The sequence below is a fragment of the Dermacentor silvarum genome, chromosome 3 (genome assembly GCF_013339745.2).
Source record: "Dermacentor silvarum isolate Dsil-2018 chromosome 3, BIME_Dsil_1.4, whole genome shotgun sequence".
Taxonomy (NCBI): domain Eukaryota; kingdom Metazoa; phylum Arthropoda; class Arachnida; order Ixodida; family Ixodidae; genus Dermacentor; species Dermacentor silvarum.
In genome coordinates, this window is record NC_051156.1 from 204,852,024 (window position 1) to 204,924,112 (window position 72,089).

Sequence of the window (72,089 nt, forward strand, 5' to 3'; positions counted from 1 at the left end):
AGAAGTGCTACACAATATAATAACAGAATTTACTGGCACAAAAAGCAGTTCTCCTTAATCTTATGGGTTGTTGAGAATTTGTGATGTAATGACACCAGTGTTAAAGTGAACGTCAATATATAACATGAACCTGAATATAGTAAGGGGGGGGGGGGGGGGTATACGCTTGGAGTACTTAGTATATAATGCCACTCTGCCTGCTCTTTCACCCTCACTCTTCTTAGACAATGTGTTGCTAGAGGGGTTCCACAAAAGAATGTTCCACATCTGCTTCCATGGCCTTGAGTGGTGCTAACAGTCCCAGGGTTTTATATTGTATGCATAAATACCGAAGAATAGTGGACGTGGAAACAGCCACTGCCATGGCAGAATTGGTAGAGCAACGCATATGTAATGCTGAGGTAGGCTCAGCTCCCACCAGCGTCAAGTTGCTTTTTCGTCCACTTTATTTCCCTTTAGGGTACGATTTCTGCACCAGTTCAGTCTACCGAAAAAATAAAAAAACTGAAAAAGATTTCATTTTGTCCACAGAGTTTCTTTCACACTGAAAAGATGTCCCCATTCAAGCCGTTTCTCATTCTCATCTTAGCAAAGTTGTTGGCAACCCGAGTGAATAAGAAATGTTTCCTTTGTTTTCAGATGTCCACGCAGACAAGATTTTTGTTGATGTGAATGTACCAACTGAGGCAGGAACTGCATTAGGAGCAAGCAGGCCGAGTTCATCAGGAAGTAACCCTGTTGGAGCGGCGGCTCCCACAACAACAGTTCCAGCCACATGTGTCAAAGGGCTTTTGGAACTTGCCCGTCGTATAATTACTAGGGCCAAGAACTTGGTAAAGTCACTTTTCAGGAATCGAAGAATAATAATTTAGAGATTTTTTCTTTTGATCTACCATAAAAAATTCTGTATGCCTCCCATTGGCCGTGTCAAATTGTGCCACAATTACGTTTAACTGTTGTCATTAATGCCGCACACAATTTGGCCTCACAGCATGGATTGTCTCATGGTGCGAAAACTGTGTAACTGACCTTTGGTCTTCAAATCACAATTAAATTGCTCAAGAGTCTCTCCTTGTTCTTGATGCCTAGTTCTGAATATGTAACGCTCATAAATCTCGTTCTCTCGTGGCACGCAATAAGATTCTGGTAACACTGACCAGAATATTAAATTTTAATAATGTAGGCGTAGCTCTCCCTTAATTCGCACTCATCGAATAGCAACACCATGGCATATCGTTCACTTTTGTCAGATCAAGTGTGTAAACACTGTTTTGTCAAGTACCATCCTTCGTTAAATATTGTATTAACGATAGGCCATGTATGCTAACTTTCACTAAAAGAGGCATTTGCTTATGGCATGGTGACATTGGACAGCAGAAATGATAGAACTTCCCTATACAGTTTGCCGTCAAACAAGGTGACTCGCCCAGCTTCTCATTAAGCGATGCTACTAAGATGCAGGAGACTTGGGAAACAAGCAAGATGACTGAGGCGCTGCCTGTCATCACTATCACAGGAACGAGTGAGACATTTTACTTTTTCCAAGTTTTGTGATGCCACAGAATGTGGACAAAATACCGTACCAGAACTGCTATGGAAAATAAATGAATTTACTGGCTTTTTTAAAAAAGCATTTCTCCCTAACCTTGTGGGTTGTTGCAAATTTGTGATGTAATGACACCAGCGATTAAAGTGATAACCTGAATATAGTAAGAGGGGTATATTATGACTGAAAAAAGGAGAGAAAATTATCTTCATATAGTGTGTCCCACAAACACTCGGAGTACTTAAATAATTCTTTATTAAAGCAACTCTACCTGCTCTTTCACCCTCACTTCTCTCAGACAACGTGTTGCTAAAGAGGTTCCACAAAAGAATGTTCCACATTTGCTGTCATGGCCTTGAGTGGTGCTAACAGTCCCAGGGTTATATATTGTATACATAAATACCCAAGAATGTGGTTGTGAAAATAGCCACTGCCATGGCACAATTGGTAGCGCAACGCATATGTAATGCTGAGATGGGCTCAGTTCCCACCAGCGTCACATTGCTTTCTCGTCCACTTTCATTTCTCTTTAGGTTATGATTTCTACACTTCAGTTCAGCCTACCGAAAAAAAAAAAAACATTTTATTTTGTCAACAGTTTCTTTCACACTGAAAAAATGTCCCCATTCAAGCATTTTCCCATTCTTTTCCTATAAATGTTCTTGAAAACCCGAGTGAATAAGAAATGTTTCTTGGGTTTTCAGATGTCACCGCAAACACGATTATTGTGAATGTGAATGTGCCGACTGAGGTGGGAACTGCATCTGGAGCAAGCGATCCAAGTTCATCAGTAAGTATGTAGCACTGGTGGAGCAGCAGCTCCCAGAACAGTTTCAGCCACATGTGTCGAAAGGCTTTTAGAACTTGCTCGTTGTTTAATTACTAGAGTCATCAACTTGATAAAGTCACTTTTTGGAATCAAATAATAATTTTGAAAGATTTTTTTCTTTGGATCTACCATAAAAATTCTGCATGCCTACCATTGGCCGTCTCAAATTGCGCAGCAATTACAATAAAGTGTTGTCATTAATGCCGTACACAATTTAGCCTCACAGTATGGACTGTCTCATGGTGCCAAAACTGTATAACATAACTTTGGTCTTCAGATCACAAATAAATTGCTCAAATGTCTCTCCTTATGCTTGATGCCTGGTTCTGAATATGTATCGCTCATACTATATCTCGTTCTCTCATGGCACGTAATAAGCTTCAAACTTCTTTATGACCACGCTGTAGCTGTTCCAAGACTTTCCTCTTCCTCCAAATCTGGTAGCATTGACCAGAATATTAAATGTTAATAAGGAATGACTCTCCCTTAATTCGCACTCATCGAATAGCAACACCATGGCACGTCATTCACTTTTGTCAGACCAAGTGTGTAAACACTGTTTTTGCCAGGTACCATCTTTCCTTGAATATTGTATTAATAGGCCATGTACGCTAACTTTCACTAAAAGAGGCATTTGCTTATGGCATGGTGACATTGGACAGCACAAATGACAAAACAAATCTTTCTTTTACAGTGTGACATCAAACAAGAAGGTGAGATGCCGAGCTTCTCAGTAAGCGATGCTCCTAAGATGCAGGAGACTTTGGAAACAAGCAAGATGAGCGAGTTTTCGCCTGTGACAATCACTATTACAGGAACGAGTAAGACATTTCACTACTTCCAAGTTTTGTGATGCCGGAGAACGTGGACAAAGTACCATGCCAGAAGTGCTACAGTGCTGCACAACATGACGAATGAACTTACTGGCTCAAAAAGCATTTCTCCTTAATCTTATGGGTTGCAACTTTGTGATGTTATGACGCCAGTGTTAAAGTGAAAACCTGAATATAGTAAGAGGGGTATTTTATGACCGCAAAAAGGAGAAAAAATGTTATCTGCACATAGTGTGTCCCACGAATGCTTAGAGTACTTAGATAATTGTTCTTTATTAAAGCCACTCTGCCTGCTTTTTCACCCTCACTCTTCTCAGACAATGTGTTGCTAGAGAAGTTCCACAAAAGAATGTTCCTTATTTGCTGCCATGACCTTGAGTGATGCTGGCTAACAGTCCCAGGGTTATATATTGTATACATAAATACCGAAGAATGTGGACGTAGAAACAGCCACTGTCGTGGCACAATTGGTAGAGCAACATATATGTAATGCTGAGCTGGGCTCGACTCTCACCAGTGTCAAGTTGTTTTTCGTCTGCTTTCATTTTCCTTTAGCTTATGATTTCTGCACTTCAGTTCAGTCTAGTGAAAAAAATAAATAAAAAGGTTTTATTTTATCAAGAGAGTTTTTCACACTGAAAAGATGGACCCATTCAAGCCATTTCTCTTTTTATACAAGTTGTTGGCAACCCGAGTGAATAAGAAATTTTTTCTTTGTTTTCAGACCTTAGCGCCGGCTTGATATTCGTGAACGTGAACGTGCAACTTTAAACCACAACTGCATCAGCTGTAAGCGGGCCAAGCTCATCCGGGAGCAACACTGTTGGAGAAACTGCCACAACAACCGTGTCAGCGACCTGTGCCAAACGCCTTCTCTAAATGGCCCGTCGCTTGATATCTTGAGTTGTTAACCTAATGAGGTTTGTTTTCAGTCGTAAAGAATGATCGCTTGAAAATTTGTTCTTTTCATTTACAGTATTGTCTGCCTCCCATTGGCTTTCTCAAATTGCGTCACAATTATGTTTAAATGTTGTCATTAATGTCGTACACAATTTGGCCTCACAGCATAGATTGTCTCAAGGTGGAAAAACTGTATAACTGAACTTTGGTCTTCAAATCACAAATAAATTGATGAGTGCTTAATGCCTAGTTCTGATTATGTATCGCTCATATAGTATCTGGTTCTTTCCCCGTGGCATGCAATAAACTTCAAACTTCTTTATGATCATGTTGTAGCTGTTTCAAGACTCTTCTCCTCCAAATTGAAACATGTTGAATGCCACGAAGGCTTCCTCACCAGCAGTGTGCAGGAGCAGTGTTGCCTTCTAGCATTGTGGCTTCTCAGAGAATCCCACTGCTCTAACCTAGATTTCCAGCCTCTGCTTGAATCAGAGGCAGTCGTCTTCCAGGTTCCCAAACAGCAGCAAGGTAGGCGACTGACAAAGACTGTCCATGTTTCATGGTCCTTGTTGCTTGCCACACAGTTGTTGTGTGGCTGAGCTGTTTGGCGAATGCTGTGCTTTTTCGAGTCACACCAACCGACTGAGCGATGTATATTGGGCCAATTAGAGCTAGATGCAGTCTGAAGCCATGTGCTGAAGTGTCAGCTTTATTGAAGTGCCGGCTTTTATACACTGGCGTTCCTTTGAGTCTCGCCGATCAACTGTGCATGTATTTGGCCAATAAGAGCTACACGCAGACTGATAGCGAGCAGTGAACTGCCAGCTTTATTAGGGTGCCGGCTTTTAAACACTGGTTTTTCTTCGAGTCACGCCGACCGACTGTGCCATGCATTGGGCCAACAATAACTACACGCAGACTGACAGCAAGTGGTGAATTGCCAGCTTGATTAGAGTGCCGGCTTTCGTACACTGGTGCTGCCAGTGTTGCGAAGTCAAATGCCAGTATGGCCGCCTGACTTTGGACAGATTTGGTACAGACAAGACAGCATTCAATTCCCAGTATCTATATAAGGTGTTCGTAATTGCTTCATGTCCAAGTGGGGTTGCAAAGGTAAAAAAACATTGCTTAGTAAAGCATTTTTTGGCCAACTTGGTTCATAACAAAGAAGGAAAAAGCAGTAGCGTGAGAAAATAAGGACGAGATGAACACACAGTTAAGTGCCACTTCTGTGTACTCTGCTGATTCTCGTTTTTTATTTTTTTTTGGCACTACCGCTTTTTTTTCTTCGCATTAAAAAAACAAAAACATGTTCTGCATAGTAGTAGTGCATACACCAGCATACATTTTGTGTCATTATATAAAGAAAAAAAAATCATGCCCTCACAGGAGACCTGCTTGCATTTTCGTATTTTTCAATAATGCGTGCACAAAATGTAAAATAACCCATAAAATTGAGAGAATATTACAATTAATCTGATCTCATGTGGCATTGTCCTAAACTAAAAAATATCACAAGTGATTATTTTAATGGAAGCAGAAGTTTTTAAATCAGTTTCTTACTACCAATCTCAGCACTTGCACATGAAAATCATTTCATCGTAATAGCAGCACTGGTTATTATGCCCAGTAGATCAAACTCAATGCAGGTTGAGCACTACTACTTGTCAAAATGATTATGTGTAACTTTCGTATGCCACGTGGTGATTGAATGTGCCTTCATCGCGTCCACCTGAATGTCGCTCACACGAGACACAATTAATTTGTTTAGAATTCATTTGTCTAGTCTGCCATTGTGTCTCACCTGTGATGTTGACGAGGGATTAGATTAGATAATTTAATTTGTACTTGTCGAATTTACAAACTCTAGGGTAGTTTTCAGGAATGCTTTAAACATGTTACACAACACGTGATGTCAGCTGCGGGACATTTGTGGACTGCTGGCACTGTTCAGAATCTCGATTGTGCTCCAGTGAAAGGGTATACCCACTGCACTATGTCAGCGCAGCTGACAGTGAAGTGCTTGTTGCTGCAGTGACATCGGTTAGAATGCCAGTAGTGGCTGTCGTGGACAAAGTTTTCTTTTTCTATTTTTTTTTTTTTTTGTGCTATGGCGATGGTGGCACTGGGGATGATGAGGCAGCCTGACAACAAGAGACTAACACCTGTCACAATGGTCCTCACTAGTGTAATCGCATGAACAGATAAACAAAACAAACCCCGTTCCAAGCACTTAACTGCTGTCGCAGTAAAATAGCAGTTTTGCCTGAAAGCAAAGCATTGAAAGTGACAGCAAGGTTTGACGTTGTGCTGAAGGAGTCTTAGACCACTTCCATGATCAGAAGTGCTGCCAGTAGCATTGCATCTCGATGGTTCACAAGATGAGATTGAAAGAAAACCGTCAGCGCTTGTCAGTGCCCAAAAACGGGTAACATTAATTTTAAGTCCCATCTCGCTTCAGTCTGCACGCAGTCCCGCATGACATTCAAGTACTCCAGTCTGCCTTTCAAATGGCCGTGAGGATAAAACCGTTTGTGAACTTTGCAGATCCACATGTCTGCTCATCTCTTTTTAGCCCATTCAAAACGGCAGCAGTGTGGCAGAAATGTCACTAGCTCGAAGCGAAGTGGAGTGCAATGCCTAGGCTGCACCTGCATTAAAAATTATTCAGAAGGCAGCTAGCTGATGTACTCTCCTCTTGAGTGTGTGCGATCACCTACGGAAATAGACGGAGTGCAGGAAGTGTGTTGTGCTTACGTGAGCATTGGAACCAATATATGTATATTTGATGCCGCAAATTTTGTGTGTTTTGTGTCCTTTGCACATGCATTGCAAGAGAACAGGCCATGAAATACACAGTGTATTCTAAGCATCATACACGTTCATTGCGCACTGAAATGAAAAGAGTGTGATCGCCACACCTAGCATATGTGTTTTGTATGCGTTTTGTGTAGCGGTTCATCACAGTGATGAGCTTGCATGTATGTTTGTGTTGTTGATAAACACCAGTCCTCTAAAGTTTCAGAAGTGATAATAGAATCAGTAGCAATACAAGTTTTATTGCTCTCATTATCGACATTACTCATCATGTGCTGTTGCTTGTGAGCTGTGAAGTGATAATACAATCAGCAGCGATAAGTTTTATTGCTCTCGTTATCAGTCAGCATTATTCATCATGTGCTATTGCATGTGAGCTGTTTTGCCAGCTGCAATGCTCTGTTGTGAGCCATCCGAGCGCTTGTGTACTTTCTTGCTGCTACAAACTTTGTTCACAAGATACAAATTGTGGTGCAGACTTACAATATGTCGTAGCGGTGCTAGACGTAAAAGTATTCATTAAATTTAGCGCAACAAGTGCATGCTTTGAAATAAATTGTGCATACTAAGTACTGTTGATCACCTTTTCTTATGTAGGCCAATAGAGAAGCAAGCTCTACCAAACTGCCCCTTTTCTGTTTTATACACGTGTTGCTTTTTTTTTTTTTCAGAGGTTATTTCTGCACTTTTGAAGATACTTCTATCAGTGTGTGGAATCTTAGGAGTTACATGTGTTAGGACATACAGCGTTGTTATGAAATGTGAACACATCTGAGAGCACTGGTGTCATGAATGCAAATTTCAGGCAGCCTTCAATTGTGACGGTTGATAAGTAGCGTTGTCACTTACTCAGCGAGACTCTCATCGACATTTGAGGCACGGTAGGTTCTTCAAGGTCATCGTCGCCATTTTGTTGCGTCGCGCCCGAGCCGGCCGATGGGGAGGCTTAGCCATAAAATAAAGAACCAATGTTTCACTCCCTTCGTCATGCCGGACGGGGAACGAACCTCGTGCCCAGCAGTTAGCCATTAACCCACCGCAATCAAGATACATCTGATAATAATAATGTAGGCGGCGTACGCACTGTTGGTAGCGGAGCCATCTGCGGCTGTCGAAGTTTGAGACTAAAGCCACAGAACACCCATACTAAAGCAGACTACACCAATAGAGAAACATACTTATGCATGCTAAACCGCTGAACTACCACATGTCCGCAATGGTCCGGAAGTGACTTGCGTGATCCAGGTCGTCCAGGTTGAGTTATGCTGGTTTTAAAATTCCCGCCGTTTAAAAAAAAAAGAAAGTTCTGAAAATAAAATACTGTCCTTACAAACACGCTTTGCATAATTGTAAAAGTGCAAAAGCGAAATAAAATTTTTAAATTTTTCTTGATTTATGAACGTCGCCGAGCGCTTTGAAACAAAAGGCGACACCTGTAGGCTACACTTTTGACCCTTATTGTAAATATAGGCTGGCTACATTGTGCAACATGGCGGCGCGCAGCTTAGGTAAGCGTGGATATTTCGTGCGTTACTAATTGCGCATTTTAATCTGATACACTGACTTTAGATGTCCGTTTTGTTGACAAATACAACTTCAATGACATCTCTGATTTCTTTTGACTTGCCGTAGTCGCGTACAATGCCACATAGGCTAAGCTCGGCTGTGCGCACACGCTCGCGTGAATCTAACAAGCTGTCAGCCGCCGTGAATTCCAGTTCATCTTAACCGTAATACGATAATCCTTAACAGTCCTTTGATGTCAAGTGTTCTTTAAGGCTGGGAAAAGTTACACGTGAAACTAGAGCCACTTCCTTAAGTGAAACCTCTGTGTACCACGCACGGCATGTTGTTCTGTCAAATTTAGTGGGCAAAGAACGAAGGATCAGTCACGTCTCTCGATGTGTCCGAGAAATTACCGCCTGCCCACGTGCATCTTTTATAGTTCTCAGTTCTGCTTACTACTATAACACTTGCTATTTTATACCTGTCTTCATTTGTTGGCTAGAATTCAAGTCAATAAATCATTACTCTCCTAATCTCATTTTTAGACGATGAGTCTGAGCACAGTGCCGACGAACAGCGGCCGGCTCTCGCCAGCGATTCCGATGAGTCCACAGCAGAAGGCAACGAGGCCTGGGCTGACGTGCTGGGCAAGCTCCTGCATACCAAGGCGCCCAGGACAAAGACTCCCATCCTTTTCAAAGCGAAGAAGGATGGACAGCCCACACGCCAAAAGCCGGCCACCGTCCTTGAAATTGTGGGAGAGGAAGGCGAAGTGAAAGAAGCAGGAGACACAGAAACTGCCTGACGAGCCCGAGTTTCTGTCCAAACGGGAACTTCGGGAAAGGAAAGAAAAGGTTCGACCCCCATTCTGGTTACAATTTGTTGCGCGATTGTTTATTTGCGCACGTACATAAATGTGAGCTAGTTTTCCAGTTGATCGTGAGTCTGTGTTGAAACCATTACTGGCAGTTAAAGACTGGCTCACTTTTAAAAAATGCAATAAAAAGTATGCAGATCCCTCTCACAGTAGGACTCGATGTTATGCGAAGCATTTTGGAGTTTTCTGGCTGTCCAGCATCAGATGACAGCAGCAAGGCAGAAGCAACAGTGGTGGCATGACTGATTTATTCTACTCCAGTGAAGAAATGCTGCAACTTGTTCTGTTATAAACAGGGCTAATCTCAAAGGCGGTACAATGGGAGGAAAACTTGCATGATCATGCTTTTATATAAGCAATTTGTTGCTATTGGGATTAACGTACACTAAGGACAGTGGTGGCATTAACAATTATACCTACATCCGATTGCGTTCGTGGGCAGCCTAATTATCATGCGCCTACATGCTCTTGCTTTTTTAAGCATATTGATGTTATGTAACCTGAGACACTTGCACCAATCATTTCAAAGCACCAGTTGGCATTGGCAAAAGAGAAGTATGCATGTGTTTGTGGCCTAATGGATAGACCATCGGACTCTTGTACTCACGAGACCATAGTTCGATCCCACCATTGGACTCACAGTCTCCTTTATAGAAAAGATGCAAAATGAGGCAGGACAGTAAAGTATGTACCCAATGCAAAGCATCTGGTATAAGGCAAGGAATCCTTTGCATTAAAAGGAAAGTACATACAGAGTTCATATGTGCTGGAATTAAACTTGAGATGTCATGATTCAGAAGCGTGCACTCCATCTTCAAGCACAAAAGCATTATTCATGCATTTGGAGTCACTGGTGTATTATGGTTTTCATTTCAGCATTACCGGCTTGCTTATACTGTTTATTTTTCATAAGAAACATTGTCCTAGCCTAGGTAAAAGGCCTGTATTCGCCGCGAGATCGAGCTACTGGTGGCAGTACCATTTATCTCATCCTATCCACCAGTTAGTGTGGGTAGGCAGTCAGCGGCAAGCATTCAAATGTACACAGCGGCGCTTCGTTGTGAACGATTGGGCCTGATGCTATGGTAATGAAATGCACCGACTGCATTGAACTGATTATGTATTGCTCTATAACGCTACATTTTTCTACGAAATGTGCCAAAAGTTTGTTCTTACTTGAAAAAAGTACAAACTGTCATTCAAAGGGGGACTGACACTCAGCCAAACAATGTGTTTTGTGCATGTATCACCGACGTTCCGCCTGCGCTGCTAATGTTGTTGTGCAACTTTATTATCATTACCGCATTCTTTGCAAATCTTGAATTTGTTGTAAAAAAGTCAGTGTCCCTGTAAAATGTAGTTAGGCAGCAAGGTAATGCACATTTTACTTCACCAACTTTAGGCATATGTCTGCGTTTCTTTTTTTTTTAATTCAATGTGAGACACACAGTCAGTGAGTTCAATTAAACAAGCTAGGCCACCGTGTGTAACAGCACATTATCAGGATCGCCAGGTTGCTTCAGACAGACGAGAATATTTTTATTGCGGTAAACACTAAGAATGCATAATTTAAGAACAAAGCTTCCCTTACATGGTTTTGTGCAAAGTTCTAATTATCTGAGATGCTAAATTTATTAGGTTGTTTTATTTCAGCTAATAATGGCCGCTTTTTTCGTCCCGCTAACAACTCGACACAGAAGAGTGAAATGAAATTATAGTAACTGCCTTTCAATTTTATGTTAAGGACGTCATGCATCTAGAGACTGCTCTCACATATTATAATCAATAATACCCTATTTCAGCTTTCTTTTTGTAGCAGTGAGTGAAAACACAAAAGCCAGTGGTTCACTTGCAAGGCAAAATAAGCTCGCACTGTAGCAGATGACGCATGGTGCAATTCACACTATCCTGGTTCAGCCATTGCCCGCCAGGTAGCAACTCTGCTCGATCTCATGGCCAATAGCAGCTTGAGGTTAGAGACTGTGTCAAGTGTGTGTGGTCGCTGGGGGCAGTACCAACTGTGAGTGGCAAGTAAACTGCTGGAGTTCAGGTTACCCACTGAAAAATAAGTGGCTTTTAAACACAGGCATGCTGAGCTGAGTTTTCACAGCAGGTGATGTCGACCGAGCAAAGGCTTGCTGCTGCCAATGTGTTAGTTTCACAAGAAAACAGCCTAAAAAACAGAGAAACAGGTCGCTTACATTCAGTGCAACTTAGAACTAAGGGCGGAGGGCTATTGTTCACACATTTTGACAGCAAATGTGTGAACAATATGTACACAGTAGTGAAAGCTTCCATAGAACCATACTGTGGCCAGCAATTGTTACAGAGAGAAAGAATTTCGATTACTATGTCGGAGTAAAAGTTCGATGTTTCGGAACCTTCGCAGAGTCCCTAATTACACAAGGCAGGCAAGACAAAGTTGATTATATATTCCAAGACTTGCGACATTGAGAGTGAGTAGGCCGATGACATGCTCTCTTCTATCGTGTTAAGGTTATCGGAATTAATTAAAAACAATTCCAGAAAAAGCGTGTTGCCAGGGCCTTTTCCTATGTGCTCGCAGCACTGCAGCAGCAGAGCCACACAATGTGAGAAATGCTGATGACGGGAGATTATTTGTGAACACCATGCACATGGGCTATTGCAAGCAAATTTCGAGACCATGGTAGCAATGAAAATTTAAAATTTTCTTCTGGCACAGCCATAAAGCCTGGAACAGAGCATGCTTGCATACATTGTTTCATTCAGACTTGAGATCTGGGAGTAAAACAACAAAATTTTTACAGCACTTATGGTCTCCCAAGATATTGCTTTGATTGTTCGTTCTATAGGTGTAATGCACTGTGGTGCAGACATTACTATTTTAGCAGAAATACATATTGTTTTGATAGGAAGGTCCTGCACTTGACGAATATGACATTTAATTTGGTTGCATGACCTGACCCAAGTGAAATGCAAGGCTATTGCTAAATCCCCTTAGTACAAGGGAGCGGTGCTTTCTTCGTATAAGTAAGATTGTATGTCTACTACATTTCACGCTAGAGTTGAACAGAATACGAACACAATGTAGAGTGTGCTGCTTCTGCACATATTAAAAATTTTAGTTTGCAATAAAAATGGCTTTGTTACCTGCTTCTAGTCTATGCACTTGCTGATACTAATCGATCAGTTTTTACATATCACATTTGAATAGCATCAAATGTAATTTTAGGGATTGTAGTAGCGATGGTGTCCTGGCATGTTGCTTTAATTCTTAAAAAGCTTTCTTAGATGACCAGCAGAGCTGTAATATAACACTGTTCTTGTATCATTCACATTCGTGTGTTCCTCCTTTTATGACTTATGATTGCGATTTTTAATATGGGAGTCATTTGTGTCCAATTTTTTGCCTTTTCAGAAGCGGCAGTGGGAGGAAATGAGCAGGATAAAACCGGTGCACGATGAAGTTGAAAAACGGTTAAGAAGCATTGCCACGAGGTGGGAAAAATTTTGTACCAATGTTCCTAATCTATAATTAGATCTTGTTGACAAAAACAGTACATAGTAATCTTCAGAACAAACGGCTGGCGTTCCACTCACCTTTTACACTGAGCACTTCCATGCTGTTCATCGACTGCAATATTAAGTTGGGATGAGCTGTATTTCAGTGAATGAAAGACTAACCGCAGCGAAATGTTTGGCTGTATAAGGATCTAGTTTCAGGTAAGGTAGATGTAGAGCCACCTACTTTCTATGCATAACTTATGTTTCAAATATGAGTGGATGCACCACAAAAAATCTAGGAAATATAGACGTTCATGGTAGCACAACTTAGAAAACATGCTGCCATTAGCACTCACCGGAAATTGTGCTGTATTTAGCAGGTAAAGTTGAGTGTGTGATGGAAGCCTGACCAGATGGAGTTCCAGCCTTGTGGCAGAGCCGACACGTTAAAAAACAATTTTAAATCCTTTTTTGGCTGGTGTCCTGACCAATCCTTTAAAAATTTAGCAGGTAGCTCACTATCCAACATTGCTTGGGTTTCTGCAAACCATTACCAAACGAACCAAGATGTTTCTGTAAGGCGAGTCTTTTGCAGAAAATGTGTACATCCCTCATGTTTATTTTTTCGAGAACAAAGGCATCATAACTTTGCCTTATTAGTGCTATACAACATTGGCAAATTTCACTCCATGTCATGATGATGATGCCAGATGTCGCATTTCCAAAAACAACATTATGACCAAAATTAAGAGGTCGTATCAGTTTTCCCCCACATTTGTACGTTCCAAGTGTCATCCATTTACGTGCTGCAAAGGTGTGGTAGAGTTCTTGCAATATTGAAAATATGTGTTGGTTCACTTTGGAAATCAGTCCGATAGTCATCTCCTGAATTATCGGGCCATCAGTACGTATTACATTTCCTATCTTTAAAACTGTCTCACCACTGGTAATGGTAAAATTTGGCATGACAGTGACAAAGTAATTCTGTTTAAAAAAATGGTGAGTGTTTAGGACTAGAGATCAAGAAAACGCGGCAGCAGCATGGTCACATTTGCTCAGACTTTGTGGCAGCTTGAGATAGCTTTGCTTTTTCATACAGCAATCATTCTAAAATCTGGAATAAATGTATTTTCATTTACAGAGGTGTTGTACAGCTCTTCAATGCCGTCAAGACTCACCAAAAGGAAGTCGACGAGAAGCTCCGTGCTGCTGGCCAGTCAGAGACCAAGAGAGATAAAGTGTTGAAGTCTTTCAGCAAGGGTGCCTTCCTGGATATGCTTAAGGAAAAGAAGGTACTGCAACAACTTTTTTTTTTTTCAACCTTCATTGTATTGTTCTGTGCAGCCATTTATCGGTAAACAAAGGCCTCATATTGCATCCTCGACTTTGACGTAACATGTGTGATGCCTGTAAATTTGTGAAGAGGCTTCAAAACCTCCAGTGATTAAACAGCGACGTCATTGGTGTTGACATTTCTGGTGTGAGGAGAGTTCACGGAAATATGGCCTTCGTGGAAATATGGCTTTCGCCATAAGCCATCTATTTCTACATAACAAATGAGCAGCAAATTCAACACGGTCGCATTGACCACTCTAGCCTGTTGTCATGCCTGCTTTCAGTGCCAAAGTCACCTACTGCTATGATCAGTTAGTTGTGGTCATCATGTCATAGTGCTTGTTCCCTACGTAGAGTTGCCTGCGACAACTGCTAGAAAGAGTTCTGCTGCGATCTTTCAGCTACCATGGGAGGAATGGTGGTTAGTACACGGGATTTATTTATCACGCTTTATCTTTCTAATCCAAGTGCTCATACTTTTCTAAACCAAAATTGTTGCATGTATAACGCAATATTTTGTTGAAAATGATCAATTTGCAAGATCCCAGAGCCGTTTGAAGCCAGAAGGACAAAGTCTAGGCAAATCCGTGCCTTGTCCTTCATTCCCATGCTGTCTAAACCGCCATGTTTGCAGCTTCCGTGGACACCTAGTGCCAGAGTTCAGTCTAGTAATTTTTGTACTAAACTCAGTGGTTGCATGACTTGATAGTTTCAACTAGCCTGTGCATTGCCAGTGTTACCTTCTTTAGAGACTTTCCACTAAATCTAGTAGCTTTCTTGGCATGGAAAAGGCACCTTTAGAAGGTATCGCGCGAATATTCTTTTAGAAGAATACTACTACTATCGGATTCATGTGAATACCTATATGTGGATTCTCGTGGATTTTGAATGTTTTAACGAAGTCTTCCAGTTTAGCAGAATTTCAACAAGGTGTTGCAGCACTTGCCTTTGGTAATATACAGAGTGTGCCACATAAATTGTGCCAAGGTTTAAAAATATACCAGTCCCATGCAGCCAGACAGAAAAAAGGTATAGAATGTGTTCCTTTATTTGCAGAAAGTCGAGCTTTTCTTTTTATGCCACCTAACTGCATAATTAGACCTTCTAATTAATCAACTGCTCAAATATTCACAGCAAGATTGCCTATGAGAAAGTCACAGACAGTCCTGAAAAATATCAGATCCAGCTGTCTGCTGCTTAATATAGTGCTACATAAATGTTCTTTCCAGGCTTGAAAGAAAGTCCACAAAATACGAAAAAGTGCAACTAGCCGCTTGCACGCTGTGACAGTGGTGCTTTCATATGAGCAGGGCATGAACGAGGCTTGTTTATAGCGAGGCGTGCTCCCAAGCCGGAATTTCTTTATCTACGAGTGGAGACTTTTGACGAAGATTTGAGCTTAGCTGTATGCAGTTATTTACGCTGGCTTTGCGTGGATATTTTTTTTTTCTGTCCGGGGTGTTGTAATTGGAGGTGCAGGTTATATGCAGAATGCAGTATTTAGTAATGTAGTATTAGCAGAATGCTGTCAAGACAATGTTGTGCACATGTAAGCACTATAAAACACATTGCTGGGCTAGTTTTAAGCAGCATACAGTGCAGTCCAACTGTCTGACTTCTAAAATAAAAAAAAAAGTATGCGCATTGTCAACACGAATGCCTTCTATGTTTGCTTATTTACAGGAAAAATCCTCTGACAAACAGCAGTCTTGGGGAGTGCTTCGAGACGACTTCATGCTTGGTGCTGAGATGAAGGACTGGGATAAGGAGGAAGAAGTAGCCTCTTAGCTGTTGCTTTTGTGACCAGCAGCAAATGTGAACATACACATTACACTCTGTATAAAGTCAATCTCACATTCATGGAGTCTGGGCCACAGGCTTTCTCTGTTAAGAATCAACACATTGCAAGGCATGTGACGTGGGAAAGATAAATTAGACAATGAGTTTTGTTACAACACAAAAAATTGCCTTAAATTGGCAGACAGACACTACACGTATGAAAAGCTCAGTCAAACACAAGGGGATCTAAAATAAAGCTATAGTCGGATACAACTTTAGAAGGCAGTGGCATTTGCCCCCTCAAAGGCGGATGCATACCAGCCTCCACCAATGGCAGGCGCGCTATAGACTGACATCATGAACCGGACGGCCGGTGTCCCCGCCGATGGAGAACATGGCAGCACGTGCTTAAATCTAGGCCGAGCCGCGTCAGCGGGACTATTTCTTTAGTCGCGGAGGCAATCGGCTGCTGCACTTCGGTCATCTGGGCGGGGCCTCTCCTGTCTTCTTAAGTTGTACCCGACTATAGTCAATCTGACTAGTTCGCTGAGGCCAAGGCCAGAGACTTGTGGTGCTGGTGGTGCCCGTTGCAGTAGAACCGTCTCTGTTGAGGTAATGGCCAATGTGGGAGGAGGGAACGGCAGACCAGGCAAGAAAGGTAGACGGCACCAACCTTGGCAGACAGCAGCTGACTTCACCGAAAGCCAGCAGCAGTCTCGAATGGACGGCAGCAGCAAACTCGTACTGCTTCAACGTTGCACTTCTGGCAACGTTGGACCTGAGGCGCTCTCAGTCCTGTAGATGGGCGCTCAGTCTTCAGAACCTTGCGCGTAGATGCGGGTTCGGCTGTTCCTGTGGGCCTGGTCGCATCCACCCAGTCCAGCGACATTTGAACGATCTCACCCGACTACTGTTCACTTGTGCTGCCACGAGTGATATTTTTCTTGCACTGCACAAGACTTTCACTTCTCTTTCGTTGTCCTCTTGTTGGTGTCCTAAAATTCCCAAGTTCTGCCGAGACTATTTTTGTCTTTTTGTTCTAGCTTGGCTGGCTAGCAGAAACATTCATGTCTGTCTTGTACATTTTGCAGTTGTATATATTGTTTATCTGCATAGAAAATTATATTTATTCAGAAGCTTGTTAGCGCAATAGTTTGGGCCAGCTGTAATCCTTTTGAATAACTTAGTGTAACATCACCTACAGGACAGTGTGTCCCTAATGTCCTGCTGCGTTATATAGTAACTTATTGTATTTACAGAGAAGGACAAAATGTGGGAAAGAATAAGAAAGTTTGTAGGCATCGTGATTGTCTCGCCTTCATTAAGAAGTTGTTGAAGAGGTGTTCATTACTTCAAACCTGACACTTGTATCGGGTAATATGATGCTTGATTACACATCATCCAACACACGCATCAGATACAGCTTCTGGTTGCGTCCACCCAGTCCAGCGGTTGGATTGTATGGTCGATTTCACACTTATCTTATCCTGTGCAGTTGCAAAAAATAAGTCTGCATGTGAGGTCATAGAGTTTATAGCAGTGGATGTATGTGAACTTAGAGAACAGAGTGGCTTTATAAAAGTGAAATTATATTTGTGACTTTTCATTTCTTGCATTAAATGAAAGTCCTATACCTCTAAACTGCTGAAAAGAATAGTGACCATGCCTCAGAACGCCGTTAATAATTTCGTAAACAGTGTAGACCGCTTATAACGTAAGTCTCCGGAGTCGCGAATACCTGCACTATATGCGGTACCGCACTATAACCAAAACAACGATTTTCAAGCCCTGCACGTATGCAAAACATGTAGACCAAGCATGTAGACACGCTTTGTACTATTGCGCGCACATCACGATTACATTTTCGCCAGTGAGCTGGCGAAAACATAACCGCGATGTAGCCGGTGCTTTTCAAAATCGACAGCTTTGCACCGAGTCAAAACGAAACAACTGTTTGCCGCAACCGCTGCGGAAAAAACCGGGACCGCTATCGACGCAATTACGAACGGCAACTTTGCGGTGCTGAAGGCACGCGCCTGACACACGCACCGAGTCTGGACGAATTAACTACCATTCGCTGCAACTGCAGTCGAAACTGCAGTCGCTATCTATGCGATTATCGATGGCGACTACGCAGTTTTTTTAGGCACGCGGCCGAACCGCGTACCGAGTAAAAACGAAACTACTGTTCCCCGCAACCGCTGCGGAGAAAACCACGGCCGCTGTCGACGCGATCGTGGATGACGACTACGCAGTTACGAAAGCCCGCGGCCAACGCGATGTTATGCGCGGCGTTAAACGCAAGAATACAGGCTTTAAAGACACAAATAGGCTCAAAGCGTTCCGGCGTTGCTGTCATTCACGTACGATTTCATTCATGTATGTCATGCACGTACGTACTGATGACTGTGGCGATGCGGACTCCGCCGCTTTGTTTCAGTTGGACGCTAGCGCCGTTCTTGCTCTTTTGCGTCGCACATTTGCGGCGCTCCTCACTCACCGAGCTCCGAAAGTAGTCCAAATTAACCGATGTGCGGCCAAATAAGTCCGAAATAACGAGAGTATGATTGCATTGAATAATGCATACGCCGGCCGGCAGCATGCACCTTGTTGAGAAGCGTGCTCGCTGCCGCCCTTGTCGGCGAGATTTTCCCGCGGAAGCCGCATTATAACCGGTATTTCGTCTCACGCGGCTGCACTGTAAGCGGTATGCATATACATGGAGTTCTATGGGAAAATTAACGGGAGTCTAAAAAGACCGTACTATATCCGGTCCTGCACTATAAGCGGTTACGTTATAAGTGGTCTGTACTGTAGTAGCTTTTCTACAGCCAGTTCTGGTATCATTTAAAGGAGGATATTGTGTTGTGACGTTACGGCAGAGTACATGGAAGCAGGACATTTTGACACTCACTTAATCATCCACTATGCTCCTATATCGGTCCGTATAACGAGTAGCAGCATGTGAGGCGACCAAGCGAGCCGTACTGAGTGTCAAAACGTTGCAATGTCCTGCTTCCACGTGACCACATACTGTATCATGACATCACGACACAGTATCCTCCTGGGAAAAGGAACCGAAACTGGCTGTAGCAAAGCTATTATATTACATTACCGTATAGGCTCGTGTAAGGGCCGCACTTTTTTTTCACAATTTTGACGAGGAAGCGGCCCTTGCACGGGACCTCAACCTTTTAGTCAAAATGGTGCCGTCCCAGCCAGCGACTTGTGCACACCCCGTATCTCGCCATCTAGTAGCGGCATGCGGAAGTGCGCAGCGCACGAAAATTTGCCGACGCTCACGCGCGACATCAGGGCACCGACCGCAATTGCTTCTCTGTTGGAAATGAGGAGTAGCAGGCTAGAGACACGCTCTCCAGGCCGACCTCTCCTCCCTTCTCTTCATTAAATCTACTCTCTCTCTCTCTGTTGGAAATGTTTTTCTCCCAATTTTAGGCTGCCAAGTTGGAGGTGCAGTCCTTATATGAGTCTATACGGTATTTATTGTGCTCTGAGGATTACTGCTATTTTTTCTAGGGATTATAGCTCTAGAACCTTCAGTTACTGCAAGAAAATGAATTGTAAAAAATATCATGTCAATACCCCTTTAAGTTTGAATCAATTACAACTACTTTTCTTTTTCTTTCAGTGTGCCTTTACCTCTTCATTTCGTGATAACTGTAGTTTGTGTGATGCATTTAAATGCTAGATCGGGTTTGTGTAAAGCTATGTCCTTGCCAATAAAATTTCTAATTCTGCAAGCTGTAAGCATGGCATGCCATAGCATTTAAGGCAAGTTTCGAATTAGCTGGATTGTTCTTGCCAGAGGCTTATATTTTTCATTTTATTTATTTCGTTCTTTTTTTTTTTCATTTATATTTTTCACGGAAGTGCATGCATTTTTTCTTCCCATTAAGCACCATTTTTATTTCAAGGTGATCATTAAACTTGTTGAGTTGATCTGCATTCACTAGATGTATGAAATTAATGGGTATTGTCATTGACTCTGAACCCCCCTTTTTTTTCTTCTTTTTTCAAACGGTTGTGGCATTGCCCATGCTAGCCAACCTTTTAAATGTGACTTTCTCGGATTGCGGAGAACCACACCGCCGCCAGATGATTAAGTTGTCGGATTTGTTTTATAATAAAAGCATAATCACTTAACAAGCGCTTATCATAAGGACTTAACAGTAATAAACCACTGCACAGAGCAAGCCACTTAACAGTTCTTGCAAGTTTTATTTGTTCAGTCCATGATGCACTTTGTCAAGCTTCAAACGTTTGGGCAGCCATTCGACTAAAAGCACTCGTGTTCTAAAGTGTGCGAGAGAATAAAGTGCAGCATGTGTTCTAGTATGCTTGGTGTTCTGCAAATGATTTAGACAAGGCTTGGAAAATTGCAAAAGTTGCCACGTGTGTCTAAACGACAATTTTTTGGCCCGACACTGTTGAAGGCATGTCAAAATTTGTCCACATGTTCAGTACATAAAACTCGTGTAGATATTTTGGTTGCCACTTGGTAACAGTGGGATACTAGATGTGCTTGTCACAGGTGCTCTGCGATCTGCTAGCCTCCTGGTCGGCTCAGATAGGAAAGTGACCTCCCTGGAAAGGTGTTGCATGGTCCCGTGTTCAATCCTCGGACCAGCATGAAGTTGTTTATACTGCAAAGCTGGCCGAGAAACCCGTACGAGCTTCCTTTGTAGCTTCATGCTAGTGTTGAGTAGATGACAATTTTCTATTTTATGATACATCCCCCACCTTTCAGGTTCCGACAGCACTGATTTGCTAGATATTGCGCCTTGAGAGACTATAGGATTTCAGGGTAACATGAACATAGTCTTATGACCAGCCTATTCCATGTGCTGAACATGAAAATGCAAAGAAAACAGTGTCCTACAAATGGACTTTTGCGAGTAGCATAAATAGCATACTGATTTCTAATCTCTCTACAACCCAGAAAAAAAAATCTGACACCATGGCTGAATGCAAGTATTTTTTCGCGATAGATGAGTCTCGCAGTTAGTCCTTTCTAACTAAAAAAAATTATGGCATAACTCGTCTCACGATGACTGTTGACAGTAATGTGAATAGCATTCAAGCAATATAATGACAGACCGTATTCCTGAAGTCACATTTATTAAACATGTTTTGTGGCAATTGTTATAGTTTTTGTTGCCTCAGGTATATGCCACATACTCCGATATCGTCCCACTTTCCTATGGCACTCGTCAAGGTCGCCCATGAGCATGACAGCATGATGACTGTATGACGCTGATGCAGTGGCGATGGAATGACGACAAAAGAATGATATCGATGGAATGACAAAAGAGGTATAACGACGACGGCATGACAACATTGAGATGATGACAACTGTATGGTGACGATGCCGTGACAGTGACGGTATGGCGAGAACTGGAGGAAGCTGGAATGACGACGATGGCACGCCGGTGGCGGCTTGATAACAACGGTAGGACAACGGATGCACGATAGCGTCTGTGTGACGATGATGGAATGACACTGGCGGCATAATCACAATTGCATGACGACGGCATGATCACGATAGAATGACAGACGAGGATTGACATTGATGGATCGACGAAGGTGGTATGACGACGCAGGAATGACTACTGAAATAATGACAATAGTGAAAAGGCAGAGAGACGATGATGACATGATGAAAACGGTATGACGACGACTATGTGACGAGAATTGGATATCGAAGTTACAATGACGACGTAACGACCAACAGCATCACGATGATGGTATGACAATGAATGCATGACAACTGTATGGCGAGGACGCAATGGTGTGACAACCACATGATGACAATGGGATGACAAAGAGTGTATGATGACAATGGCGTAACGATCGTTGTATTATGAAACCTGCATGACGACAGCAGCATGAGTGTTGGATGGTTAAGCTGGTGTGACGACAATGGCACACAGCAGGACGATGACAATCTTTCAACGAATGTATGATAGCGACTGTCTTGTGATGACGGCTTGACAAAAGCGGCATAAAGACGAATGAATAACGACAGTGTGATTATAATAGGATGATGATGAAAGATTGGTGTCAAGAAATGGCGATGATGGCTTGACCACAATTGATGACATTGCTGAAGTGATAACAATTATAAAATGACCACGTGATGACGACGGCATGAAGAGAGTCAGATGACATAGCTGAAATGTAGATTATGCAACTACCACGATAGCATCAGGACCACGAGCCCATACTTAGCGGCCCAAGCTATTAGACAACTTAGGCCTTTTGGTTAGAGTAGAAGGCGTGATGACAATGTCATGTTGGGAGTAAGATAGCGAAGTTGGAATGACAGCAAAGGAACGAACACGGCAGATAGCTAGATAATGTTCTAGACTGAAGAGCGGAAGGCACCTTCCAATAGGTGGTGTCCAAATTCACGCCTCAGGGTGGCGCCCTCTGAATTTAAAATGTAGGTCTTAAAGGCTATGCTTTTGCTGGTTGAAGGCGCGGGCGCGATTTCGGGTGCCAGAAACACCTCACAGACGTCGGGTTTTAGACACCACCTATTGTGAAATAAGCTGCTGAGAGCAGATGGATGTGGGACCATGACTGCCTAGCAGTGCCCTAAATAAATGCATAGAGTATACTCCCTTTACTGCACACATATTGAAAGCTGCGGAATACTGGTAATACTCTCGGTGGGAGAGAGCGAAAAAAATTCACCGACCATTACGATACCCCGTAATTCGAAATTTGAGCGCAGCTCTATACGTGTTTTCATTTCGCGATATATCGGCTGGCGCGGACAATAGACTTGTGCGGAACGTTGCAAACGGAGCGAAGTGGTGCGATTGCCTCGCTAATCGGGAGATCGCGAGAGCCAGCGCGTGGCTGACGCGTGAGCGCGATTCACAGCAGCCGCCGCAGACAGACCTCCGCTCATGCAGCGCTTCGTTTTGACGCGCTCGCCGCATACCATATCGATAGCTTCATCGGTGAACAGACGACGCGCGCTACTCTTGCGCCTTCTCATAGTAAGATCGCCGCAGAACGTCTTGTGCGGCACTTCGCTTTCCTCCTCATACTTTCGCCATACTCTCCTCCGCTTTCTTGCCATGCTTCCGCTGCACCCATCCTCCTCGCGCTCTATTCGCTATCGCTGTCTTTCATCTCCCGCTCCGCGTTCGCTCTTTCATCTTTCGCTGTGCTCGTTCGCTCGGTTACGCCGAGGTAGTACGAGGGACGTCGACGCTCAACGCAGGAATGGTTGTTAAGAGCTGCGCTCTAAAAATTCTTACGAAGATATTAGTCGAGGGTATGATCGAGCTAGTGGTGCTAAGTCTGAGTCATATAGGTGTAGCGGGTCGTATCCTACGAGCGCCCATTATAGAGCCCTGTTCCATGCAATCTGACGTCGCATATATGATGGAGTTTAGAGTAATTACTAACTTGACCGTTGTTACGTGCGGGCAAGAAGACCAAAAGAAGTCGCGAAGGTCAAATGCCTGTTCAGCGCCCCCTCACCTTTCCATAAAGAGTGGCGTCGGAGAGGGCATCATGTTGCGGACTTCGGCTAATCTGTACTTCGGCTACTGGAGATCGTTTGTGTCACTTCAACAGAATAACACGCGCACACAAGCAGGGGACACGCGCTGATTCATAATAATAATGATAAAAATATAAAAAAAACAAAGAAAATAAGAATAATGCTGGCGCAGGCAAAACGGCGGCGAGTGAATAAAGTGGCTTGGGAAGAGTACATTTAAACAAACCGCGCAAGCTTAACTGGACTGTAAGTGCTTTTTTTTTTTTTTTTTTTTCCTAAAACGTTAAACCGTAAATGGAGGCGTTTAATCATGCGTTTTTTTCACTCACGTTTTCCACTGCTGCTTTTTATTTTTCTTAAAGTATTCTTTTTACTATTGGTCGGTAATGCGAAATTTTTGTAGTGTTTAGTGTCACGATTGTCAGGACCCTCACGACGCACAAATGTAAGTTGTCGCTGCTCTTTCGGTACAATATGCTAAACCTGTATGGCCTGTATGTTTCGGAATCGAGGATAACCGGGAAAAGAAAAGTGCTGCGTGGTTTTGTTTTTGCTTCGGTGCCGCAAGTCAAGATTGCCACAGGCGAAGCGGAGATAATTGAACTGTTTCCCATGCGGTTCGCACTGTGTGACACAAGTTAATACGAGGCACAAAGCGCAACAACTGCCCGTTGGTCATGTCGTCCCAGGATGAGAACTCCGATTCTGTGCTCGAATACATGCCATCGTTTCCACCGGGACCCTTGGACAGTTACAGGAAGCTGGCCTCCTTTGACTGGCGAAAGTTGAAAGTGGCCCTAGAAGGCGAAGACATTATACGTTTCAAGGTATGAGGAAGTGATTGGCGATTGGTGGGTGGCTGTCAGTGCACGCGTGTCTTTGTGCAATGTTTGATGCAGTTGTCAAGGTGCTGCAAATTTATCTTCGTTAGCTGTAAAGCGTACTGCCAGTCTAGGTATAATGTGCATATTCAACGCCATTAGAAGTATTGGCGATCATTTTCCTCTTGTTGCTCAACTGCGTAGCATTATTGCTTCAGCGACCGGCAATGAAATTGCCTGCCTTTAATGCCGATGTCACACGGCCACTTTCGATCGCGATCGAGCCTGATCTGGATTGAATTTGACCGCGATTGGCTCCATTTCGCAGATCGAGCATAGAAGCCAATCGCGACCGAGAAATTTGATCCGCAATTGGCTCGATCGCGATCGAAAGTGCGCCGTATGACACTCTTATAAGTCGCGTCGGGAATAAAAGTAGAACATGTTTAACCTGGGGTGTCAGATTTGTATTGTAAACAATAATGACAACAATGAGAACTGCAGCAACGATCGCGGCGTAAGAAATCCTAAGGACCTTCAGCCCAAGGGTTGGCTCGAGCGACATGATGTGATACCAGAGATAAAAAATAGGGACGTGAGACGAAAGCAACACAACACGCCGTGTTTTTATCCCATAGCGCAGGCGTACAGCCATGTCAATTGACATGACTGGATACCAGCGCTATGGTTTAAGGCAAATCAAGCCCAACGCAATATGATGGAGTGAGAGCTGTTCTCAGTTCGCAACTATCCACTGCTATGGTTACATTGTCGACGTTTAGAACCATTGATGCTTTGCTGACGAGAATCGCTTGCGCATATGAAAGACAGTGTAATTAAAGAGATGATTATAAGCCCGTCGTATTATTTGTGTGCGAGCTTATTATTTCTGAACTTTTCTGTGCATGCATGCTGCATGTTTAACAAAACACATTAAAGATGCTTATGTGCTTAAAGGTTCCGCACACCCTTGCTATTTTTTTCTAATATCCAGCGCAGATAGACAGCATGGCGTGTCAGCTGCCTTGTAGTGGCTAGGGGCACTCCTGACGCGAACAGCGAACTGGAAATCGCCTTGCTCACCCGTCTATACTGCCACCGATCCTGCTGCTGGCATGCCGTGCAGTTGACGCATATGCGATAATATTAAAAATTGCAAATGTGTACATACGTAGTGTCATTGCATGCAGTACACATGTGTCCATGTGCATGCATAATGTGTCATGTTAGCCTTCTTGCAAATTTTTTCTCACATTATCAACCGAATGATCAAAACTGTCATCTTTCCAGTGGCCCTGCCCAATCATAAGAATTCATCTACCATAACTATACTCGAATGCAAGCTCTGCAAGTTCCTTGAACTTTTGTAAATATTAATTTGCTTGCTACTATGTGAAGCTAATTATTACCATCAAAACTGTTGTCAATTTCAATTACCCTTTGCTGTCGTTGAGACCTTGACAATGGGACCTTGTTTCGCACAGTAGCATTTACGTTGTGCACATTTATGGCAAGCAACAGAATTATTTTTCGTGATAAGCAACTAATTAAATCAGCTCAGCTACATATAATGACCCAATACAACCATTCACTGCGTTATGACACAGCTTATTTCACCATAGGGCACTCGTACTTTATGTGGGGCCCTGAAGAAAAGTTTCCTTGTCGGAGCATTGGCACCAGGTTGAAGCTTTCCTTGTTTGCTCACTGTTCATCAATTCAAGCCTCCGCCTTCCTGCGACCGCCTTTGCCGTATTTCAACATATTTAATGAGTTTCATTCTATATTTTTATGTCTAGTGCATTTAAAGGCATTTTTAGACTCACTTTTTTCAAGAGCTCTAAAGAAAGTGTGGGAGTGGAATAAAGAGAAAAGTTTAAGTTAGATTTTTTAAACAGTAAGGATATTAACGTTGATATAGTGACAAAGAAAGAGTGGAAGGAATATTTAATTAGAAACGCCATGTAGCACCGCTGAATGCACTTAATGATTACACCGAAGTTCCTTTTTTTGTGTGTATGCGCTTTGTGTGGATGTGTTTTTTATTTAATATGTCATATATTTTTCATATGTGCTAGTATTTTTCTTTCACTGTTTGCTGATTCTCATTTTTTACACTGTTTGCTGATTTTTTATATTTATATGTACATATATATTATTTCACTGTGCTGATGTTTATTTTTCTTTACTTTTTTTTTGTACATGAACATGTATTTTTCCTCTTACTATTTGCTGCCAAACTGCTCTAAAATATCAGGGCCAGGAATACTGTCAAGCTGCTATTTCAGCAGCTTTTAATTACAGTCCTTGTGTCTTTTTCACTGTTTCATTTTATTTGTTTGTTGTGTAACCACTGTCATTGTATGTGCATGCACTGGACTATGCCCAGCATTTCTACAGTTGGGGAAGTCGAGTCTGTCACCTTCAGGTGTTGTAGAAAGGCTTTTGGGCCTTTCTGGGCTGATGAGCTGTGAGGCGAAGCTACCAGGGCATTTGCTTCGGTAAAAGGCCGATCGTCTAGTCTGATCAAAGTGTGCTTGGAGAGTCTTAACATCGTTTATCAAAGCGGTAACAGTGGCAGAGGAGGTGATCGCTTGGTGCAGATTTGAAAAGATCTGTAAAGGTTTATTAGAGAAAGGCCCTCAATAAAGAAAGGTATGAAGTGCAGTCGACCCAGTTTAATTGAAACATCTAGGGACCATAGCTTTAGAGCTCAGCTTTGCAACTAAGCTTTTGAAACTCTCATCTTCTCACCCAGGCCAAGGTATTCAAGACTCTGGAGAATGACCCTCTATTTTCACGCCAACCTTTTGATGACATCACCTTGGAAGAGCACCGTCACTTGTGCTTCCGGCGGATGAAGCGCATCTTCGAGTACCAATTCTACTCACAGGAAGAGTTCTTCCAGAATCCGTTTCTCTCATCTGCATGCAACAACTGCATCGGGGCCTACGACTGGTCACTCTCCATAAAGAAAGTCCTCTGTTTTGATGTAAGCAGCATTTTCGTTTTATGTTTTATGTCATTCCAGTGTTGTTCCGACACAGTTTGCGTTTTTGCATTTAGTGCTTATAGTTCCTGAATAGGCTTACAGTTTGTTTTGTTTTCAATGCCACGGGAAAGCTTAACCAGTACCACTGATGTACCGGTATGTTCTCCACTCTCTCCAGTTGGATGTGTGCAGTATCACGAAGTTGGCAAGCTCCGAGGTAGTTCCACCATGTGTCGTATATAATTCTAGAAGCATACTTTCTCATCTCTGTAGCTTTGCTCAGTCTGGTTCTTTGTCAGTGCGCTTCGGAACGCACCCCTTCATGGCCGTGGTTGTGCCACGCGGAGCGTGCTTCTGTCGATCTAAGGGCGGCTCCTGAACTTTGTGCACTGACACCACAGCGATTCTCCGTACAGATATACGCGCCATAGCACAAGGACCATTCTTGCATGTTTCGGTCATCTGTCGTACGTTTATATCAGTTTATTTCGTGTTTTTTTACCCTGCCACGGTGGCACTATCGCAGAAGCGTGTACATCAGTACTAAACTAGGTAGGAGATAAAAAACGAAGATAGAAATGTGAGGACCATTCTAAGAGTGCATTTGCCATTATCCATGTAATTTTTCTCCCTTCTAAGTAACCGAATATAAACCATTATGTTCGTTTTACATCTGACAAAAAAACCTGGCACTGGAAGGGTTAATATTTGTATCTGATCACTTATATTTTTTGCTTCAGGACTTAAGCTACCTTTTTTTTTTTCCCAGCATTGTTGTTAGTGTGATTAAAAGTGCTATATGCATGTTTACCCTACATTCTGAGAGAACTAAATGTTACACTGAGTTTAAACTTGTGGGAAAAGAAATCGCGATGGGGGGGGGGGGGGGGATTTTTAAAGTGTGTGCATTGATTGCAAGATTTCAACAAAAAAATATTAATATGATCACACAGAAGCAACAGCTTTGCTGGAAATTGAGTTGTGATTTTGCCGGGTCAAACAAGTCTTGTGTTGTTTTTTTTTCTTTTGCTTAGATGTTCATTGGAGCTGTGAGGGGACTGGGCACAAAGAGGCACATGAGGATGTTTGACGAAATACTCAAGTTTGAGGTAAGACTGCTGGACTTCTGTTACCTGATGGGTTTAGTTAGTTTTTGTGACATCTTATATATGTCTTTTACTTACTAGGCAGCTGGATGTTTTGCACTGACTGAACTCAGCCATGGAACAAATACAAGAGCCATGCGAACCGAGGCATTATATGACCCAAACACACAGGCAAGTGACCGCATCTTACCTGTCCTTTCTTTTTAGCGGCAATAGCCAGTACGGTCAATCCTTCTTAGAATGAAGCCATATTCGATTGAAAATTCTTTCATTGTATTTACCCCATATTTGTTATAAGGGCATATATTCATGACACATGGATATTATAAGGGCATATATTCATGACACATGGATATAGGCGAGAAACATTTTTGATTTTCTTTGGTATAGCAGTGTTCGTTAGCGCTGCATTTGACTGTATTAAAATACTCCACTGGTGACATTATTTATTGTATTATGTTGCAGTTTTCATGGTCAATTCGTGTAGTTGAGGCCTTTCATTCCTAGCTCCTTGTGTCTGTTGGTGAGGTCGCAGCATATCTTTGAGGCCAAATATTCCAGAGGGTTCATAAGTGCAGTGTCCTGTCTGTTGATGACCTTGTAAAGGAGGGGCACAGAAAAGCCAAATGTGTCGGCAAGGGAACTGAGGACGCATCATCCTTTTGTTAGGTATCTGTTGAGTTGCATGCCACATAGAGAAACCAAGAGAGATGCATAGAAAGACCAAATGTCTTGGAGGAATCGGAGCATTGTCTAAAAGGGGTCTCACAAGGCATCCTAAAATGACAATAAATGCAAATTCTGTCTGCACACTGCACTGAAACATCCATTTCTGACTTACCATTTATCTGACAGGAAGGTTAGACTTCAAGGGGAAAAGCGCGTTTCACAACCTTGTTTTCTTTTTTCCTTGCTTGTCCTCACAGCTAAATTCGGATGCAGGTTCTTTTCTTTAGTGTTTCATACGGTTCTCTGAGGCGGACACTTTTTGACGGTGTCTTCTTTCATTCAGCACGGGATTTGCCTCCGCTCACGCACTCACTGTCGTCTTCTTCTTTTTCCTTTCCAATCATGGCATTTTCTTGCACACTACACACACTACACAAATGCACTACTAGTGCCATTGACAGTAAGCTACTACACTGATGATATGATTGTGTTGCATTGTCGAGTTTGTGGCAATATAATGCAGTTGGATTCCTTTTCATGCTTTTATAAGTGTGCAAAAAATTGCCACTCTGGGCTTTATACGTCGAGTTTTTACATTTTTCTGGATGCAGTGTAACTTAATAACAGATGCTCAGCTATTCTCGCACACTGGTTGCTACAGTATGTGACATTTAATGAGAGTTGCTTAGGAAGTTCAAAACTTGCAGTGTGATGTGCCTTGCGCTCACATTCTCTACCTTCACTGAAAGTGGCCCATCAGAAGTATATTCGCCAACCTAGTTTTTACAAAAACACTGCAGTCTCACACCGTATAAGGTCTCGACTTTCGAATGAGCTGCTTGGCTGCGCGTTCTTTGAAATGAAATAAGTATGTCTTTAAGGCAGCAGTTCTTTTCTTATGTGGTGGAAGGTTGCTTCAAATACCTGGAGAATTGGAATTGCGAAAAAAAAAAAAATTCCGACTTCCAATTTTTCATGTTCGGCCTCTTCATGCAGGAGTTCATCCTGAACACTCCTGACATCGAAGCCATCAAGGTCTGGTCGGGAAACATGGGCCAGACGGCTACAGACGCCATAGTGTTTGCTCAGTTGCTGACGGCCGATCGGAAGAACCGGGGCCTGCATGCTTTCATTGTTCCCATCCGGAACCGCAAGACTCTGCTTCCATTTCCAGGTGTCCTTGTGGGTGACATGGGACCCAAGCTGGGCCTCAATGGCATCGACAATGGGTGGGTAGCATTCTGCATTGAAAGCTGTCCTCATGACTGAGCGATTCACATCTCTTTTGCAAAGAAAATATGTTACACGACAACAAAATTCTATCTTTGTTGGGAGATACAGTGACGTCAATATGCTCCCCTTCCCTTTGGCCTAGGCACTTCTTGTTTGTGAGGCAGTTGCCCAATATACCTGGTGTCCCAGCTAACACACAGCAAGTGTTAATAAAGCGTGTTTTAAGCCTTGTGTGCGGATGAAACCACCTGTATATTTTTAGCAACCTCCTGAAGAAGCTGACAGTATATTTTTGTCCTTGTTAACCCCTTCTGTGCTGTAGATGAGCTGGATTTATCCATGCATTTCTGTTAAAAACAGCCAAGGATGAGCTCTGCTTGTCGATGGCATTTTTCATTTTTTAGCAACGCTGTGGACGAGCTAGTTTAGTCTCAAGGCTGTGTTGTTCTGGTAGATGGTAGCACATAGTCGAAGCAGGAGCGAGTTCATTCTGACTGAGGAAGTAAAACAAGTTGGCAACTGAGGTCTTTAAAAATAATATGACCACTTTTGGTCGAAATTCGGGATAATAGTGGGGCATGGAAGGATTCAATAATTAACCAATATCTTGCTGATTTACTTTATGGCCACAAGGATTCTGGTAGCAAAAATCTCAAGTACTAAGCAAGATCAACCTGGAACAGCACAGTTTAGACACATTTCTGCCGACTTAGTTTGGCTGTCCTGCAGCTGACAAGCCAATGTGCCAGTATGATTCCGTGTGATCTCACTGATTGCACTTTTACATACTAACGACAGTGCAAAGTACATTTATAAACTTGTGTTTCTCATGTGCCATGTATCAGCATGCCTAGTTGCCAACGGGCCATCAAAATCAATAGGAAATCCTTTGATGGCCCATTGGGATCCTTATATTTGCATTTCTTTCACATAGACTCTCAATTGCAATTTCTTTGTCTTTTTCACTGATGTCGACGCGCATGCTTATAATGAGTATCGGACATAATGAAAATAGTTTAGTATCAAATGCGACTTCTTTGTAACATTGTTCAACTGTACATGCTCTCTTATTGCAAACTCGTGCCTCTGATGGAGTGGCACAATCATAATCCTAACTAGCAGCAAGGAATTCTTTGTGGAGGTAACGGCAGCACCTAATTTATTTTGCGTAGGTTTCTGTCCTTTCACGACTACCGCATACCTCGAGAGAACCTGCTGAATAGGACTGCAGATGTGACACCTGAAGGGGAATACGTCACACCACTGAAGGTAGGGGGCTTGAGAGGTCTTTATTGTAATTTTTCATTTGCCTGGCTACTTGGCTCAAAGGCAAAGGGCTGTAAAGTATGTTTGCATGAGAAATCGTACAGATTACCAGATGATTGGTGGCATCGTTTAAGGGTGTTTATCCAGCATGTAGAGCCTGGATGGAACCAGCAGCACCAAAACAAGTACTTTGACAAGGTCGTAATCATACTGTTTTCATATTAACTGCTAACCCTTGCATGAACAGTCTCTAAGCGCTGTGCAGTGTAAGCTTATTAAGTTATTCAATTCAGTTCAATTTTTATTCTCGTAAACATGAAAAGTAGATTTCAAGGAATGCATAAATGCTGGAGTTCTCATAGTCAGACTATTGAGTGCAAAACGTCCTGTTAATGTCTGCATCATACAAATATAACTGTATGGTGCTGTATTAATACAGCATAACGGCTGTATTAAACTACAGCTTTTATTTCATATGCTTTTCCATCTTGAAGAAGATTAAATATCTTCACAGCTCACGAACATTTCACCACTGAATTGTTCACAATGTAGTACAGTAGTCAATACTTTTCACGAAATCAGCGAATAGCATTGGTGGGTCCAACTGCATGCGATGCTGCTGCATCACGTTGCAGAAGTGAGAGGAAGCAATTTTTTGTGATTTTTGACATAAGTTTGTAAATTTCCTGCTGCATTGTAGTGCATCAATATTTGGCTCACATGTTCACAGCAGCCTCTACGACAGATCGGCAACATTTTCCTACTATGTTCAAAATGTGTTTTAGGGCCCCTTTAAGGCATAATTGATACTTTGAGTAGTTTGGACAAGTGAGATAGTGGTGCATTGAAGCACAAAGTAACCGCGTTTCATCGTGATAGTTACAAGCCACTCAGTGACGTGTTCAGTTTTCTTTGTTGATAGCTATATTGTATTGTTTTGCACTGTTTCATAATTGTTATTGGGCAATATTAATTTTCCTTTTGTATTGACCAGATGTGTATGTATCATTTCGCATGGTTAGGATCCAAAAAAGAGGTTTGGAATGACCCTGGGCTCCCTGTCTATGGGACGTGTGGCCATTGTGGGCATCTGCACCACCAACCTCATCAAGAGTGTTGTGATCTCCACCCGGTATTCAGCTGTGCGTCGCCAGTTTGGTCCAGAGAACCAGGAGGAGTGGCCAGTCATTGAGTACCAGCTACAGGTATGACCAGATTGTCACAAAGGCAAATATTAGGCTCATGAAAGTGTTCACTGTGGCACAAGACAGCAAACGTGCGCAGATGAGGAGCAGGACACGCACAAGTGGCATTGTGTAGTGTTTTGTTTTTTGTCTGTTGCTTTGTAAACATTGAATGCTTTCATGATATCCAAACAAGCCAATATTGCAGCCAAACATTGTGGGAGAACAGGAGGTATGGTGGGGTTCTTCTACTGAGCACAACGTCATAGGTTTGACTCCTGGCTGCAATGGCTGTATTTTGATGTGGGAGATTTAGGTGCACTAAAGAGAAACACCGAATCGCTTAAGACTGATAAAGCATTCCTTCAGAACCTCATTTTCATTCATTTCACAGTAATAGGTTGATTATTAGAAGAGACAATTAAGGTTAAAGTTACATTTTTGGAATTTCGCTCCAAATCTGCTGCACCAGTACGTCAGTGGGACGTCACGGATTTCAGAGTATCTTTTCCTATTTTGGCTGTTGTGGCTCAGTAACAGTTCTACAAAATTGTTAAGGTCAGTCATGGGCTTGTTTACAATACAATGTAGTCCATATTTACCGATGAAAAGTCAACTAGGCCGGAGCAGACGCCGTAAAAGTCCATGTCATCCCAGCGAGCTGCTGTGGAAACTTCAAGGCAGTGCCGCTACCCACCCGCCTTTACTTTTGCACATTTTCTAGTTTACCAGGCCTCTCTCTTCTTATGGTACGGGCAGCTTTATTGGTATCCTAGAAAGGCATATACAGATCAAATAATTTTTCTCCTTAGTGGGCCTTTAAAGAACTCCAGGTAACCCAAGATGCTTTACCTTCCTGGTAAAGTATCTATCATAGTCCCAATTTTGTTTAAAACATTAAACACAATCAATCAAATCAATCAGTCATGATCTTGGTTGAGTTATCAGGATGATTCAGCGTATTGCTCAGTCTGTCTTGAGTTTGGAACCCTGGTGGCATGTTACAAGTGACTTAACTTGCCTCTAATCGAATATTGGTGTTTGGAGTGAAATAGTGTTGGTTACAGCCTATGAAAGTAGCAGGAAATGCAGCTCAAGACGAATCTGTGTGCATAAGCCAGCCAATCAGAATTGCTAATTTTCCCTGTTCTTGCAATGTGAGCTTGTTAAAACATTTCAGTGCTCACAGAACCCCTTAAAATCATTATTGGTATCACAGTGTTCCACAGAAACGAAAGCAGGAATCCCTCCTCTGTGTTGTTGTGAGAGGAACTTGGGATGTTGATGAGTACTTTTCTTTCTTGGCATCCCAGTTCCTGCTGTTTGTCAGCTTGCGACTATATTTTGAACTTTATGTATTATCCTTCGTGTTGTCAGAAGACTAGGTAAATAAGTGTAAATAGGCAGTTTTGCTGAGTGTTACTTACAGTCTGTTCTGTACACATTTCATGCTCGCGGGCGCTGCAAGGAACTGCATTGATTTCACATTTTTGTGACTCTCGGGGACACGAGTGAAGTTCAGTCTCTGATGCAAAACAACAAAGAAGCTAAGTGGATGCACTGTCACACTTGGCTCAACCGGCATGACAGCGGAGTGGGGGCAGCATTCTGCCGTCCACTGCTGGCATGGACATTATTTGCACAAGCGTTAGTGTCCCCACTGAGCAGCTCTGTGCATCTTGTTAGGATACACTGGTTCGAGCTGAATGGGTAGTAATTGTTGAAACTGTGTGATATGCATAGCATCAGTGATGTTTCTGAGAGTGCAGAAAGCAAATGCCCGTAAAGGAGCAGTTGTTGAGTGACTAAAATCCAGAAGTTTCATTTTGGGCAGCTTCTGCGATTCAGTTCGTGCAATTCGGTAGTAGCATCTTGCAAGAGCTCCAACGTTAAAGAGATGCTGTGTAGGCTTACCTGCTTGTTCTCATAAATTTTCCTTTCAGCAATGGAGGCTAATTCCATTCCTCGCAGCTGCGCATGTGTTCAACTACTACTCGGCTGCATTGTACCGGGAGTTTGTCAGCTTCCACATCGCGGTCCTTTTTGGCGAGAAGTCTCCCGAAGTGGTGAGTGCGACAGACATCTATTCTCCTATGTGAGCGTATGAAATTGGGCTAGTAGTAGGGTTATGATTATCACAGAAAACAGCACGAACACAGGCTTCCCTGATAACTCCATGTTATACAGTAAACCCTCGTTAATTTGGGTTTCACGGGACCGAAAGAAATGTCCAATTTAACCAAATGTTGATTTATCGAGGGTATAAAAAAAACAATGTACTCTGAAAACATCCATCCATGATGAGAGAAAGTAGATGGCGCCCTCTGGGCCCGGTGGTGAGACTCAGTGTGTGTGTGTGCCGCGGTTGTGAGTTGTCGTTGGAGCTTTTGACCTGACAAAACAAATGTTTACTACGTCAACACGCTTTTGTTTACTGAGTGAATTAGTAAACCCTGTATATATTTTGCACAAATGCAGCGTGCGGAAGCGGCAATTCTCGTCATCTCTTGACAGATTGGCTCTCGCAGCAGCGAAGGTCTGGCGAAGGTCGCAGCGGAGCTGCGGCACGCGCCTTCATCTGAGACCCGCTTTTCACTACCGCATACACATCCAGATTACACTCGAACCTCATTATAACGAAAAGGGATATAACAAAATAATGGATATAATGAAGTAAATGAAATTCCCCTTGAGTTCCCCATAGAGATCCATGTATTTAAAACCTTGTTTTAACAAAGCGAAATTGTCTTGCCAGTGGATATAATGAACTAGATTTGTCTCCTAAACCAAAAAATACCTGACCGTTGCGCACTGAGTACATCGCGTTCTGCGGGGTTTATCACTCGTTCACCACGGCAGTTCAATAATCCTGCGTCCCTTGTTGAATACGTTGTCGAGCAACACTGGTCTTTTTCACCATCGCGCACCTGCATGCAGGCAGCAGCTCACTATTGTACTTCTCCACTCACCTCGCTCTCTTGTGCGTACCTGGCTGTGCGAGCCATGCTACGCGGGGCGGTCAGAGAGATTAGTGCACGTCCTTCTCTCTTTCCCTACGGCGTGCCGCACAGGCAGCTGCAGTGGGGCCTTACCTCAGAGACCTCCCCGGCGTAATCTCGGGGTCATGCCCAGGCCCTGTATTCACGTCTCCAGGTTTAGCACCTATATGTGACGCCATTACTTCTGTTACTTGATTCTGACGAAGAACAATCTTGCTTCCATATAGACAGGCTTTTATGTTTCATCTTTTCGCTATAGGTATTAAGAAATTTGCGCTCCCTGCGGCACGCTACATGAGCTGGCAGTTTGGCGGGGCCTTCGAGATCGAATTGGCATCGGTGTAATCTCAAGACGCCACGAGCCAGCCAAGCCAAGCCAGCGTGGCAAACTTTGCTTACCTCATCGATCACACAGCGGAGCGCTGTGTTGTGTGTTATGGGCTGCTTGGCCACGACGAGCCATGTGGAAAGTGGACGTGAAAGGCCATCACAATGGAACAGAAGGCAGCTATCTAAAGATCTAAAGGCTGTTGCGTCAGGTGCTAAGGCGCGTGTTGCACAAGCCGAAGATCCTTCTGTTTTATTCAAATTTCATCGCATGTGTGTTCGTGTAGCGGATCCGTGGGCCGCAAAGCCATCTTCTTATTTCCGTGTTTACAGTTGTGCACCCCGTTAGGCATATATTGCAGTAAATGGCGATAATGGATATAATGAAGTAATTTCGGCTCCCCCTTCAACTTCGTTATAACGAGGTTCGAGTGTAGTTTTTTGCCATTGAGCGGGCCGTGAACAGATTGTCCGTTCATTGCAATGTAGCCGGTGTCTCTTCGTCCTTGACAGCTTTGACAGCTGACAGTCAAACCAAAACAACTGTTTCTTGAAAGCAAGACCACTATCGACACAATCTTGGACGGCGACTTTGCGGTACTGAAGGCATATGACTAACACGCACACAGATAAAAAATGAAACTACTATTTGATGCAGCTGCTGTGGACGAAGCCGTGGTGGCACTTGACGGGATCATGACGGGAATTATCGAGGATTTAATTAACGAGGTTTTACTGTATGTTCTGCGGCATTCTAAAAACATCCATCAGTTTGGAGTCAACGCATGCATTCAGTCTTTCTTGTCTAGTCACCTGCACTTTTCGCCAAGGTTTGTCCCTGTGGAAGCTGTGGTGTTCAGTTGCTGAGCAGATGTTTGCAAGATTGAACGTGGCCATATTTCAGAGTAGGCTGAATTCAAGAGCGCTAAGGTCCTTAGAATGAGGTGCACATTAGCAATTTGTTGTCAGTTTATTTGTTTTCTTTGCTCAATCTCAGCTAAGATATGCAGGAAGCGTTGTTACAGCTGTGGAGCTGTAGTTTGCCATGCTATTCGCTCCTTAACTGCTGCATTCTAACAATGGCGGATTTTGTTAGTGTTTTGTTGCTCCCTGCAAGCACGAAGAGGTATTGAATGTTGTAGCCATCATGGTAGCTCACTGGCTATGGTGTTGTGCTACTGAGCACTCAGTAGTGGGTTTGATTCCCAGATATGGTGGCAGCATTGTGAATGGGGATAAAATGCAAAGTCACTTAACCCCTGCTAATCAAAATCAATTGGAACCCCTCACTACAGCATCTCTCATAGCCCCAGTGATATTTAGATATGTTAATTCAGTGAATGAATGAATCAATCAACATTCTGATTGTTTCTTTTGTTTCTGGTACCATGCAGTCAGAACAAGGTGTGGAGTTGCACATCTTGTCATGTGCCGCCAAGTGTAAAGCAGGCTGGCTGGCCAGGGATGCGATACAGGAGAGCCGCGAGGCCTGTGGTGGCCATGGCTATCTCAAAGGTACCGCTTTATCTACTCCTCTGCACCACTCATGCAGAAAAACTGTGCTCTACTTGGTGACAGCCTTATAATTCAGTACAAGCTCTCTGCCCACATAATAATCGGAACTCTTTGCGGCAGCACCACCTGATGTGTAGATAAAACATATAACAGTGTCCGAAATTTTGAATGTCACGCCATTTTTGCTGTGCTTGTGACTGGTGTTTCGGTTCCGGTGCTGCAGTACGCCGTGGCTTTTCGCACTTCGACTCTCTTCATTCGCAACGTTATGGCGACACAGCACGTTCAGTATGACGCCCACTGTGAGAGATGAGCAATTCTGATGGCTGAGGAGCTCGGAAACTCCACCACGACTCGGCGGCTCGATGTAAATGAGTTGCCAATTTGCGGATGGCGGGACAAGCGGGAGGTGCTCTTTAATTGGCCGGTCAAAAGTGCTTGGATCTGTAGGCCTCGTAGGAGCCTGGTACTGTCCCCAAGTGAAATGGTTGTGCGCTCCTTTAAGAAGTCCTTAATCTGAAACGAGCTCCACGGCACGGAAGATAACTATATTCTTAGGTGATCACTTTTGGAGATAGTATCGCTTTCGCGAGACTCGGCTTGTCCCGGCATGAAACCCCTTGAGGTATACGACCGACAGCAGTCGTGGCACTGTGTGAAGATAGCGGCCTTGGCATAGCGTCAGAAATACTTGTCCCCCGGGGGCACGCTCGGTGCTGAGTCATCAAAATTTCGTGAAAGTGAAACGATCTTTGAAAGTGATCACCCAAGAATAACGCCCAAGGAATGCTCTGCCACCTCCTGAGACGACAATGAGTGAAAAGAACTCGTTTTCGAATTGCGATTCCTTGAATAAAGGTACCATTTCTTTTTCCCGTTTATCTTGCGTTGCATTTGCGTTTTTATTTTTTTATTATTTTGCATGACTCCACAGCGGCCGCATTTCGCTGGAGTCGAAATGCAAAAACACCCATGTGCTTGCGTTGTAGTGCACGTTAAAGAACCCCAGGTGGTCAAAATTGATCCGGAGCCCTCCACTACGGTGTGCCTCATAATCAGAACTGGTTTTGGAACGTAAAACACCAGAAAGAAGAAGATTTCACATGACTGGAAAGTCGACCCTCTCGTTACAATAGCGGTCACGTTACATTCGAGTAAATACGGTATTGTTGCATTTGACCTTCGAACTTGTGCTAGGCAGCGCATAACTTGCTTTTAACACGAAAGTGTTTTATGCCGGGGTCCACCAAACTTCACTGACGTATTTCCGTCACGGAAATACGTCACGGAAATACGTCAGCTCACAATGTACACGAACATAATACAAAGAAAGAAAGCAGAAGAAAAAGTTCCACAAACATGCAAAATTTGGGAATCGAACCCACGACCTCTCGGTCCGCGGCGATAGATCGCCGAGCGTTTAACCCATTGCGCCACAAACACATTTGCAGAGAGCTACGCAGACGCGCCTTATATATCTAACACTCCTCCGTGTACCCGCGCTCTTGCTCGGGGCGGTGCCGCCGCCTACGAGCAGAAAAGAGAAGTACTGCATTATGACACTAACGCTATAGTGCCTAGAATATACTTACTAGTGTGCCGACCGCGGGCTTTCCGGTGGCACGGAGAATGATGCCTTCCGCCGGCGGCCACCAGACGGCGATAGCCGTACGGACCGTGCTATGCCGAGCGGCGTCTCTAGCCAACGCGCGCGTGTGCGACAGACGCCAATGGGCTGTCCCAGCCCGTTTCGTTCTGCGGAGCGTTGGTTGAGGTGCAAAGCGTAATCGAAAGAATATGATTTCGTTGCACTTACAAACGATCGTATGCACAGTTATCATTATAACGCTACACGATACGGGGTGTTTCTGTGAGAAATACCAATAAATAAATACGTGGTCTCCGAAGAAGTGTAACTTTTTTCTACAGTAAACTATTATATGCGAGACATGTCCACGAATGCTAAATTCGCACCAAGTTGTATCTAATTACCATAAATTAAATTAATTACCATAAATGACGGTATTTAAGCAGGGCACATTTTTATGGGCGACATGCCGTCGACTAATTTTGAAGGAGCGCTCAATGTAGCAATTACTAAAGTGTTTCTCACAAGCGACAGCTGCCAGAGTTATAGCCTTCGATCAGCCCTCTTATATTCTTCTCCCACTCGGCAAAACGTTCTGGCCAGTCAACAGGCGCGCTGAATAATCGGTATCCAGTTCTACAATATGGGACAAAACAGGGGCTGTCTTTACGCCTCGTTTTCTGCGACGACATCTCGGTTATGTCCGTGAACAGACACAAGTGCGAACCACTCGCACAGAAAAAAGTTGTCGCAGTTTCACCCGAAAGGCGAAGCATCAATTGCGATAGCAACTTAGTAGAGAGCTATACGGAGTAAGGATAGTAGTTTTATCCGCAGTACAAACTTGGACATGCAGCAGCACCGGCAACACACAGCATTGTTGTCGACGCCGTCGGCGTTTTGCCCGCGTTCGCACAAAATGCGTGCGGCGTTGGTGATTGTTGGCGGAACCTCTGATATAAATAGGCACTTGGTGCCGCAGCTAAACGTCGCCTCCCGTCCCTGCCCCACGGCCTTTCGTGCGTCAGAAGAAGGCGCGTTTGCTCTACATATATGGTGATTGTAAAGGAGGAAAGAGACGCCTACTTCTGCAGCCCTTAAGCGAGCACGGCGCAGAACGCGCGTTTGTTCTCCGCCGTGCGTTCACTCCCCGTGAAAGCGCGCGTCCCTCGCGCCCTTTCACTCGCACATACAGCGTTCGGCGGCGCGCGGCGACGATTTCATCTCCATTGACGTCATACGGAACCTCACGGCGACGGCAACGGCAACGGCGACGGCGACGCCGACGGCAGAAATCTGCTTTGGAGTGTCCATATAATTGCTATCGCAATAAAAGAAACCCAGCAATGACATGCGGAGGCACCACATGCTACTTGCTCGAAAGCTACAACGCGCCGCAACCGACTGCGCTTACGAACGCGCATCCGAAGTGCACCCGAAGCGCAAGTGACGCGTGATGCGCCGCGCGGTTAATTAGCACGGTCCCAAACAGTGTCGCCGTCTGGGGGCCTCCGGTGGAAGGCATCACCGGCGGTGCCAGCGTCTCCCATTGGAAACGCCCGGCGGTCGGCACACTAGTAAGTATATTCTAGGCACTATACTAACGCGCACCGACAGTGAACGCTTCGGTGGTCTCAGCACTACGACGCCTCGATGCCAGCATTCGAAAGGACGCTGGCATTTTTACAAAGGCCCCACACAGCCTGTGCCACTTGATTCTTTCTGAAATCCAGTGTCGGGTCTTGGCGAGCTGCGCAATGACAACGATGCCAACTGCACCTACGAGGGGGACAACAACGTGCTTCTGCAGCAAACAAGCAACGTGCTGCTGTCGCTGGTGCAAGGGCGCAAGACGGGCCAGCCCCTGCCAGCCTCCATGGCAACCATTCAATTTCTCAATGACATGGAGGCCATCCTGCAGGGCACCCTGGCAGCGACCACTGTTCGCGAGATGACCGACATTAATGGTCAGTTAACGTGGGACATTGAAGGTGAACTATGGCATAGGCATGCTTTGTGGAGGAATTAAGGAACCTTATCAGAGCTAACAAGACACCCGACAGCAAACAGATGTGTATCTTCCTTAGTTAACAAAGGAGGAAGCCAGGGCTATTGGCTTATGTGCCTGATAGAGGCCTCGGCACCCCTATGCAGTTTGACATTATAGATCGCAAAACATCACACGGTAAATTTGTTGGACACACAGAAATTGCATGTGCACTCCAAGTGTTACATAAAAGCAGCTAACTAGCAGAATGTAGCACGATAAACATGCTGTGATACTACAGAAAACAGAAGTTAGAAGCAGTTTAATCTTGCTCACTTTTCATTGTGAATGTGTTCCAAAACGCACCAGGATGGATACTCTCCGACACCTTATTATCTGTTGCAATTTCTTCGAAGTTTATTATTTGCTTAGTAAAAGTTAGAGGGATTTGTAGTCTTTATGATTGAATAGAATATATGCCATTAGAAACAGTGTTGCTTTGAGTATAAATTTTTCGCTTATTGAGTGTAACTGAGATTCTAGCAATTGAGATAAAAACGAGGAAGAAACTGAATTATGCATGTGATGTGTAAAGCTGATAACCGGTGATATTAAAGTAACAGAATGGATGCCAAGGGAAGGGAAATGTGGTCAAGGGCAGGTGAGACTTAAATCATGTGATCAGAGTGAGAAATTTTCAGGCATTTGTTTTAAAAAATTTACTGTTGTTATCCCCCCCCCCCCCCCCCATGTATTGTCCGATTCTGGACCCTTAGGGTAAATAAATAAATGAAAAATAAAATAACCTTGACTCAGCAGGTGCAAGACAGGTAATTGTAGATACTGTATTAGGGTTTATGGATTTTTTGAAACAAACATCACGCTTTAAAATTTTTAGCAACAAAGCAATGCTTTGAAATTTTGCGCATTTGTTTCGTGGGGGTTGCAGTTATAAACTGCTTCAACGTGTTCTCTGGCGTCATGACGTCTTGGGCGTTTTCGGGATTGCTCATTTTGTACGCAGTGATCTTGGCGGCATATAAGTGGCTGGTCTGCTACCTGCTGAAGGTTAGCGACGAGAAGTACACCACACTGGTGTCTCAGGGAGAGGACCAGTTTTCAGCCAAGAACAACACACAAGCCTTCTGCCTCCGTGAACTGGCCCTGGCTTACATTGAGGTACCGCACAGTGCATTGATGGTCTGCATAAGAGATGTACCAGATAAAAATAGTAGAAATTAATTATTTAATGCCTTCCCTTTATACAAATTTGCAAGCGGTGATATGGTCCACTCTTGAAAAGCAATGAAAGCATTGAAAATACTGAAAATACAGTAGAACGTTGTTCATACGATCCCATTTCGTACGATATCTTGGTGCCAGCATTCGTGATCGAGAACAGAAAAAATGACCCAATACGGTTGCGTTTCCTGTTTACTGGATATGTTCCCAGAAAACATGATCTTTCAGCACCAACATTCAGTACCTCGCCAAACTGCGATTGTATGATACGTTTTCTGGCTTCTACATCCCATGTGAACGAGAAACTGCATGAGGCACGCACGATCAAGACCAGTAGGCGCCCGCCACAGCCGCTTCCCCGCTATGCTCGTCTGCCTGTGTCACATGAAAATGCCGGCATGCACTCAGTTTTCTCCTCCGATGCCAACAAATCTCCTCGCAGGTTGTCACATGTCGCATTCACAGCTTTCGTCGCCAACCTTATTGTGATCAACATCTTCACCTATCTGTTTTACAGCTTGTGTGGCGTAGAGCCGTTGAGAGCATACTGAGCACTTTAAATGGGTGATGACTCAAACGCGCTGCCGTTCCCTGCTGCAGGTGGCACTAAGTGACCGTCATGTTTTGCTCTAGTGGCATTTTATTCCAGCATTCACCCCCAGCTCAGATTTCATTTTGGCTTCCTATCGCCACTTTAAAACACGAAGTGATACTGTACTTTAAAACACTAAGTGATAGGAAAAAGACAAAAGCCTATCTCGGGCCTCTCAAGCCCCACCAAGTGGGCACATCAAAATGCTCCACCCAAAGAAATTGCCGACCCAGGCCCAATTCGGGGAGTGCAAACATAAGCTTGCTTAAGCCGCAAGAATGATAACACACGCCTCTGGCTGTTCAGGACCCCCCAGCTTGGCATGGTGTGGCGGCGTCTCACGTTGCAACTATATTTAGGCAATGCTTCGTATTACATAGGCAGTTGAATCTGCTAAATTTTTTGTTACTTTTGATTGGACATTTTCCCAGTTGGCATGTTGTCTTTCACATTCTTTTTTTTTTCCCACAACGTGTGAATGAGGTTCTACTGTAATTAAACCTGTGAAGGTAGCAAACATGTCTGTTTTCATCATCATTAGTTAATCTTCCTTAGCTCTAAATAAATGTTGCCTATAGGATTTTAGGGGTTACTTCTCCAAGTGATTTCGCAGTTTTATGTGCTTCATTCTTGAATTCGGTGCCACTTATGTGCAAAAAAAGCATCACTGTTGATTGCAATATCTGTCTGTGTGAAACATCTTGGTACATTTCTGTGAAGCTTCTAATGGTTATGTTGTTTTTTTGACAGGCAGTCGGTTTTTCAGGATTAGAAATGTACTTGAGCATTGTGTTCTCATGGAAAGCTGCAAAGCTAATTGATACACCCTGCTTACAAAATGTCTAGTAACATGAAATATTGGTGCCTTGTTGCTTTTATGATCAGTGTAGACAGCCAAGAGGAAGTTATCACTGTCGATCAGATTGAGCCATAACCATTGACCTGTGTCATGGTCAGTTATTCCGCTCCAGCCCCTCGGCATTCTTGGCCACCTGGATGCCACTCTGGCATCTTGGTTGCTACAGTCTGTCAGGTAGAGCATTCTTGCTGCCTAAGCTTTATTGCCACTATGGCATTACTCATGACCCAGCTGTTGCTTTGGGATGCTAACCCTCACTGTAGCATGCTAATCTGACGCAGCATGCGAGGCATGACCAGGCAAATATTTCCAGCACCCATTAAAGAATGAGTTTCTCTGATCCTCACTAATCAGTAAACATAACTAACAGCACAGACTGTATCGATTGTCATGCCATACCTTTGCCAGTCATATATGCTTAGGCATGCATCAGTGTTTATTACAAAGTGCAGAAAAGTTGAATGAATTCATTTCACTCAAACTAAAATGGAACTAGCCAAAAATTGCAGGTGATAGTTGTGACTTGACCTTTGAATTGCTATGGAATGATGTTTTCTGTCTTCTCAACTCTGCATACTGTTTTTCTCCAGCACACCATTGTGGAAAAGTTCCAGAATTTTATTGCTGATGTGAAGGATCCTCAACTGTCTGTTGTGCTGCAGCGAATTAACTCCCTTTTTGCGCTTTGGAGCCTGGAAAAGCGCATAGGGGACCTCTATGGGGGTGAGCTTCAATTTATTGCGCTATTGTAACGCAGTTGACTTCCATTAATTTGACCTTGGCCGGACTGATGTAATGGATCGAATCATTCAGTGGGTTGAATTAAACCAAAAGGCAGAAAAATCATCCGAACATACCGCTGCTTCATTTAGCTGTATTTGCCCGAATCCAACGTGCTCCTAAATCTAAGGTATACCCTGTTATGGGCTTTAAGCAGCAAAGAATGTCCACTCAAGTCAACACGCATCCTATATATAACAAGGAAAGTGTAGCACTCCTTCGATTTTGTCAATAGAAAAATGCATAAATCCTGCAGTTCATCAGCGCAGAATAGAATTCATTTTCATGTAATGCTCATCATCACCACTCACAGACGGCTATTTATTGTTGTGGGCCTCAACATGTCCTCCATGCAGTCCATTGCATTTGATATTCTGCATATTTTTAATGACCCCACAGCCAATCTATGTGAACTTATGATGCCATTTGCAATGCTGCTGGCAGGCCATTGCCAAAGTCACAAACTTGACTTCTGTTTTGTATCCGATTGTGCACATCAGAATCCTTTGTAAGTGCTAATTATTCATTGTGAACTGTCAGATTCACTTGAAGATCTGTCAAGGGCAGGCTGGAAATTGACGTTTTCAGTGAGGGGTAGCACATCTTGATGCAATCACTGTTCCTTAGCACCATTAAGACAAACACTGCAGGGTCACCATAGGGGTCACGTGAGTGCATGCTTACCACTCAATTTGGAATTATCCAGCTAAGGCCAATTTTGTAATATAAATAATGAGAAAGTCATGGCCCATAGATATGAATGAAGCGCCGGCTGGGTGTTTGGTCAAGATTGAAGCAATTGAAGAATTAAATTAAGCAGAGTCCAGCTAACAGAAGTGTACTGTATTTCTACAGGAGTCCAGCTAACAGAAGTGTACTGTATTTCTACAGGAGTCCAGCTAACAGAAGTGTACTGTATTTCTACAGGGTGTTCCAAGTATCATGCACCAAGATTTAAAAATATGCTAATGCCACGTAGCTGGACAGAACTAAGGCAATGTTGTTTGCCGTCGCTTGGAGATACTTAGATAATTTTTTGCATTCTGTCTAATTACAGAATCAGTCTTAATTAATTAATCAACTTCTCAAATATTATAAATAAATGAAAAGTGTGAAGGAGAAAATCGTAGAGCAACATGAAAAACTCCCGATACAGCTTTTATTGCTTCAATGCGTGCTATATAAAAGTTTTTCCGAGCGTGAAAGAAGCCCATCAATACACACAAAATTGCCATGCGACTGGCCGCTCGAGGCACTTTGTGTGTTTTTATTGACACTGTAAGAAACCAACTGAAATTGACCCAGGGCTATGGAAACTTGTGTGCATTTCGCTTGTCTGTTTGTGCGTGTTTCTTGTGGTGCCATCTTCATTTGCGCTTTTAACTTATTAGACTATGGAATACCAACTAGCCCGAACAGCCACCCTTCTAAGATATGGAAACACTTAAATATATTCAGTGCAATTCATTCTCGATACTGAAGTGTTTTCGGACACTTCACTATATCTGAGCTTAGTACTCCTATGCATTCACTATTGTATTCAATGCATGTTCTATTATTGCACCAGCTGTACTTTGCCGACTCCACTCTGTAGACGCCACCATTGTATCCTCAAGGCTGACCATGCCGCGACACGTTGTGGCCGCTGCTGCACAAGCACCATTGTAGAACTCCCCTGTTGCAAAAAGGAGCTAGAGGCCTCACAAGAGGCCTTTCCAAGGTAGACGAGAACAAGGGGAAGGGGTTTTGAGACACGGAAAGGAAACGAGAAGGGTTGACAATCAGTGCGGCGAAGACAACTGTTCACTGTAAATTAAGTGTATCTCATGATTTGTCACTCGTAAAGATTTGAACAAATGTATCATTACATTTCTGTATGCTTTTGCGTCATCTTAAGATGCCCAGCTAGCCATTTTTTCTGCGTCTTATTGTATTTGCTGCACTCCTCCTTTCTTTGGCATCTTTTGCATTCTGTTGGACTTCATCCCACCTAAATTCTCTGTTCCAGGTGGATATTGCGCAGGAGAAGCTGCCAAGAATTTGATGCGTGAAGGCATTCTGCAGCTATGCCGTGAGCTCAAAGATGATGCTGTCACGCTGGCAGATGTCATTGCTCCACCCGATGTCGCCCTCAATTCTGTTCTCGGCTGCTCAGATGGACAGGTCAGCTTCAAATGCATTATCAGGCCTTTTCAAGCGTATTGCGAGATATTTTCTTGTTTCCTTTTTCAAAAATTTTGCTCCCTGACATTGGCCCTTGTCGCCGACCGATTATTCGAGCACCGATAATTCATGCATGCTTGATTATTCGGACAGCTCTGCGGCATCACCACTAGCCCCATAGACGTAATGTACAAGGACGACCAAAATTTCGGACACCTTACAGCGTGCCATGTGATAATTCGGAGTTTGACTGTATGACCATGTGCTAATTTGGCCACCAAGTCGCAAAGAAATAGCAATATTTTCGTTTTGATACACGCTTTCAGCATGGTTGTCGGCTATTTCACCGGTGTTTGAAACCGAAACTAGCGAAGCCTAGTCGATCTAGTAGTTGCTGATGAAGGTTCGGTGCATGCAATGACTGTGCAGTTGAACCCGTTTATAACGAACTCGATAGTTCTGCGAAAAGTGGTTGTTATACCTGTAGTTCGTTATATATGGACTCGTCCTTAAGAATGTTAAAAAGTTAACCGCAATGAAGCTGGAATCAGCAGTTATAATTCGGGAGCACTTTGGTCTGAGAACCATATTTTTAGTGTCATTGTTGTTCCTGGTGCATTCCCGCACCGAGCTGCAAACTTTTGTTTGAAACGTCCATCTAAAGTATGAAATGTGGCTTTGTAGCGCTTTCAAAATGCCTACCGGTTCCGATCACCTGTCATTTCGAAACTGCAAGCGCAGCCGCTATTTTTGATTCGAGAGTTTGTGATATATTTTACTGCCACCGGGACACGACTGTATTCTGCACACGAGAGCAAAGCGTTCTAGTTGGCCAGAAGTGTAAACTTCGAAAACTACTGCGGCATGCCGGCATTCTGCGAAGGTCGCGGACATCATGGTCTCCGCATTTCGACTGCGCATCAGCCACACAAGAGCCATAAAATTGTGTTATCTATGTTGCTTCGAACGCTAAAACATCACTGCAAACCATTATCAGCGATCGGCAACGTGTAAAAGAAGCAGCGCCAAACCGTGATCTCCTGATAATAGTGTAGTAACCGCCGAACCTTTGCAACATTGTGTGGTGGCAACGTGTGGTGCAGAATTCTCACCGACTCGGGCCGTGTCGACAGGAACGGTTGAGTGGCCATTGTTCCCATGGTGGGAAGACATAGATGGACGTTCCAAATCGTTGCAACATGCGTAATGCACATGGTGCCGCATGGACAATTGCGCATAAACGAGAGTGACATGGCATGGCATCCGATATTGCACAGGTGCACGTGCTATCGCACGCCCCGCATCATGCTGTTTATGCTGTACGCAGCACGCGTGCCTTGAAAACGCGTGACTTTCTTCGCGGCTTGCGAAATCTGTGTTAGGCAGTCGCTCGCTCATCTTAAAGGTTGGACTGGAGCGGTTGGACCAGAGTAGGGTGCGCACTGCCGTGTGCCCAGTTTGGTCGTGCTTCTGTGCTTTGGCACTTCGCATGTGCCCTCTTTTTACCCTGACTGAGTTCGAAGCATTCATTGTAGCAGTATGGCGACTTAAAAAACATTCGTTATAGCTGGAAGCAGTTTCCATAGGGAGGGTCAGAAAATCATAAATGCACTAAAATGTGGTTGTTATAACCAATACAGTCAAACCCACTTATAATGATACCGGTTTTAACAATATATTGGTTATAACAATGGAAATCTGCTGCACTGTCAACTTTTGTATGTTTTCTATGGTGAAATAACCTGCTTACTACAATGCCCCCATGCCGGATTATCAGTTATAACGATGAAGTTTGGCCACTGGGTGTCCCTGGCGAAAGTAACGGAACGCTAAATTCTTGAAGAGAAAAGAAATTTGAGCCACCGCACCTCGCTGTGCTAGCCTTCTACTACTAAGTTGTTCGTTATGAGAAAAGGAAAGGTTGGCGCTATCTTCTGCAGTCCTTGAGAGGGCACGACTCAGCACCAAATCCAGCCTATTCCAGTCTACTCTTACTAACGGGAACACCAAATTAGTATGCCAGCACTGATTACAGCTCAGTTCTATATGAAGGGCTGCAAAATATATTTTTTTATCAATAGAACATATGTTGAGTAGAGAATGAAGCGCCTTTTTCTTTCTGAAGCTGAATATTTTTATTTTCAGTTTTATAGTGGACCTCTAGAGGGTTTTATGGCAGTCTTTTATTGCATAGAAAGTATTCCTTTCCAGTTTTCCTCCAACATACAAAAGGGTTTTCCTAACTTTGTGGGCGGGTGGGTATTGCGTTGCGGGTTATCGTCAGCTCATGAAGGTCAATCTGTCAATCTGCGCAACCTGCGAAAGCGTGGACCGCACATCACATGACTCGATTACTGCTTGGCATGGAGCCATCGCTGGCGCCGTGCAGGTCAACTGTGGTTGTGCCGACAGTAAAGAGCAGGGGCCTCTTCATTGTCAGGTTCAACATCATTTGCCACCTGTCAAATGTTCTGCGATCTGGAGGGCCAAAGCAATTTCGTGCGAGACACCCCTCCGCCCTCCCTCCCTCCCTCCTTCCCCCTTTACTCCGTGTCCATCTGCCGTCCGGGCAGATGACTAGGCAGGCAGCGCACTAGTCACATGACACTTTTGGGCCCGCCATGTAAATCTAAATCTAGTCTTGTGAGGGGCTACTTGAAGCTGCAAAAATAAGAACGATGTGTGTCTATGAACGGCATCGGGAACGAGAGGCCACCGTATGATGTGTTGCAAAGATGACGGCAGTGAATAATATTGGTGCCATCCTGCACACTTGCTTTCATTGGCAAGGCAGTTTGTCGGCTTTCCGAGTATCATGCGGCTGCTGCGAATAAAGTTGCATCGATTCGGCACCAAACTGTAACTTTAGTCGCCGATACTTGGCAAAGCTACGCCGTTAGGCCTGATTGACGGCAGTTGAAACGGCGTTAGAGTTCGCGGGTATGCCCACCAAGTTCGTCTGTGCCCCTAAACTCGTGTATGGACAGAAAGCTCTGAACTGCGTGAATATGTGTGTGAACACTAGTATCTGATATAATCTGTGTGCCTTCCGGCAGCTAATCGGCCTGATCTTCACATATGCTTTGTGAAATATGTGCTGTCTTTTTCGCCATTCCCTCTGTCCGCATGTGTTATCATTTCAATCGTTCCTGCCAAATGGTGAACCTTGTACTGACTGAGACCACTCATCATTAAAACGCTGCCTGCGTTAAAGCACCGGCCACTCACGATGTTTCGCCAAATATATGAATATTAAAAAGATAGAACAGTAGATATTTGATTGGTGACTCGGATCATTCAAACGTTCACTGTTTGTTTCGATTCGGCGATATTCGAGTATTTGCGCACCCTTATATTGAAAAGCACTGAAAGAAAGGAGGTCGTTCTCACCCGGCCCACTTCTTGAAAACAGTAGTCACTTGTATCCGAAAAGGCGGAGTCATATACAGTTAAACCTGCTTATAACGAACCTCCATATAACGAATTTCTGGATATAACGAAGTTTTTGTATTCCCCGCCGTGACTCCATAGAAGCACATGTATTTGAGACCTCTACGTAATAATGAATTTTCCCCGCCGACAACCTAGAGATTTCGCCCCAAATTTTGTCATTTTTGCACGAGCAGCAACTGGAAGCACCTTGTCCACTGCGACGGAATGCGAAGCGGCGGCGGCGCGCTTGGCACGCTCGAATTCATGGGGACTGCGAGGCGAGAGCGAGTGCACGTGTGCGTGCGTGCGAGCGTGCGCAAAGCGGGCCTGCATCCCTCAACCCGGCGATCTTGCCGCCGTGGGCTTGACCTTTCCCCCTCCCTTCATTCAAACTTGATCCTGCCGCTTGCTGCAGCTGGCCTAGCCCACCAAAAAAAATGTTTTTTTTTTCAACGCGCTGGCAGCGCCACTCTTTGGTTACTGTGCAAGTCTCGGCGCTTCACTAACCTGACACTAGGCGCGCTTCTGCCCCCCCCCTCCGTTCTCCCACACGCGCGCGAGATTGAGTTGGCTGACCCCCGCAAGCTTTCACTCGCACACACAGCGTACGGCGCACGGCGACTATATGTTCCCGCCTTTGCACTTTACACGGAACCTCTAAGCGACGTCCACGGTGACGGCACAAATGCGCTTCGCAATAAAATGTGCTTCTGCGCGGTTACTACTCTGATGGCGACAGCGAGTTCACACCCCCTACCGACAGCTTCTCCGCGTTACCGGGAACTTATCTCGAAGGCCATGCTTTTGTGCGCGGCAATTGGCAACAGCTGTACAAGCAGGAAATAAGTCATGTTGGCCATGTTGTAAGTTCACTATCGCTGGCGACTGTCGTCTGGGTGTCGCAACTTGTGAATCAGACGTCTGCGCACATGAGATTTTGCCGATTTTATGTCTGTGCGTGTAGAACAAGAAAAATAGTACGCATAACCGTTTGGTGGGCAATGAGCGACTACGGCTTCAGCGGTCAGCCAATGCGGTTCAATGGGGGCTGGGTGGGAGAATCTTTGCGACTACGTTTAAACCGCAATTACGCATTAAGCGGGTATGTGTTAACGAGGTTTGACTGTACTCTCCTTACTTCGTATAGCTGTATGCTAATTTGCTGTCGCAATCGATGTTTCGCCTTTCGGGCGAAACTGGGGCTTTTTTGTTCATTGCAACTTTAGCCTATTGGGAGTAAATCTTGAGTGATAGTACATACTGGTAAGCGTTTCTTTTTCAAATTTTCGGGCCGAATCTGCATATAATGAAATCCTCTTTATAACAAAGTTTTTCGGGAATCTGTCAATTTCGTGATATCCAGGTTTAACTGTATTTGGTGTGAGTGAAGTTCACAGCTTGTAATTGCAGAGTGCTTAAGTACTGAGAAGAATGAATAAGACACAGTCTCAAAGCAGTTTCAGCTCAGAAACTTATTCTGTATGGTGCTCCAGTAGGAAAGGGATCAACAAGCTTGCATTCAACACCTGTTATTTTGTTTCATTCATTTCATGAGAAGTTTCAGGAGGCAGATTCTTCATCACGATAACTGTTAGAGGCAGCAGAAAGTGAGGTTCAAACTTGCATGTCTGCAGGAATCGTTATTTGAACACGAACTGTGGGTTCCCTTTTATATTGGTTTGCAGGGTACCATTGTGGATAAATGAAGCAAGAACATGAAGTTATAAAGTAGAACACCACTTACAAGTAACTTGAGAGCACAATACCATGGCTCTTGAGTTACTGTTCACCCAGTTGCCACAGGTTGCGTAGAAGCTAGTCATGCCACTATCATGTGGTGTGATGAAAGCAGAAGCTTAGCTTTATTTAGCCCTAACTTCTTCCTGTCATATCGTACCTCAGATATTACCTCTGTCTGGTTTCACTTTTGAGCAAGTCCTTGCCACTAAGAAAACTCAATTTATTTTGTTGCTTCCAGGTGTACAAAAAGCTGTTCCAGTCATTCGTTCTTTCTCCTGGAGGCACGCAGCGGGCACCTTGGTGGAAGGAGTTCCTTGACAAACCTGTCATGGGCTCCCTCATGGCGAAGCTCTGAGGTCGTATATTGCCAGGGGCGCAACATTTTATGATATAACGTCTGTGAATGCATTGGTATGTCAGGTCAGCATCACCAGATTGTGCTCACATGCACACACTGCATATTTGGTGAACGAGAAAGAAGTGTCACTGAATGGCAGGTTTCCCACAGTACTAGTTGACCTGGTACGCACCAAGGTAAGAGAGTGAGTGAGTGTTGGCAGATTGTGTCTTACACCATTCATTTTAAGCAAGAATTTTTTTATTGATCAGCTCTTAGTTGACTTGCAGTGAATGTTATGGCAATAAGTTGCTTTGTAATTTTAATACAGTGTTCAGATATGTTGTAACAAGCATCAGGGGTAGTGCTGCTAAGCACGAGGTCACAGGATCAAATCCCGGCCATGGAGGCTGTATTTCCATCGAGGTGGAATGTAAAAACGCCTGTGTCCCATGCATTTAGGGCACGTTAAAGATCCCCTGGCAGTCAAAATTAATCCGGAGTCCTCCATTCCGGTGTGCTTCATAATCAAATCGTGGTTTTGGCACTTAAAACCCCAGAATTCAATTCAAATTCAACAAGCATCCACTGCATCGGCTCAGCAACTGTATTCTGCTGCCAAGCACTGTGTTGAGTTTTCTACTCCCAGGTGCCATGACCACATTCCGATGAGTGGTATGCAGTAACATTCGTGCATTGATATTTAGGTATCCAGCATAGACTGCTTATAACGTAAGTCCCCAGAGCCACAAGTTTCCACACTATTAGCAAAACAATTTTCAAAAGCTGTGCACGTGCAAAACATGTAGACCAAGCAGCCAGTGCATCCAAGCAACAGCGAGCGTGCGTGGAGACCGTCGAAGGTGAGGGAGTTGAGAGAGAGGGCGAGGGGAGCGGAGTTGCGAGGGAGAGCGGGTCGTCGATGACTGAAGTCATTGCCGCTGATCATAATCATGTTGGTGTGCTCCCTTCCGTTGCGGCATAGCTGCATTCAAAAGACAAGGAGAATGAGGTACTGTGTGTCGCCTTCGCGTCCTTGTATTCAGGGTCCGTCTTGTACAGAATCGGATAAGGCGCACTGTATCCAAAAGCCTTTCCATTGGGATGTCTCGGTTTAAGCTCGTCATTGTAAAACAACAATTGCAAACCATGACAATCAAAACAAGCCAGAACGAGACCAAACCAAGCTAACCAAAACAAGTGCAAGCGAGAGCTGACTCGAGCAGATGATAGTGCGAAACAAGTGGTCCGGCTGAACCAGGTGCGAGTTTGAATAGAGCGGTCGGGCGGCTTCGCATGACACTGGTTTCCTGCACTTACGTCACTGAAGGGGCTGCTCTCATTGGTCTTCTCCGCTCACGGCTCGCTTGCCGCCGTGGCAAGCCGTGAAAATTGGCCCAGGACCAATCCCTCCCGCAGTGCACGTTTTTCCACTAGTGTGGTTGGGGCATTAAAGTGCGACGCAGAAACGACGACCTTGCCATTTGAGAGAGGGTGAAATTTCTGCCACTTTTTTTTTTTTTTTTGTCGTTGCAAGTGATGTTCAGGGGCCTCTCCTAAACTTTTCCTTTATGGCGGAGTCGGAGCAATGCTGGTCGGAGGAGCCGCCACGTGATTTGGCGCGCTGCTGAGAGCATTGTTGGAGCATGGTATGTCCGAATTAACCATCGCAAATGCTTGTGCGTTAGAATTACCGGGCGTTTTCGCCCATTGGAATACACATAACTTTGACTCCGGGACCACAGCGTCAGTTCGATTAAACCGGAAGTACGAATTAAGCGTGCTTGAATTAACGAGATTCGACTGTATGTACGCATACTGGTAGGGATGGCAAAAGCTCACATGTGGACAACGTTTCGAATTGATGAATTTTCAGAACACAGTTCAATCTGACAGCGTTGCGGAGTCGAGGTCACACACGCTATATCTGCACTTCGAGAGAACACACATCGCGACAAAACGCACTTGCGGCATTGACGGATTCTTCCATGGAGCTAGATTTGTAAAAGACAACAAATTGATTTTACCTTCGAAATTCGTTTTTTTTCGGCCTGCCCAATAATTCAGGCATTTTTGCGACCCCGTCCGTTTTCTGAAAATTATCACTCGACAACTGTATTTACTTTCTGCACACAAAGTGAAGAGCCAAAAAGCCACAGTAGGCATGCGTTCATTGTGGAACGTGCTCACACTTTGGTATTCGCTGTTTGTGACAGTCTTAGAATTCATTGTTTGTAAGGGGCATTGCAAAGACCTTGTGCCTTACTTAGTCATTACCTGTGCTTGTTGGTAAATTGTACGAATTTGTAAATGTAAACAGCCCATCCATGCATCTTGCCTCGCTGGGAACTGCTAATAAAGTTGGACTTACTGGTGGGCTAAGTAGTTGTAATCGTTTAACAAGATGATGTCAATTGTCCTACTGAGGTCATTATTGGGTTATCATTATCGTTATTTTCACAACAGATGTTCTTTCACCGTTGTGATAATTGCTTGGGAAAAATGTCTGGCAATGGCTGTTGTACCGACTGTTTCAGGGAAGAAATCAATGGCACTTGGTCATATCACACTACAGTACATTGGAGCTTGGTTTGCGACAAGTTTGTGTGAAATATGTATGTGTTCTTATATGCACAATTATACAGGTTGTTTCAGTGAACACTTTCAAAAATTTCAAAAAATTGCCTGTGGCAGATAGCACAATTCTAATCCATGAGCTGGTCTGCTTGAAGAGGTCGACATTACTTGGAAAAAAGATTGAAATGCATAGTATACTAATTTAAAAAGTTCACTAATTAAGCTTTGAACTAATCACCTTATGGCACATATTGAAAACAAATTCTGTCGGGCGAGACTGCAGGGTATATGCACTTAAAAGGAATTCTGCGGATGACACCATTTATGAGATATGTTCCGTCAAAGTTGCGGTAAAAATGCACTGTCGTTCCACTTACTTTCTTAACAAAACATTTTTTCATGCATTGAAGCACAGAAGTAACTGGAACACCGATGCAATTCTCCACAAAGTCCAGGAATTATTATCTCCAAACAAGGTGTCATCCTGAGAATTCGTTTCAAGTGGATCTGCCTTGCAAACTCCTCGGCTTGGATTTGTAAATTGCAATATGTGCCGTAAGGTAATTAGTTAAGAACTTAATTAGTTAATTTTTGTTGATTAGTCGATTACGCATTGCAATTTTTTTGCAAGCTCTTTGAGTAGACCAGCTCATGGACTAGAATTGTGCTATCTGCCAGAGGCAACCTTTAAAAAATTCTGAAAGTGCTTGCTGAAATGCCCAGTACATTCAATATAATTGAGTCAACAAGTCAAGGCTGTAGCTGTAGACAACAGTGCTAGTTCATCTTTTTTATTGCGTTGAGTTTTTTGCTATTTAATGCTTTATGAATTTATCTCTCAGTTCAGGTGTGCAGTCTTAGATTTTTTTTTTTTTTAATGGAAAAAAGTGTTTCTGCATAAGACGTTTGGCCAGTGCTGTCACTGTCGTATGTATGCATCCTAGAATGTGTCTCGAGAGTATGAGAAGGGGTTATGCTTTCGAATCACATGCTAAAAGAGGATTCTTTTATGGCCACAGCATACCAACTTGCCATTTTATGGCATGTTGGTAAGTGATGACTGGTGGCAATGTTCTGCACGAACAAATTTTAACATGCCTCTAAATGTGAGACAGCCTTAGCACTTAGATGATATCTTGTGTCTCAGATGAGATTTGTATCTCCTGAGTGATGCATAAATTTTGCGGGCTGTATACATAGCAACCTCTTCAAAGAAATTGGGCAGCAAGCAGACATATTTCTGATGTCTTTTTGATGTAGTGTCGCCTCGCAGTGGCATATTCTTTTCACACCACATGGCAAGAAAGCTGTTATCATTGCTAAAATAAATAACACAGCGTAGTATTTTATCTGCTTATCTACACAGAATGCATTGTGGCCAATACTACGGTGCGGCCATCACACTGCATTAAATGGATATGCAGATGTTAGGCAACACCACACTGAAAACATATTGGAAACATTATGAAAACATGTTTCATGTGATCACCTCTTTAGGCAACACAGCTGTCCTTTTACTGTCATATTTGTGCGGCTGTCTCTTTTTGGGTATGCACTATTTTAGATTGGGGCAGTGTGCTCAGTGTCTTATCTTTCACTCAGTTATCTGTGATGTTCCTTCTTTTTAAACTCGGCTGAATGTGTTACACTGTACCATTTTTATACAACTCTTGTCAAACTTATCGTGTATACAGCATTTTACATATTGCTCGTAATGACTTCTTTCTGCTGCCTGTGCCACGAGGAATTTGAGTAGAGGTACTGAGGATTTGTAAATGGCTCGACTGTCTGGTGATTTTAACAGACACAGGGTAAAAAGAAATGAAGAGAATTCATATTTAGGATATATATAATCAATATATATAGCACACATACAGGACATACAAAACAAAAGGTACCTTTTGGAGTGTGTCACTAGGCCAGGTTTCCATCTGCACCTGCTCTATTACTGTTTCAAGACTTCTTGAGTTATTGTTGCACATGATGTTTGTTTGTGAACTGTTATCAGCCGTGAGAAACAATAAATGGTGACCGGGACAACTTACTGTTTGGCTTTCAAAACTGGTGGCTTTTGACATAAACACCTGTTTGGTGCTAAAATTACCATGCTTAATGAAAACGCCTGTGTCCAGCACATTGGGGGCACGTTAAAGGTCCCCTTGTGGTCAAAATTAATCCGGAGTCCCCCACTACAGCATGCCTCATAATCAAATCATGGTTTTGGCGCATAAAACCCCAGAATTCAACCATGCTTAATAAGGCAAGTGTCTCCCTTGTTCTTCTTGCTTGTGTGACTCTGCATTCTGCATATTAACAGCTGTAATTGTGTAGTAATTACTAGCAATTTTTAATATAAACAGTGCCATTCAATGCGTCATTGGAATTTACATTGTTATACAGGTGTACTAGCCTGTTTAATATTAACGTGAAGCTTTCTTTGATTCTTTCCCCCACTTTTCGCGGATAATTTCATTTCATTTCATTTTATTACCTTCAAGCGCATACGCATTTCATAGGGGAGTGGTACATAATATATAGAGAGAATTAACAAACACAAACAAGACTAACGAAACAAAAGGCAACACAGAAAGCCAAGTACAAGAACAAAAAATAAAGAGCCAAGTACATGTTAAAGTATAAGCAACTGATAAATAACATAAACGGTGATAAGCAACAATGCTACACAGTAGCTCAAACAACCACAAGTGAAATAAACATATATATCGAACACAATGCAAACCTGATAACTGGCTAAAAAAAAAAGAAAAAAAAAATTGGAGATCAGCTTTAAAATATCGCACGAGAGATGAACAAAATGAGTCGTGATCTGGTATTAATGCTACGTCGGGTGAAAGGCGATTCCACTCTGTAAATGTACGAGGTAGGGAAAAATGAAAAAGGGCATTGATTTTACAATCGATGATGTTTACTTTGTAAGGATAGTCGATGCGGGATGATCGATAAGATGGTTGTGAAATGAAAGCATGCTTCAGTTGGTCATGATGATGCATTTTCTGCAAAAGGCTAAGGCAAGATACTTTCCTACTCAGTTCAAAGGATGGCAATGATAACGTTAGTTTCATTGAAGTTATGCTGCTAGTACGGTTGTAGTTGGAAAAAATGAAACATGCCGAATTATTCTGGACCATCTTGAGCCAGGATGTAAAGTTCGTGAAACCAGGGTCCCAAATTGCAGAGGCATATTATAATTTTGGACATACTAATGTCTTGTACAGAGTCAGTTTAGCAGAAATAGATGCCTTAGAAAAATTTCGGTGCAGGTAACCAAGCATGCGATAGCTGTTAATTATGTACCTAATCGATATGATGCTTCCAGCTAAGATCATTAGTTATATGGACACCTAAATATTTGTAAGAGGTAAGGGGTTGTAAAGGAATATTATTTAATTCATAGCAAGCAGGAGTAGTCTGATAAATGCACGATACTTGCATTACGTTACACTTCTTAACATTTAAATCCATTGCTCATGTGTTGCACCATTTCACTATGCTATTTAGGTCAACTTGTAAAGCAGTAACTTTGGTAGGGTCAGCTCTTTCGAGATAAATAATGCAGTCATCGGCAAATAAGTGGATAGGGGAAGACACGCAATTAGGGAGGTCATTAATATAAACTAAAGAGAGATGAGGGCCCAAAACGGACCCCTGTGGTACATCTGACGCGACAGACAGGGGAATTGTTATTGTTAACGAACACATACTGCGACATGTCAATATTGAGGCATCTGAGTCTAAGAAGAAGGCAACGGTTAATTTTGTGAAATGCTTTTGAGAACTCTAGGAAGATGCAGCCAGCTAAAGAACGATTGTTACTAAAAGTGAGCATGGAGTGAGTAAAACACATTAACTGAGTCTCGCAGGAATTTGACTTCCTGCCGAATTGTGCCGAATTGAAAAAAGAGTTCGAATCAAGGAAGCTAGCAAGGTGTGAGCAGATGACATGTTCAATAATTTTTCACGATATGCTGGTAAGAGAAATGGGGCGATAATTGAGGGGTGATTGTTTATTACCTGATTTATGAAGTGGAATCGCCTTCGCCTGCTTTCAGTGCTCGGGAAGAATACCAGTATTTAATGATTGTTGAAATATCTTAGTCAGAAAAATAGAGGAATACATCTTTGTTTCTTTGAGGAATCTTTAATTTATACAGTCAACACCAGAGGAACATGAGGGTTTCAGTGTGTCAATGAGCTTTAGAACCCCAGCTACATCTATTACTATTGGCTGTATACGGACGAAGTTGGAAAACTGAAATGATAATGAAATATTGCTTGTGGATGATAAATTTAGACAATAAACACGTCGTTCAAAATGGATGCGCACATCTTTACTAGGCACAGGTAAGTCATTCTGGTCAACTAAAGAAATCTCCGTGTTGCTGTGGGTATTAGTTACGATGTTCCAAAATTTCTGAGGGTTACTTATAAGCATGGATGGGAGTGTGTTTTTCAGAAAATTAGATTTCGCAGAAGCGACCTTGAGTGTAGATGTTAGACTGACTCTATAGTGTATGCGTGCCAGCGTTGCTCGGTTTGCCGCATTTTGGCTGTCGCTTTTTTCTGTTATAGAAAGTCAATTTAAATCCGAGTTAAACCATGGTGCGTGTGTATTTGTTGGTATTATTTTGGGGGAATGTAGGCTTTCGTAAGATTTGAAATTTGACGTGCAAACAGGTCCCAGTTCTCATGGGCAGAACAATATTCAAAACCATGAAGATAGTTATCAAGAAAGAAAGTTCACTATTGATCCTTTCAAAGGTTGCCTTATTGTAGTCAAATATAACCTTTCGTTTTTTTCGTAGCTGGAGATGTAAAAAAAGCATAGATCAAACTGAAGTAAAGAGTGATCGCCGAGTCCAGGCAGGAAAGCTATCGTGCCTACCATATCGGGGTTAGTAGTCAGAATTAGGTCGAGAGGGTTTGCAGAACTGCCGCAATGCGTGTAGGACCATCACGAAGCGTTCCTGTCATTTTCTGCTGATGACTGGCGACGCAGACTCCGCTGCTTCGTTTCGGTTGGACACTAGTACTGCATTTTCTCTTTAATGTCGCGCATTGGCGCCGCGCCCTGAGGGTTGTCTGAATTAACCGGTGTGCAGCCAAATATGTCCGAACGAACGAGAGTTTGATGCCATTAAATAGTGTATACGCCTGTTGGGACCAGACGACTAGTTCGAATTATCTGATTTTCCAGAATTAATGGGGGTCGAATTAACGAGGTTTAACTGCCTATTAAAAGTAATTTAAAAATTACTAAAAAGTAAATTATTGCTTTTATGTAACTTTCCTCCCAACTTTTATTAACAAATACAGTAAATAGAACGAGCTGTCCTGGCTCTTTCAGTGTGTCCTCTGCAGTCCTTTACACGTTACCTTTGCTAATAGATGCATTTCAAAATTTTCATTGATTATCTTCCCACGTTTTGTGAAGACATCAGTAACGACATTGAAAACTTGCTGAATGTGCGTGCTAGAGGTAATCGCGGTGTTGTAACGGACAAACACCTTCCGTGCAAGACTGGTTAGTCAATGCAGTGATGCTCACATTGGAGTCCTCTTGTAAGTACAGTGCTTCATTGTTGCTTGGCCTTGCAGATGGCACTCCCGGCAGGGTTTGTAAAAAGCCGGAAAAGTAGTCTGTATGCCATTGCCTGGCATCAACATCCAAAGTGGCCATCGCTATCTAGCCATAGCACTGACGGTTCGATGCGTCTGCCAACGTGTGGGGTGTTAAGATAAGGAAACAAATACTGAGTGCCCTGGTTCGCCTGTATAAACATGCACATCCACGAGGCTGCTGCATGGCACGACCACAGGCATTCTTTTGTAGTTCATGCCAAATTCAAGTGCTCAAAGGTGTGTCGCCTGTTACAGCTTGCTTGTCATTAAAGTAGCTGGTTACGTGTAATTGGTTAATAAAAAAGTACTAATTGACTTATAGTGAGCATTACCTACAGGGTTAGTAGCGGTCCTTAAAACCCTTTAAAACCCTGGAATTTAAAAATAGCATTTTCAAGGCCTTGAAAACCCTTAATTATTTTGAAGTCCTTAAACATACTTGAATTTTGTCAATAGGCCGGTTTTTAGTGGATGCCTCTTGAATGCCTGGCAACTACGTACTCGAGCCAACCAAAGCATCCAATCCAATCCATTTCTGTAGCCACAACGCAGTAGTGTGGTTACACAACGCCTCGTTGGGTTATAGTGGCGGCAACGACCGTAGCTAAGCCTACCTTTGTTATGGGAAAGCATGGTGCACGAATAATCGCTCTCGCATCTTTCGTACCTACAATATGCGGGGAAAGTGCCATTTCAAGCAGTCGTGGTTAAACAGTTCTGCTTATAGGGAGTGGATTTCTCCGGATACGTCAAACTCCCATCGGGCAAAGTGCAAATTAAGTCATGCGGGAAAACCTTCGATGTATCATCAATGAGTGAGTCAGCCCTCAAAAGTCATATGAAGAGCGCAAAACACATTGTGAACACGAAAGTAACTACGGCGCATAGTACCATGCAGAGCAACTTGACGGCAACTGTTCATGAGCAACATATCGAGCCAGCTCCATCAACGTCGTCGGATGTGAGTAGCCTGTGGAAAGCGCACGAGTGTGTGACCGACGCGGAGATACTGTGGACCTTGCAAATGGTAACATCACACTATTCCTACAACTCATCATCACACACAGGGGAATTGTTCAAGAAAATGTTCCCGGATAGCGAAATTGTGGAAAACGTACCTACTTTTGCTTGTGTGCAGTAAAAGATGTGCTTCCTTGCTGTAAAGCATGTTGTGGTCTTTTTCTATAATCTCAAAAAGTCTTGTTTCAAGTCCTTGAAAATTCTTTGTGAGGGCCTTGAAAGTCCTTAAAAACCCTTTAATTTTTTCCTTCACAGTGGCTATGAACCCTGTACCTAGAGTAATCAATCAATTAGCAAAGCTACGAAGAAATGTAATCAACTACAAATAATTAATTACCTGTAATTCATTACGTACAGGTTTCCTACCACCTGACTTTGCTTCAGTGGTGTCTTCTCAATTTTTTACAAGCATAGGAAAAGGCAAAATATACTCTGGTATGAAAGAAGTGCCGGTAGTGGTACGCTGCATTGAGGAGTTCTTTTCAAGTAGTTGTTTAGAGTGAAGATATAGTTGATTTCTCTGGTAGCACCAGGCTAAGCAGGCCGCATACTAACACAGAAATTTTGGGCGGGGCACGAAACCTCTAGTACTTGTGGAGACCTTTATTCCAGCAAAAGAGTGCTCCAACTCCTGTGCCAAATTGCGCCAATCAAGATTTCTTGCGCCATCACCGCCCAACCACTCCATACAGATGGTTAACCAGCGAAGCTGAAACGTGTGGCCCCGGTGTTTATTACTGGGTTAATCCCGACGGTTCAGTAAACGACGGCTTGGTAGGCTGCCGGATCCTCGGTAAGCAATTGTTTGCGCTCGGCCACCCAGGCCTGTTCTTGTGCCCGGACTGCAGCATCGGCACAGCGAACACGAGCTCTCTCACTGTGCTGTTGTCAGCGCTGTTCTTCATAAGCTGCCTGCTGTTCGGGAGTTCGTACAATGCGTGGCCTACCTATGCTGAAGTCGGAGAAAAACTGCTGCACGCGCACTCACAGAACACCTATGGCGCGCTCGGCTGTGATGGAGAGAATGACGTCACTGACGGCGCAGCCAATGGCGCGCGCCTCTCTTTCTCTTATGTGTGACAAGGGTAGTTCAAGGGCGCGATACAACTTACAGGTCCCTGAGCCCACCACCCGGAGTCCACAGGGGTATGTGCCATTGCGCTTGGACCCTTTCTGCATAATCGCTAGGATCGGCCCACATTTCTGTGCACATCGGATGGACAGATTTTGGTTTCGCCAATCCATATACAACTTTCTCTGTAAAAACACGAATTTGCGCCCAAGTGCGCCAAAGTTATCAACTGGGCAGTACGTGTATGACCGCAGTAGTCTTCAGGCGTGCATAGCGTGTATGACTAAAGCGGCCTAATAAATCAAACTTCAAGTTATCTGTACGTCGCCGACCGATGATTCGGGCTCGACGGTGACCTCCTAAATGTCAGAATAATAGGGAGTCCAAAATATCCCAAGTTCGCCAGCAAACAAAACAAGTGACTTTATTCCACGAGTGGCTAAAAAAAAAAATTGGGCTGTGGCTTAACTCAGTTATGCCTGAGTGTGCGTGAACCAAGCTAAACAACAAGATTCACCGTACTCTCGTACGGTGAATCTTGTTTAGCTTGGTTCTCTCTGCAGTTGCATCTTTATCGTTTAGCTTCGTACGTCTGAGTGTTTAGGTTTGGTTGTTACCTCTCGTTAAGTTATGGTTACATTAAAGACTAGACATTTTTAAAGTGTAACATTTATTTTGAAAGTCTTCATCTTGTTTCTCAATTGCCACAAAGAGGCCCCGGTGATCGGTAAGGCGGGAGGATAAGGGGTTGTCGTCCAGTGACTTGAACACGTTTCGGGTGCTATCCTCATCTGAATCCACTCGCCTGGCCACTTCGTACTTACGACGCTTCTCGACGCGTGCGGCTCGTTCTTCCTCCGTCTCCTCGGCTCGCTGCCTCCTCTTGGTTTCGTTCTGACGACGAATCCTGGCTTCTTTCAGTCTCTCCGACTCTCTTTCCATATCTGCCGACGAATCCCACTGAGCCGCCCCTTCTATATATACGATGCAACGCCGGCTCCTCCTCTTTTGCAACGCGGTTTCACCGGCTCCTCCTCTGACGTCATGCCAGATGGCGCGGCGCTGCCAGCTGCGGCGGTTGCTAGGCAACGGCTCCGCTCGCGGTGCGGCCACAGCGAAACGGCGAGAATACGGCCAATGTAGTAGGGATGGTCGATTAATATTTTTATTCGATTAACGATTAATCGTTTATCACTTTAGCCTCTAATCGATTAATCGCTTTCGATGCAGGGTTTTTCATCGATTAATCGAAATTCTTGCCGGGCACATTAAAAGGGTTAAAACACAGTTATCTACTTTCTAGGACCATATTTTAATGTTTGGTAGGTTGAACCAAGTTAGAAATGCAAGTGTGTGAAGTTTAATCTTCAATTTGTTGTAGACTAAATAGAGTTGGCGTAGTGGCCTTTGAAAATATAAACATTATACGTTATAAAATGGCACTTAGAGCAGCATTAAACATGATAAATGGCATCTTCTTTCTACTTTCTAGGGTTTTACGTGCCAAAACCAGTTCTGATTATGAGGCATGCCGTAGTGGAGGGCTCCAGGTTAATTTTGACCATCTGGGGTTCTTTAACGTGCACTACAACGCAAGCACACGGGCGTTTTTGCATTTCGCCTCCATCGAAATGCGGCCGCCGGGGCCGGGATTCGATCCCGCAACCTTGTGCTCAGCAGCGCAACGCCTTAGCTGACTGAGCCACCCCGGCGGGTATGATAAATGGCACTAGTGAAGCCCTGCACAATACAGTTAAACAAGAAATTAAAAAAAATGCCAGATGTAAAAGGTTAAGTCCAACTAAAATATGCAAGTAATTGCAATATGCACAGGACAAAATAAAATTACTGGGGTGAGGCGGAAGTCAGCACGTTTGACGCTGGATATCCAATTCCAATTGCCATCCAATTCGTCGTGCAACTATTGCTCGTTTCCTGGGCATCACCATGCATAGACAACAAGCAACTGTGGCGACATGTAGTTGAAAATTTCGTGGCTACATGAGTACAAAGAGTCGGCGCGTTTCGTCGCTTGGCAGGTGTACGTTGGGGAAACAATCCAATGTCCGTGCTTTCACTCAACGCTACACTTATACCAAGCCGCATTCTCTACCAGCTGTCACTCATATCTCCGTCACCGAGTCAATTCGAGCGCTTAGAGGCAGTATATAGAAAGGGACTTCGCTTGGCGATGGGAGTTCCTCGGGCAGCTTCAAACAAGAAGGTTACTATAGAGACCGAGGTTAGGTCCACTATAACAATGCGTGAGTTGGCGAGCGAAAGAACAAGGAACCGTTCAGGCCGATGGTAGGAGCAGAAGAAACTATATTTTATTCTTCTCTTTTTTTTAACCTCGCAGCACGCAGCACGAGGAACGAGGTACATGCGCATGCCCATGCGCCTGAGCGTGCCATGAATAAAAGGCGGCTTATGAAGATGACGATGGCCGCTAGAGTTACTAATGAAGCAGTCTCTCCCAGTGCGCCTTTTGGTATCTCGGGCCTTGTTCACGCAGCTATTAAGGCTGGGCGCGTTCCCCACAGGCACGGCGCGTCTCCGGCGGCTAATAACAATTCGCTCCCATTTCCATGCGGCGGTAAACACCTTGCGATATTTAGTACTGGAATGGCCGGAACGGAGTAGTCTCGACCCGCTATGGTCTGTTTAGGACTTCACCTGCAGCTTCAATGTACCCTGGCTACCGGCGAAACGCACCATTCCAACTGCCGAAGCTACGTTCCTTGTACTGTACCACTTGAGCACAGCGTATGAAAGCCACCTACAAGCGTACACAGACGCGTCGGTGTCTGCACAAATCACAAACAGATGGCCGCGCAGCGGAATTCTGCATACCCTCCCGTGATGTGTCCTGGTCTAGCCACCTAGATCGCGTAGTTTCCTCTACAACAGTAGAAAGCACCGCAATTACCGCGGCCTTGCGAAAACCACGGGCCTATTCTGCACAAGATATCGTGCTACTGACGGACTCAAAGTCAGCATTTCAACCTTACATCTTGGCCTACCTTGAGAGGAGTTTACAAGGCAATCTCTAGCACTGTCCAACTATCTAATGAGCAAGTAATTTAACGTAAACGTTCAATAGATCCCATCCTACGTAGGAATTGAAAAAAAAAAAAAAACGAAAAAGCTGATGCTCTTATTGCACGCCTAGCGCTGACATGTGCCCCAAAAGTAAGAACGCCAAGCATTTTTCAGAACTCTGAGGATGCAATACGTAATAACTTTAGGGTGATCCACAAGACTCCACACCAAACCTGCGTGATCCATGGACTTACTCGTGAGGAAGTGACGCTGTTGTGCGGCATCAGAACCGACTGCGCGTACACCCCCGCTTGGTCATCCAAGTCGTTGCGCTTCCCCGCTCTGTGCCTTATGTAGTCATATCGGCGACATTGAACATTTCATTTGGCTATGCCCACAGTTCGACCCAGAAAGAAACGCGATGACCGACAGCTTGCGAAAGAGTTGTCTTTAGTACAGGACCTTTGAGGACGTTGTTTTCCGCGGAGGGCCTGTAGCAATCAGGGAGAGAGTGCAACGAGTGCTGACTGCTGATTTCCTTCCTGTGACCCACGGGGCTCATTGACACCTGGTGACACACCCCTGATCTCAACTCATGGGAGGCTCAGGCGGAACAATTGCCGGCTTTGTAGGCTAACCCCGCCAGTTGCAACACTACCGCCACCTCCAAAAGCATGGTTTAGGATTTTAAGCCATGTACTTTTCTACAGAGCGAAGGAATTTCAATTGGCTGGGATGTTCGGGTGAACCCAACACCTTCTTTGAATGGCCACACAACCAACATGGGGGAATAGACGCTCAGAAGCTACAGATTTGCTGGAAGCGACATGAACTTCATCGTTTTATATAATACGTGCTCCCAACCGGGGCGCATGCTGTGCCACGTCTTTAGTGTACTGGGAGTGACACGACCATCAACGTCTGGGGTGCTATGTATGCCTTGAATTGCGAGGGCATTTCAAGCCTCCGGCGTCTGGTGGCGTGTGGAGTGTGGCGTGTGGTGGAGTGGGTGGAGAGAGGGGAAGCATTCGGCTCGGCATGATTCGGGACTCGGAAAAACAGTCGACAGTCGCTCTACCACAGCCGCTCAGTCATTGATCATGCTCCGCCATTCTAGTACGATTTCAAAATTATCGCGCAGCTCCTGCCAAACTACAAAAAACGATTAATCGAACACGTCTAATCGATTAAGTCGATTAAATGAAAGGTGGACATCGATGAAGATTCATCGTTTTGCGGGATACTTCAAATCGATTAATCGTTCATCGATATTACCAACCCTACAATGTAGCTCTCGCTACAAAAGTGTGCTGGATGCTCAGATGTCCACTTTAGGTGATACGTTCGCTTTCGCAGGATTTAGCCTCAGACGCGTCGGCGTCTATGAACGACGACATTCTTGACTCTGTGCAAGGAACGCCGTCGTCCGTCGATGTGTCCGGTGCTAGCTTCGCGAAAGTGAGAGTATCTCCGAAAGTGGTCGTCTCAAGTTTCTCAACGCGTTGCTGCGTGGACGTACGCTTGCCTATGATCTGATCAGTCCGTATCTCTGTCATTGACATGCTGTCGCCACAGATAGACGAAATTTAGTGCAATCAATGCGTGCACCGAATCTTCAACCCCTGGCAACGTAACAGGACCGCGATATTGTAGCGATGCCTTTTCTGGTGCCACTCGTTTTTGCGCTTCGTCAGTGGTAAGAGTGGCGCTCTGCCTGCGTTGTCAGTGCAGTGGCGCACCGACAGGGGGGGGGGGGGGGGGGGGGAGCAATGTGACCAGAGCACTGTACCTTCAGTGCTCTGGTCACATTGTCATTACAATTCAGGAGGTGGCTTGAAGTCCAATTTTCCTGATTAACAAAAACACTCTATCATTGTCTTGTATTTATTCATTCACTTTTAAATTACTTTGAGTAAAACGCTGAAGAAATAAACATCGTCATCATCCTTGGTGTCATTATTATTATAATCATTAGGCATTTTATTTGCTGTTGAATGTTTCTGGCTAAAGCAAGGAAATTGCATATTATGCAAAGTGCTTGCTTCCCCCCCCCCCCCCCCCCCCCTTTGGCAGAAATCCTGGGTGCGCATTGTGTCAGTGGCATCAGCTGGCCGTGAATGGTGGAGGAAAAGGTTATGGTCCATTATGGAGTCGAGCGGAATGCATCGCTACAAATTCGTGGCCCAGAAGTCGACCGCGCTATCATTGCCGAATGGCGGCGTTTTTTTTTTTTTTTTTTTTAAGCAATTCATTGTCCTCGTCAGCTCAGGCATCAAGAGTGGAGTTGACGCCGCTTAAACAACTTGATGTCGCCGGGACCGTGAATGCAGAAAGGCTGGACGCGCGGAACCAACACTGCGGGACTCTCGAATGGCTTGCCGGGGCTCGCTTGTCCTACGATTTGTACGCGGTCGGTGCTGATTCGATAGTTGCACATTGGAGGAGGTGTCGGCAACATGGCCGACGATCATGTCGCGGCTTTGCCAATTGCATATCAAAGCCCAAATATCGCTATTTCCGCTCAACTCGCCGGTCAGATTAGTACCCAATCGTGCAGGCGGAGAAGTTATCCGAAATTTCGGTCGTACGTTATACGTTACATTTATGGGCCCGTAAGGTGCCGTGAAGTAGTCCGAATAATCTAGCTTGTCTCATTTGGTGGTGTCCGAATAATCGGTTGGCGCCAGTGGTAAATCAGCCAGATGCTGAGCAGAGGCTTCAGCTTTATGAGGAAAAGCCGACCATTGAAAAGCACCTGGTTGTCTAAAGCAATGCTTGAGGGTTAGTAGGGGCTCATCAAGGCTGCTCTGGCTCAGAAGAGCATTGATGACATTGAGTTGGCAAGGTGCTAGCTCTAGCCTTGCTGAAAACATGGCTATAACCTGGCAGATGTCAATAAAAATAAATATAAGGTGTAAAAGCCAACGTCTGAGCAGCCTCAGTCAATTTCAAATGAACTAATTACAGATCGCTGTGTGAACATGGTTTGCTGTCTTCATTTAAATAAAGGGATACCCAAATTTTGGTTATTTTTTGAATTTAGAAGCACAGCAACATTGTTTTACAGCAAGGAAATTATTCCTGGAATAACGCTTGTCAACTTTAAGTGTTCGAAATAGCCTAGGACGTTTACCCAGCAGTTGGCACGAGGTCGCGGGATCGAATCCCGGCCGCGGCGGCCGCATTTCGATGGAGGCGAAATGCAAAAACGCCCGTGTGCTTGCGTTGTAGTGCACGTTAAAGAACCTCAGGTGGTCAAAATTAACCCGGAGTTCTCCACTACGGCGTGGCTCATAATCAGAACTGGTTTTGGCACGCAAAACCCAAGAAAGAAGAAGAACAGCAGTTGACACTTATTTGCTCCAAGGTGCTCCAAAATCTGTATTTGAGTGCTCAAACTGCTCCAAAATGAACATTTTGCTGCTCTAAATCTCAATTCGTTTGTGGCATCACTGAAAAAAAGAAAGCCAGTTAAGTCTAGCATAAAAAAAATATATATATATGGAGGATGCTTCGTCTTGTATAGTGGAACGCGATAGCATTCGAAGATCCCTGACAGCTTCTCACGCTTTCCTGTTTACCGGGAAACGCTGACGGCGAACGTTATGTACGAAGGCGAGCTTTCTGGTAAAAACGCGGCCTCTTGCGTGGGCCGATCCCGGAGGAAGTGCACAGCCGCCTCCCCCCCCCCCCCCCTTCTCCCCCAAAGGAAAGTCATAATTTTCAGGTTTCTGTGATTGTTTCGCACTTCTAATATTTCAGTCTGAGTCCAACATTTAACATGAAAGGCATGCGCCGTGGGTTTTTTGGTTCATGACATTTGTTTGTGGGCTGTCATTCTCAAAATTCCGAGGAGTAACTTTGTCAATAATGTAAGGCAAGGCATGAGCAACTGTAGTGATAGCATGGTGTGGCAATAAAGCCCGCATATACCGCATGTCATATAGCAAAGAGTACCATATCATCATCATCATCATTAGCCTATATTTATGTCCACTGCAGGACGACGGCCTCTCCCTGCGATCTCCAATTACCCCTGTCTTGAGCTAGCCGATTCCAACTTGTGCCTGCAAATTTCCTAACTTCACCCTACCCAGTTTTCTGCCGTCCTCGACTGCGCTTCCCTTCTCTTGGTATCCATTCTGTAACTCTAATGGTCCACCGGTTATCCATCCTACACATTACATGGCCTGCCCAGCTCCATTTTCTCCTCTTAATGTCAGCAAGAATTTTGGCTATCCCCGTTTGCTTTCCGATCCACGCCGCTCTCTTCCTGTCTCTTAACGTTAGGCCTAACATTTTCCGTTCCATCGCTCTCTGTGTGGTCCTTAACTTAATTTGTTACTAATATAAACGGAAATTTTCGCCCACGGGACGCCGATGCCGGAAGCCGACACCGGATGCCGACACCGGATTTTCTGGGACACGGGGCCCTTAACGCTATCGCTTTTATAAAGAACCCTCTGCTTGTAACAGCGCCTCCGCACACCAAAGATTGCATCAATATTAACGCGAGCCTCGTTGAATATGGGCACTGAGAACGAGCGGGCCGATCTTTTCTCGATGCTTTAGCAGCTTTTGGCGCACATCCTGGGCACTTCTAAAACGCGAAGTAGCTCGATCTTGTAACGGCTGGCTTTCCGAACCGTTGCAAGACCTCACCCATGGTTTGCGTGTGCATAATGTGCGCAATGTTACTAAAAGATGATGTTTACGTTTGAGAGCGCTGATAGTCTTTTCAATTTCGCGCCTTTTTCTTTAATCGGGAAGGAGGATCACACATGGCCACCAAGAAAGTGGAAACCGATCTCGACGTCGAGCGAATGGACATAGAGAGAGAAAGAGACAGAATGAACTTTATGCAAAATAGCACGCGAGCGTAGGTAGCTCCTCCGCTTTACATTGGGTGGTCCCCTCAGTCCAGGAGTCCAGCCGCCTTAGCTGCCTTTCTCGCTCGGTTGACCAGGTTGACCTGGTCCGTCGATCGAGTCGGAGCTGGAGAGCGCTGCCTCCCATTGCCGTGCAGACTCGCCCATCTGATCGAGGCCAAAACGCCCTGCTCCGCCGATGGAAGGGTCAAAGGCTCAATCGCAGACTCCGAAAGAAGATCTCGGAGCTCAACAACCATCGATGACCACTGCAAAGCGCCATGCCAGGAGCAGTGGGACGAGCTTTGCGAGTCCATTGACGGACAAATGCGCAGCGGCAAGTCCTGGGGTATGCTGAAGCACCTTTTCGACGAAAGCGGCTCCAAGTCAAATCAGAATCACACGTTGGCTCTCACATGGTCGATTTACTCGTCTCCAAACTCATTCAGAAGTACGTGCCCGTCCGGCGCGACGGGGATCCGGTGACCCAACTCCCGGACTACCGAGGCCCTCCTCGGCCCCGAGCTGGACGAAGACTTCTCCGTTGCCGAGGTCAGACAGGCCATCTTCGCGCTCAACTGTAAGTCTGCGCCGGGCCCGGACGGAGTCGCCAACAGAATTTTTAGAAACCTCGACGACCCGTCGATCGTCTTTCTGACTGACAACATCATCGAGTCCTGGAAGAGCGGCGTTGTTCCTGCAGAATGGAAGACGGCTTACACGGTGCTTATTCCCAAGCCCAGCAAGGCCCCGAACATCGAGAACCTCAGGCGGATTTCTCTAACGTCCTGCGTCGGCAAGGTTATGGAGCGCGTCTTCCTCAACAGGCTCAACGGTTACCTCGAAGACAACAAGGTTTACACGTACAACATGATCGACTTCCACGCCGTACTCTCGACGCAGGATGTCATGAAACTAATCAAGCATCAGATCGTGGACGGCCGCTCCAGAGACGTCAAGGCTCTGCTCGGTCTGGACCTCGAGAAGGCTATCGACAACGTGCTCCACACCTTCATCGTCAAGACCATTTCGAACCTGGGACTCGGTTCCAGATTCCACAGCTACTTCAGCTCTTTTCTAATGGATAGGAAGGCCAAGCTTTGCATTGGAGACTTCCGCTCCGAAGATATTCCCCTCCGAGGAAGGGGCACGTCCTCAGGGCGCCGTAATCTCCCCCACACTGTTTAACATCTGTATGATTGGTCTTTCCGAGAGGTTGGCACGTGTCGTGCACCGTGCAACATATCCACCTGGATATGTTGCACCGTGCAAACATATCCACCTGGATATGTTTGTCGAATTCGATGGTGGGGACGGAACGGCTCTCCGCAAGATCATCGCAAAGACGGACAACGCTTTCCGCTTTCCGCTCGGAGAATCGCAACATGCACCGAGGCATGAAGGAAACCAGTCTCCTCAGCCTGATCAACGCCTTCGTATTATGCCACTTCACGTACACGATTTCTATGCACAACTAGCTCAGAGCGTAAGCGAGACAAGCTCAACGCTCTCATCTGCAAAGTAGTCAAAAGGGCTCTCGGGCTACCAAAGGAACCCATACCGAGGATCTCCTCAAGCTGGGGGTAAACA

At 44.2% G+C, this 72,089-nt stretch overlaps 3 protein-coding genes across 6 annotated transcripts in view; all 3 read left to right on the forward strand.

The window, feature by feature from the left end:
• Positions 1-4,433, forward strand: part of LOC119446526 (uncharacterized) — a 13,135-nt gene extending 8,702 nt beyond the window's left edge. For 2 of the 4 annotated variants that reach the window (XM_037710971.2, XM_037710972.2), the window contains exons 3-7: positions 640-833; positions 1,402-1,522; positions 2,251-2,336; positions 3,070-3,196; positions 3,933-4,433. In XM_037710971.2, coding sequence (XP_037566899.1) covers positions 640-833; positions 1,402-1,522; positions 2,251-2,336; positions 3,070-3,196; positions 3,933-3,979 — 575 coding nt within the window. In that variant the 3' untranslated portion in view covers positions 3,980-4,433. The remainder of the gene's footprint in view (positions 1-639; positions 834-1,401; positions 1,523-2,250; positions 2,337-3,069; positions 3,197-3,932) is intronic. The other 2 variants (XM_037710973.2, XM_037710974.2) reach the window with 2 other exon arrangements.
• Positions 4,434-8,377: 3,944 nt separating this feature from the next.
• On the forward strand, positions 8,378-15,993 carry LOC119446527 (RRP15-like protein). The gene is given in 6 exon segments (XM_037710975.2): positions 8,378-8,433; positions 8,977-9,225; positions 9,227-9,285; positions 12,709-12,788; positions 13,936-14,086; positions 15,813-15,993. Coding segments are annotated over 6 exon segments (663 nt in total). The 5' UTR covers positions 8,378-8,414; the 3' UTR covers positions 15,918-15,993.
• A 7,840-nt stretch (positions 15,994-23,833) lies between these two features.
• Positions 23,834-56,897, forward strand: LOC119446528 (peroxisomal acyl-coenzyme A oxidase 3). The gene is made up of 14 exons (XM_037710977.2): positions 23,834-24,275; positions 27,028-27,261; positions 28,296-28,370; positions 28,449-28,538; positions 30,033-30,265; positions 31,442-31,538; positions 32,558-32,740; positions 34,663-34,785; positions 37,440-37,560; positions 40,882-41,115; positions 42,160-42,314; positions 44,419-44,551; positions 46,617-46,771; positions 52,182-56,897. The coding sequence occupies exons 1-14, from the start codon at positions 24,126-24,128 to the stop codon at positions 52,296-52,298; spliced, it is 2,100 nt and encodes a 699-aa protein (XP_037566905.1). The 5' UTR covers positions 23,834-24,125; the 3' UTR covers positions 52,299-56,897.
• The last annotated feature ends 15,192 nt before the right edge of the window (positions 56,898-72,089 follow it).

Coding starts and splice junctions, on each gene's coding strand:
- LOC119446528 (XM_037710977.2), top strand. CDS start 24,126: ATGTCGTCCCAGGATGAGAACTCCGATTCTGTGCTCGAATACATGCCA. Junction 32,741..34,662: donor TCATTGAGTACCAGCTACAG/GTATGACCAGAT, acceptor TTTTCCTTTCAG/CAATGGAGGCTAATTCCATT. Junction 41,116..42,159: donor CGAGATGACCGACATTAATG/GTCAGTTAACGT, acceptor TTTTGTACGCAG/TGATCTTGGCGGCATATAAG.